Source organism: Salvelinus fontinalis, unplaced genomic scaffold (assembly GCF_029448725.1).
Source record: "Salvelinus fontinalis isolate EN_2023a unplaced genomic scaffold, ASM2944872v1 scaffold_0134, whole genome shotgun sequence".
Taxonomy (NCBI): Eukaryota; Metazoa; Chordata; class Actinopteri; order Salmoniformes; family Salmonidae; genus Salvelinus; species Salvelinus fontinalis.
In genome coordinates this window covers 8,401-80,489 of record NW_026600343.1, presented here as the reverse complement: position 1 = coordinate 80,489, position 72,089 = coordinate 8,401, and the positions used below count along the sequence as shown (strand labels likewise).

Sequence of the window (72,089 nt, the reverse complement as noted above, 5' to 3'; positions counted from 1 at the left end):
ATATACATGTAACATGTCTTACTGAGCCTTTCCATCAGTCCACTCCAGTTTATATATATATATATGTAACATGTCTTACTGAGCCTTTCCATAAGTCCACTCCAGTTTATATATATATATATGTAACATGTCTTACTGAGCCTTTCCATCAGTCCACTCCAGTTTATATACATATATATGTAACATGTCTTACTGAGCCTTTCCATAAGTCCACTCCAGTTTATATATATATATATGTAACATGTCTTACTGAGCCTTTCCATCAGTCCACTCCAGTTTATATACATATATATGTAACATGTCTTACTGAGCCTTTCCATAAGCCCACTCCAGTTTATATATATATATATGTAACATGTCTTACTGAGCCTTTCCATAAATCCACTCCAGTTTATATACATATATATGTAACATGTCTTACTGAGCCTTTCCATCAGTCCACTCCAGTTTATATACATATATATGTAACATGTCTCACCGAGCGTTTCCATCAGTCCACTCCAGTTTATGTACATATATATGTAACATGTCTTACTGAGCTTTTCCATAAGTCCACTCCAGTTTATATACATATATATGTAACATGTCTTACTGAGCCTTTCCATAAGTCCACTCCAGTTTATATATATATATATGTAACATGTCTCACCGAGCATTTCCATAAGTCCACTCCAGTTTATATATGTAACATGTCTTACTGAGCCTTTCCATCAGTCCACTCCAGTTTATATACATATATATGTAACATGTCTTACTGAGTGTAACGGGTGTCCTCCTCCTCTTCAGACGAAGAGGAGGAGTAGGGATTGGACCAAAGTGCAGCGTGATATTTGGACATAATGACGTTTATTAAAGTACAGACGAAAACCGAAAACACTTCAACAAACTACAAAATAAGAAAACGACGTAGACAGACCTGAACATGGAACTTACATAAATACACGAAGAACTCACGAACAGGAACGGACTACATCAAACGAACGAACAAACCGAAACAGTCCCGTGTGGTGCAACATACACAGACACAGAAGACAATCACCCACAAACAAACAGTGTGAACAGCCAACCTATATATGGTTCTCAATCAGAGGAAACGTCAAACACCTGTCCCTGATTGAGAACCATATAACGCTAATTACAAGTGACCTAAACATAGAAACACAAAACATAGAATGCCCACCCCAACTCACGCCCTGACCAACTAAACACATACAAAAATAACAAAAAACAGGTCAGGAACGTGACACTGAGCCTTTCCATAAGTCCACTCCAGTTTATATACATATATATGTAACATGTCTTACTGAGCCTTTCCATCAGTCCACTCCAGTTTATATATATATATATATGTAACATGTCTTACTGAGCCTTTCCATAAGTCCACTCCAGTTTATATACATATATATGTAACATGTCTTACTGAGCCTTTCCATAAGTCCACTCCAGTTTATATACATATATATGTAACATGTCTTACTGAGCCTTTCCATAAGTCCACTCCAGTTTATATATATATATATGTAACATGTCTTACTGAGCCTTTCCATCAGTCCACTCCAGTTTATATACATATATATGTAACATGTCTCACCGAGCGTTTCCATCAGTCCACTTCAGTTTATATACATATATAAATAACATGTCTCACCGAGCATTTCCATAAGTCCACTCCAGTTTATATACATATATATGTAACATGTCTTACTGAGCTTTTCCATAAGTCCACTCCAGTTTATATACATATATATGCAACATGTCTTACTGAGCTTTTCCATAAGTCCACTCCAGTTTATATATATATATATGTAACATGTCTTACTGTGCGTTTCCATAAATCCACTCCAGTTTATATACATATATATGTAACATGTCTTACTGAGCCTTTCCATAAGTCCACTCCAGTTTATATACATATATATGTAACATGTCTTACTGAGCCTTTCCATAAGTCCACTCCAGTTTATATACATATATATGTAACATGTCTTACTGAGCCTTTCCATAAGTCCACTCCAGTTTATATACATATATATGTAACATGTCTTACCGAGCCTTTCCATAAGTCCACTCCAGTTTATATACATATATATGTAACATGTCTCACCGAGCGTTTCCATCAGTCCACTCCAGTTTATATACATATATATGTAACATGTCTTACTGAGCCTTTCCATAAGTCCACTCCAGTTTATATACATATATATGTAACATGTCTCACCGAGCGTTTCCATCAGTCCACTCCAGTTTATATACATATATATGTAACATGTCTTACTGAGCCTTTCCATAAGTCCACTCCAGTTTATATACATATATATGTAACATGTCTTACTGAGCCTTTCCATCAGTCCACTCCAGTTTATATACATATATATGTAACATGTCTTACTGAGCATTTCCATAAGTCCACTCCAGTTTATATACATATACATGTAACATGTCTTACTGAGCCTTTCCATCAGTCCACTCCAGTTTATATATATATATATGTAACATGTCTTACTGAGCCTTTCCATAAGTCCACTCCAGTTTATATATATATATATGTAACATGTCTTACTGAGCCTTTCCATCAGTCCACTCCAGTTTATATACATATATATGTAACATGTCTTACTGAGCCTTTCCATAAGTCCACTCCAGTTTATATATATATATATGTAACATGTCTTACTGAGCCTTTCCATCAGTCCACTCCAGTTTATATACATATATATGTAACATGTCTTACTGAGCCTTTCCATAAGCCCACTCCAGTTTATATATATATATATGTAACATGTCTTACTGAGCCTTTCCATCAGTCCACTCCAGTTTATATACATATATATGTAACATGTCTTACCGAGCCTTTCCATAAGTCCACTCCAGTTTATATATATATATGTAACATGTCTTACTGAGCCTTTCCATAAGTCCACTCCAGTTTATATATATATGTAACATGTCTTACCGAGCGTTTCCATAAGTCCACTCCAGTTTATATACATATATATGTAACATGTCTCACCGAGCATTTCCATAAGTCCACTCCAGTTTATATACATATATATGTAACATGTCTTACTGAGCCTTTCCATAAGTCCACTCCAGTTTATATACATATATATGTAACATGTCTCACCGAGCGTTTCCATAAGTCCACTCCAGTTTATATATATATATATGTAACATGTCTTACCGAGCCTTTCCATCAGTCCACTCCAGTTTATATACATATATATGTAACATGTCTTACTGAGCCTTTCCATCAGTCCACTCCAGTTTATATACATATATATGTAACATGTCTTACTGAGCCTTTCCATAAGTCCACTCCAGTTTATATATATATGTAACATGTCTTACTGAGCCTTTCCATCAGTCCACTCCAGTTTATATACATATATATGTAACATGTCTTACTGAGCCTTTCCATAAGTCCACTCCAGTTTATATATATATATATATATATGTAACATGTCTTACCGAGCATTTCCATCAGTCCACTCCAGTTTATATATATATATATGTAACATGTCTTACTGAGCGTTTCCATAAGTCCACTCCAGTTTATATACATATATACATAACATGTCTTACTGAGCCTTTCCATAAGTCCACTCCAGTTTATATACATATATACATAACATGTCTTACTGAGCCTTTCCATCAGTCCACTCCAGTTTATATACATATATACATAACATGTCTTACTGAGCCTTTCCATAAGTCCACTCCAGTTTATATACATATATACATAACATGTCTTACTGAGCCTTTCCATCAGTCCACTCCAGTTTATATACATATATATGTAACATGTCTTACTGAGCATTTCCATAAGTCCACTCCAGTTTATATATATATATATATAACATGTCTTACCGAGCGTTTCCATAAGTCCACTCCAGTTTATATACATATATATGTAACATGTCTTACTGAGCATTTCCATAAGTCCACTCCAGTTTATATACATATATACATAACATGTCTTACTGAGCCTTTCCATAAGTCCACTCCAGTTTATATACATATATATGTAACATGTCTTACTGAGCCTTTCCATAAGTCCACTCCAGTTTATATACATATATATGTAACATGTCTTACTGAGCCTTTCCATAAGTCCACTCCAGTTTATATATATATATATGTAACATGTCTTACTGAGCCTTTCCATAAGTCCACTCCAGTTTATATATATATGTAACATGTCTTACTGAGCCTTTCCATAAGTCCACTCCAGTTTATATACATATATATGTAACATGTCTCACCGAGCATTTCCATAAGTCCACTCCAGTTTCTTCAACTGTCTTCTGACTGTGATTAGAGCAATGTTGATGTGCCATGAAGCCAGCAGATTACAGATGGCCTTTGCTGATCGCTCATCATCTTCATTCATCAGTGAATCGATGGCTTGAATCGTCTCGCTGGAAATACAGGAGACAGCTGATGCATTGGTCCAGAGCCAGGCGGTATTGGCATGTTTACTACAGTGTGTACTGTAGACTGTGTTTACTACAGTATGTACTGTGGGCTGTGTTTACTACAGTATGTACTGTAGGCTGTGTTTACTACAGTATGTACTGTGGGCTGTGTTTACTACAGTATGTACTGTAGACTGTGTTTACTACAGTATGTACTGTAGGCTGTGTTTACTACAGTATGTACTGTAGGCTGTGTTTACTACAGTATGTACTGTAGGCTATGTTTACTACAGTATGTACTGTAGGCTGTGTTTACTACAGTATGTACTGTAGGCTGTGTTTACTACAGTATGTACTGTGGGCTGTGTTTACTACAGTATGTACTGTAGGCTGTGTTTACTACAGTATGTACTGTAGGCTGTGTTTACTACAGTATGTACTGTAGGCTGTGTTTACTACAGTATGTACTGTAGACTGTGTTTACTACAGTATGTACTGTAGGCTGTGTTTACTACAGTGTGTACTGTAGGCTGTGTTTACTACAGTATGTACTGTAGGCTGTGTTTACTACAGTATGTACTGTAGGCTGTGTTTACTACAGTATGTACTGTAGACTGTGTTTACTACAGTATGTACTGTAGACTGTGTTTACTACAGTATGTACTGTAGACTATGTTTACTACAGTATGTACTGTGGGCTGTGTTTACTACAGTATGTACTGTAGGCTGTGTTTACTACAGTATGTACTGTAGGCTATGTTTACTACAGTATGTACTGTAGGCTGTGTTTACTACAGTATGTACTGTGGGCTGTGTTTACTACAGTATGTACTGTAGGCTATGTTTACTACAGTATGTACTGTAGGCTGTGTTTACTACAGTATGTACTGTGGGCTGTGTTTACTACAGTATGTACTGTAGGCTATGTTTACTACAGTACACACTGTAGGCTGTGTTTACTACAGTATGTACTGTAGGCTGTGTTTACTACAGTATGTACTGTAGACTGTGTTTACTACAGTATGTGCTGTAGGCTGTGTTTACTATGTACTGTATGCTGTGTTTACTACAGTATGTGCTGTAGGCTGTGTTTACTATGTACTGTATGCTGTGTTTACTACAGTATGTACTGTAGGCTGTGTTTACTACAGTATGTACTGTAGACTGTGTTTACTACAGTATGTACTGTAGACTGTGTTTACTACAGTATGTACTGTAGGCTGTGTTTACTACAGTATGTACTGTAGGCTATGTTTACTACAGTATGTACTGTAGGCTGTGTTTACTACAGTATGTACTGTGGGCTGTGTTTACTACAGTATGTACTGTAGACTGTGTTTACTACAGTATGTACTGTAGACTGTGTTTACTACAGTATGTACTGTAGGCTGTGTTTACTACAGTATGTACTGTAGGCTATGTTTACTACAGTATGTACTGTAGGCTGTGTTTACTACAGTGTGTACTGTAGGCTGTGTTTACTACAGTATGTACTGTGGGCTGTGTTTACTACAGTATGTACTGTAGGCTGTGTTTACTACAGTATGTACTGTAGGCTGTTTTTACTACAGTGTGTACTGTAGACTGTGTTTACTACAGTATGTACTGTAGGCTGTGTTTACTACAGTATGTACTGTAGGCTGTGTTTACTACAGTATGTACTGTAGACTGTGTTTACTACAGTATGTACTGTAGGCTGTGTTTACTACAGTATGTACTGTAGGCTGTGTTTACTACAGTATGTACTGTAGACTGTGTTTACTACAGTATGTACTGTAGGCTGTGTTTACTACAGTATGTACTGTAGACTGTGTTTACTACAGTATGTACTGTAGATTATGTTTACTACAGTATGTACTGTAGGCTGTGTTTACTACAGTATGTACTGTAGACTGTGTTTACTACAGTATGTACTGTAGGCTGTGTTTACTACAGTATGTGCTGTAGGCTGTGTTTACTACAGTATGTGCTGTAGGCTGTGTTTACTACAGTATGTGCTGTAGGCTGTGTTTACTACAGTATGTGCTGTAGGCTGTGTTTACTACAGTATGTACAGTAGGCTGTGTTTACTACAGTATGTGCTGTAGGCTGTGTTTACTACAGTATGTACAGTAGGCTGTGTTTACTACAGTATGTACCTTAGGCTGTGTTTACTACAGTATGTACTGTAGGCTGTGTTTACTACAGTATGTACTGTAGGCTGTGTTTACTACAGTATGTACTGTAGACTGTGTTTACTACAGTATGTGCTGTAGGCTGTGTTTACTACAGTATGTACTGTAGGCTGTGTTTACTACAGTATGTACTGTAGACTGTGTTTACTACAGTATGTACTGTAGGCTGTGTTTACTACAGTATGTGCTGTAGGCTGTGTTTACTACAGTATGTGCTGTAGGCTGTGTTTACTACAGTATGTGCTGTAGGCTGTGTTTACTACAGTATGTACAGTAGGCTGTGTTTACTACAGTATGTACTGTAGGCTGTGTTTACTACAGTATGTACTGTAGACTATGTTTACTACAGTATGTAGTAGCAGAACAATAGACTTGTCTCTTAGCAGAACAATAGACGTGTCTATTAGCAGAACAATAGACGTGTTTATTAGCAGAACAATAGACGTGTCTATTAGCAGGGCAATTAGCAGAACAATAGACTTGTCTCTTAGCAGAACAATAGACTTGTCTCTTAGCAGAACAATAGACTTGTCTATGAGCAGAACAATAGACTTGTCTATGAGCAGAACAATAGACTTGTCTATTAGCAGGACTATTAGCAGAACAATAGACTTGTCTATGAGCAGAACAATAGACTTGTCTATGAGCAGAACAATAGACTTGTCTATTAGCAGGACTATTAGCAGAACAATAGACTTGTCTATTAGCAGAACAATAGACTTGCCTAGAAGGAGGGTAGGGGGAGAATTCTATCGTCAAATTTATTTCTTAGTTAGATTGGCTGTATCACAACCGCCCGTGATTGGTTGCAATTTCAGTTTTAATCCACCAGAAAATACAGAACCAATAATACAACAAATATTGTGGTTAAACTGAAATATAGTAATTGATAAAAAATGTTTTAGCAGAACAATAGACGTGTCTATTAGCAGAACAATAGACGTGTCTATTAGCAGGGCTATTAGCAGAACAATAGACGTGTCTATTAGCAGAACAATAGACGTGTCTATTAGCAGAACAATAGAATTGTCTATTAGCAGGGCTATTAGCAGAACAATAGACGTGTCTATTAGCAGGGCTATTAGCAGAACAATAGACGTGTCTATTAGCAGAACAATAGACTTGTCTATGAGCAGAACAATAGACGTGTCTATTAGCAGAACAATAGACGTGTCTATTAGCAGAACAATAGACGTGTCTATGAGCAGAACAATAGACTTGTCTATTAGCAGAACAATAGACTTGTCTATGAGCAGAACAATAGACGTGTCTATTAGCAGGGCAATAGACGTGTCTATTAGCAGAACAATAGACGTGTCTATTAGCAGGGCAATTAGCAGAACAATAGACGTGTCTATTAGCAGAACAATAGACGTGTCTATTAGCAGAACAATAGACGTGTCTATTAGCAGGGCAATTAGCAGAACAATAGACGTGTCTATTAGCAGAACAATAGACTTGTCTATGAGCAGAACAATAGACGTGTCTATTAGCAGGACTATTAGCAGAACAATAGACTTGTCTCTTAGCAGAACAATAGACTTGTCTATTAGCAGAACAATAGACGTGTCTATTAGCAGGACTATTAGCAGAACAATAGACTTGTCTCTTAGCAGAACAATAGACTTGTCTATTAGCAGAACAATAGACTTGTCTATTAGCAGAACAATAGACTTGTCTCTTAGCAGAACAATAGACTTGTCTATGAGCAGAACAATAGACGTGTCTATTAGCAGAACAATAGACGTGTCTATTAGCAGGACTATTAGCAGAACAATAGACTTGTCTATGATCAGAACAATAGACTTGTCTATTAGCAGAACAATAGACTTGTCTATTAGCAGAACAATAGACGTGTCTATTAGCAGGACTATTAGCAGAACAATAGACTTGTCTATGAGCAGAACAATAGACTTGTCTATTAGCAGAACAATAGACTTGTCTATTAGCAGAACAATAGACTTGTCTCTTAGCAGAACAATAGACTTGTCTATGAGCAGAACAATAGACGTGTCTATTAGCAGAACAATAGACGTGTCTATTAGCAGAACAATAGACGTGTCTATTAGCAGGGCAATTAGCAGAACAATAGACTTGTCTCTTAGCAGAACAATAGACTTGTCTCTTAGCAGAACAATAGACTTGTCTATTAGCAGAACAATAGACGTGTCTATTAGCAGGACTATTAGCAGAACAATAGACTTGTCTCTTAGCAGAACAATAGACTTGTCTATGAGCAGAACAATAGACGTGTCTATTAGCAGAACAATAGACGTGTCTATTAGCAGGGCAATTAGCAGAACAATAGACTTGTCTCTTAGCAGAACAATAGACTTGTCTATGAGCAGAACAATAGACGTGTCTATTAGCAGAACAATAGACTTGTCTATTAGCAGAACAATAGACTTGTCTCTTAGCAGAACAATAGACGTGTCTATTAGCAGAACAATAGACTTGTCTCTTAGCAGAACAATAGACGTGTCTATTAGCAGAACAATAGACGTGTCTATTAGCAGAACAATAGACGTGTCTATTAGCAGGGCAATTAGCAGAACAATAGACTTGTCTCTTAGCAGAACAATAGACTTGTCTATGAGCAGAACAATAGACGTGTCTATTAGCAGAACAATAGACTTGTCTATTAGCAGGACTATTAGCAGAACAATAGACGTGTCTATTAGCAGGACTATTAGCAGAACAATAGACTTGTCTATTAGCAGAACAATAGACTTGTCTATTAGCAGAACAATAGACTTGTCTATTAGCAGAACAATAGACTTGTCTATTAGCAGAACAATAGACGTGTCTATGAGCAGAACAATAGAATTGTCTATTAGCAGAACAATAGACTTGTCTATTAGCAGAACAATAGACTTGTCTATGAGCAGAACAATAGACGTGTCTATGAGCAGAACAATAGACGTGTCTATGAGCAGAACAATAGACTTGTCTATTAGCAGAACAATAGACTTGTCTATTAGCAGAACAATAGACTTGTCTATGAGCAGAACAATAGACGTGTCTATGAGCAGAACAATAGACGTGTCTATGAGCAGAACAATAGACTTGTCTATTAGCAGAACAATAGACTTGTCTATGAGCAGAACAATAGACGTGTCTATTAGCAGGGCAATTAGCAGAACAATAGACGTGTCTATGAGCAGAACAATAGACTTGTCTATTAGCAGAACAATAGACTTGTCTCTTAGCAGAACAATAGACTTGTCTCTTAGCAGAACAATAGACGTGTCTATTAGCAGAACAATAGACGTGTCTATTAGCAGAACAATAGACGTGTCTATTAGCAGGGCAATTAGCAGAACAATAGACTTGTCTCTTAGCAGAACAATAGACTTGTCTCTTAGCAGAACAATAGACTTGTCTATTAGCAGAACAATAGACGTGTCTATTAGCAGGGCAATTAGCAGAACAATAGACTTGTCTCTTAGCAGAACAATAGACTTGTCTATGAGCAGAACAATAGACGTGTCTATTAGCAGAACAATAGACTTGTCTATTAGCAGAACAATAGACTTGTCTATTAGCAGAACAATAGACGTGTCTATTAGCAGAACAATAGACTTGTCTATTAGCAGAACAATAGACGTGTCTATTAGCAGAACAATAGACTTGTCTATTAGCAGAACAATAGACGTGTCTATTAGCAGAACAATAGACTTGTCTATTAGCAGAACAATAGACTTGTCTCTTAGCAGAACAATAGACTTGTCTATGAGCAGAACAATAGACTTGTCTATTAGCAGGGCAATTAGCAGAACAATAGACTTGTCTCTTAGCAGAACAATAGACGTGTCTATGAGCAGAACAATAGACTTGTCTATTAGCAGAACAATAGACTTGTCTATTAGCAGAACAATAGACTTGTCTATGAGCAGAACAATAGACGTGTCTATGAGCAGAACAATAGACGTGTCTATGAGCAGAACAATAGACTTGTCTATTAGCAGAACAATAGACTTGTCTATTAGCAGAACAATAGACTTGTCTATGAGCAGAACAATAGACGTGTCTATGAGCAGAACAATAGACGTGTCTATGAGCAGAACAATAGACTTGTCTATTAGCAGAACAATAGACTTGTCTATGAGCAGAACAATAGACGTGTCTATTAGCAGGTTAATTAGCAGAACAATAGACGTGTCTATGAGCAGAACAATAGACTTGTCTATTAGCAGAACAATAGACTTGTCTCTTAGCAGAACAATAGACTTGTCTCTTAGCAGAACAATAGACGTGTCTATTAGCAGAACAATAGACGTGTCTATTAGCAGAACAATAGACGTGTCTATTAGCAGGGCAATTAGCAGAACAATAGACTTGTCTCTTAGCAGAACAATAGACTTGTCTCTTAGCAGAACAATAGACTTGTCTATTAGCAGAACAATAGACGTGTCTATTAGCAGGGCAATTAGCAGAACAATAGACTTGTCTCTTAGCAGAACAATAGACTTGTCTATGAGCAGAACAATAGACGTGTCTATTAGCAGAACAATAGACTTGTCTATTAGCAGAACAATAGACTTGTCTATTAGCAGAACAATAGACGTGTCTATTAGCAGAACAATAGACTTGTCTATTAGCAGAACAATAGACGTGTCTATTAGCAGAACAATAGACTTGTCTATTAGCAGAACAATAGACGTGTCTATTAGCAGAACAATAGACTTGTCTATTAGCAGAACAATAGACTTGTCTCTTAGCAGAACAATAGACTTGTCTATGAGCAGAACAATAGACTTGTCTATTAGCAGGGCAATTAGCAGAACAATAGACTTGTCTATTAGCAGAACAATAGACGTGTCTATTAGCAGAACAATAGACTTGTCTATTAGCAGAACAATAGACTTGTCTATTAGCAGAACAATAGACGTGTCTATTAGCAGAACAATAGACTTGTCTATTAGCAGAACAATAGACTTGTCTCTTAGCAGAACAATAGACTTGTCTATGAGCAGAACAATAGACTTGTCTATTAGCAGAACAATAGACTTGTCTATTAGCAGAACAATAGACTTGTCTATTAGCAGGGCAATTAGCAGAACAATAGACTTGTCTATTAGCAGAACAATAGACGTGTCTATTAGCAGGGCAATTAGCAGAACAATAGACTTGTCTATGAGCAGAACAATAGACGTGTCTATTAGCAGAACAATAGACGTGTCTATTAGCAGAACAATAGACGTGTCTATTAGCAGGGCAATTAGCAGAACAATAGACTTGTCTCTTAGCAGAACAATAGACTTGTCTCTTAGCAGAACAATAGACTTGTCTATTAGCAGAACAATAGACGTGTCTATTAGCAGGGCAATTAGCAGAACAATAGACTTGTCTCTTAGCAGAACAATAGACTTGTCTATGAGCAGAACAATAGACGTGTCTATTAGCAGAACAATAGACGTGTCTATTAGCAGAACAATAGACGTGTCTATTAGCAGGACTATTAGCAGAACAATAGACTTGTCTATGAGCAGAACAATAGACGTGTCTATTAGCAGAACAATAGACGTGTCTATTAGCAGAACAATAGACGTGTCTATTAGCAGGACTATTAGCAGAACAATAGACTTGTCTATTAGCAGAACAATAGACGTGTCTATTAGCAGGGCAATTAGCAGAACAATAGACTTGTCTCTTAGCAGAACAATAGACGTGTCTATTAGCAGAACAATAGACTTGTCTATTAGCAGAACAATAGACGTGTCTATTAGCAGAACAATAGACGTGTCTATTAGCAGGACTATTAGCAGAACAATAGACTTGTCTATGAGCAGAACAATAGACGTGTCTATTAGCAGAACAATAGACTTGTCTATTAGCAGAACAATAGACTTGCCTAGAAGGAGGGTAGGGGGAGAATTCTATCGTCAAATTTATTTCTTAGTTAGGTTGGCTGTATCACAACCGCCCGTGATTGGTTGCAATTTCAGTTTTAATCCACCAGAAAATACAGAACCAATAATACAACAAATATTGTGGTTAAACTGAAATATAGTAATTGATAAAAAATGTTTTATCAATTGTAACCTTTACCATGTGGAAGGGGACAAGTATTATTATTGTTATTGTTAACCTGTTTTTCAGGCTGTGAATTCTGCAGACAACGTTTCTAGGATGGGCTGTTAGCAGGACAATATATATTGGTCATATTGTTCATGGCTCCCGAGTGGTGCAGTGGTCTAAGGCACTGCATCACTACAGTCCCTGGTTTGAATCCAGGCTGTATCACATCCATCAGTGATTGGGAGTCCCCTAGGGCGGCGGACAATTGGCCCAGTGTCATCCGGGTCAGGGGAGGTTTTGGCTGGCAGGGATGTCCTTCTCTCCCTCTAAAAACATAAATAAATATTTTGGCCTTTATAAATATTATTTTGGCCTTTATTCAGATTACAATCTTGACTCATCATCCTTCTCTACAGGGGAAATGACATTACCTTCTAACCTTGTTAAAGGAAAACAACCTTGAATCATGACTCATCATCCTTCTCTACAGGGATAAATGGAAGCTCATCCAGAGTCCGCAGCTCATCAGTCCCATCGTCCTCTGAAAGGAGCATTAAACATGACAGCTGCTGAGATCTTATTAGCCTTCTTATTAGGAGGCACAGCCTTATAATAATAATAATAATACATAGTTAATAATAATAATAATAATATATAGTTAATAATAATAATAATATATAGTTAATAATAATAATAATAATAATTAATAATAATAATAATAACCAAGTTGCAAGTATCCACTCTGGTTTTGGGGGATTTTTCTTAGCAGCAGTGGTGAGATCAGTCACATTAGAAGAGTGATCTGGGAGAACAAAAATACAACATTCATCGCCAATGATTACACAAGTGCCCCCTTGACCTGCCAGAAGATAGTCAAGAGCCTCTCTGTTTTGCAGAGATAACTTAAGCAACTCTTTTAGTTCCCCATTCAATTGTTCCAGGGCATTTCTACTAGCATTGCCAATGTTCTCTATGTGTCTAGAGATGTCATGAATTTGGTCTAGGGCACATACAACTCCATACCCAGAGAAAAACACACCAAAGAACCTGGAGGCAGGTGCCTGAGCGTGAGTGGTGTCAGCTGGAGACCTCTTATCTCTCCTCATTCCAGGAAGTTTGTAGTCTTTAAACAGAGCCATCAGATCCCTCTGATGATTTGGAATGGTTCTCATCGTTGTCACCACAAACCCAACAGTACAAGTACCTCCCCAGTTCGAGGGCAGGCTATAGTAAGCCATCTTACCACACAGCCAATAGGTGCCATGTGGGGCTCCTCTCAGAGTTGTGCTATGTTTGTCAACCCACATTTTAAATGGTTCCTTATCTGCCTGACCATTCTCCTGTATTACTGTTAAATTGCAAGCATTTGATCCATTAAGATTCATAGTACAATTACATTTCAATTCTCCCAAATGGTGATCTCCATATCCTCTAATACACCAAGGGGCAGTCATCACCCCAGTCACTGAAATGGGTGGGATTGAGACATTACCAGGCCTCAGGTAATAGGATACGTGGGGTTGATTATATACCTTAACATTGCTGGTCATAGTCTGGAAAGGAATTTTTCCTGCCAATGCTATAGTAAAGTTCACTCCTATTGGGACTCCCATAAGGGGCAGACCTGCCCCTACCTCAACCGGACCCATCCCACACACCCAACAGTCCTTTTCTTTGGATGTTAGGTTGGCAACCATTTCTGCTCTAGATAAGAACGAATTGTCCTCTTGTTTTTGAGGTCCCAGCAGGGCTGTCCTTCTACGATGACCATCTACTTCTCATTAATACAGGTCTGCATTGGTCCCTCTTGCTCAGGACTCCTTCTGTCATTACCATCTACTTCTGGGCCACTACTACATTCCTGCGTTGGTCCTTTTGGCTCAGGACTCCATCTGTTATTACCATCTACTTTTGGGCCACTACTACAGGCCTGTGTTGGTCCTTTTGGCTCAGGACTCCATCTGTTATTACCATCTACTTCTGGGCCACTACTACAGGCCTGTGTTGGTCCTTTTGGCTCAGGACTCCTTCTGTCATTACCATTTACTTCTGGGCCACTACTCTGGGCCTGCATTGGCCCCTTTGGCTCGGGACTTATCTCTCCCTCTGTCAGTTTTCCCACAAGAGGACAAACTACTGTTCTTATTAGCATTCCCGTGCTAACGCAGAGGAGGGCCACACTGCACCACTGGACCTGGTGAGACCCCATCTTCTTGGGGGGGGGTCCTGGTATCTCTCTCAGCAACCTTTACCACAGTGGGGGAGGTGTGTCCTGGTATCTCTCTCAGCAACCTTTACCACAGTGGGGGAGGTGGGTCCAGGTATCTCTCTCAGCAACCTTTACCACGGGGGGGTCCAGGTATCTCTCTCAGCAACCTTTACCACAGTGGGGGAGTCCAGGTATCTCTCTCAGCAACCTTTACCACAGTGGGGGGGGGGGGGGTCCAGGTATCTCTCTCAGCAACCTTTACCACAGTGGGGGGGTCCAGGTATCTCTCTCAGCAACCTTTACCACAGTGGGGGGGGGGGGGGGGGGGGTCCTGGTATCTCTCTCAGCAACCTTTACCAGAGTGGGGGAGGGGGGTCCAGGTATCTCTCTCAGCAACCTTTACCACAGTGGGGGAGGTGGGTCCAGGTATCTCTCTCAGCGACCTTTACCACAGTGGGGGGGTTCAGGTGTCTCTGTCAGCAACCTTTACCACAGTGGGGGGGGGGGATCCAGGTATCTCTCTCAGCAACCTTTACCACAGTGGGGGGGTCCAGGTGTCTCTCTCAGCAACCTTTACCACAGTGGGGGGGGGGGGGGGGGGATCCAGGTATCTCTCTCAGCAACCTTTACCACAGTGGGGGGGTCCAGGTATCTCTCTCAGCAACCTTTACCACAGTGGGGGGGGGGGGGGGGGATCCAGGTATCTCTCTCAGCAACCTTTACCACAGTGGGGGAGGTGTGTCCTGGTATCTCTCTCAGCAACCTTTACCACAGTGGGGGAGGTGGGTCCAGGTATCTCTCTCAGCAACCTTTACCACGGGGGGGTCCAGGTATCTCTCTCAGCAACCTTTACCACAGTGGGGGAGTCCAGGTATCTCTCTCAGCAACCTTTACCACAGTGGGGGGGGGGGGGGGTCCAGGTATCTCTCTCAGCAACCTTTACCACAGTGGGGGGGTCCAGGTATCTCTCTCAGCAACCTTTACCACAGTGGGGGGGGGGGGGGGGGGGGGGGTCCTGGTATCTCTCTCAGCAACCTTTACCAGAGTGGGGGAGGGGGGTCCAGGTATCTCTCTCAGCAACCTTTACCACAGTGGGGGAGGTGGGTCCAGGTATCTCTCTCAGCGACCTTTACCACAGTGGGGGGGTTCAGGTGTCTCTGTCAGCAACCTTTACCACAGTGGGGGGGGGGGGGATCCAGGTATCTCTCTCAGCAACCTTTACCACAGTGGGGGGGTCCAGGTGTCTCTCTCAGCAACCTTTACCACAGTGGGGGGGGGATCCAGGTATCTCTCTCAGCAACCTTTACCACAGTGGGGGGGTCCAGGTATCTCTCTCAGCAACCTTTACCACAGTGGGGGGGGGGGGGGGGATCCAGGTATCTCTCTCAGCAACGTTTACCACAGTGGGGGAGGTGGGTCCAGGTATCTCTCTCAGCAACCTTTACCACAGTGGGGGAGGTGGGTCCAGGTATCTCTCTCAGCAACCTTTACCACAGTGGGGGGGGGGGGGGGGTCCAGGTATCTCTCTCAGCAACCTTTACCACAGTGGGGGAGGTGGGTCCAGGTGTCTCTCTCAGCAACCTTTACCACAGTGGGGGGGGGGGGGAGGTGTGTCCTGGTATCTCTCTTAGCAACCTTTACAACAGTGGGGGAGGTGTGTCCAGGTATCTCTCTCAGCAAACTTTACCACAGTGGGGGAGGTGGGTCCAGGTATCTCTCTCAGCAACCTTTACCACAGTGGGGGAAGTGGGTCCTGGTATCTCTCTCAGCAACCTTTACCACAGTGGGGGGGTCCTGGTATCTCTCTCAGCAACCTTTACCACAGTGGGGGGGTCCAGGTATCTCTCTCAGCAACCTTTACCACAGTGGGGGGGGGGGGGTCCTGGTATCTCTCTCAGCAACCTTTACCAGAGTGGGGGAGGTGGGTCCAGGTATCTCTCTCAGCAACCTTTACCACAGTGGGGGGGTCCAGGTGTCTCTGTCAGCAACCTTTACCACAGTGGGGGGGGGGGATCCAGGTATCTCTCTCAGCAACCTTTACCACAGTGGGGGGGTCCAGGTGTCTCTCTCAGCAACCTTTACCACAGTGGGGGGGGGGGGGGAGGGGGGAATCCAGGTATCTCTCTCAGCAACCTTTACCACAGTGGGGGGGTCCAGGTATCTCTCTCAGCAACCTTTACCACAGTGGGGGGGGGGGGGGGGGGGGGGGATCCAGGTATCTCTCTCAGCAACCTTTACCACAGTGGGGGAGGTGGGTCCAGGTATCTCTCTCAGCAACCTTTACCACAGTGGGGGAGGTGGGTCCAGGTATCTCTCTCAGCAACCTTTACCACAGTGGGGGGGGGGGGGGGGGGGTCCAGGTATCTCTCTCAGCAACCTTTACCACAGTGGGGGAGGTGGGTCCAGGTGTCTCTCTCAGCAACCTTTACCACAGTGGGGGGGGGGGGGGGGGGGGGGGGGGTCCAGGTATCTCTCTCAGCAACCTTTACCACAGTGGGGGGGGGTCCAGGTATCTCTCTCAGCAACCTTTACCACAGTGGGGGAGGTGGGGAGGTGTGTCCTGGTATCTCTCTTAGCAACCTTTACAACAGTGGGGGAGGTGTGTCCAGGTATCTCTCTCAGCAAACTTTACCACAGTGGGGGAGGTGGGTCCAGGTATCTCTCTCAGCAACCTTTACCACAGTGGGGGAAGTGGGTCCTGGTATCTCTCTCAGCAACCTTTACCACAGTGGGGGGGTCCTGGTATCTCTCTCAGCAACCTTTACCACAGTGGGGGGGTCCAGGTATCTCTCTCAGCAACCTTTACCACAGTGGGGGGGGGGGGGGGGGTCCTGGTATCTCTCTCAGCAACCGTTACCACAGTGGGGGAGGGGGGTCCTGGTCTTGCGTAACTGCAGTACCTGGTTAGAATCCAGGCTGCATGATTGGGAGTCCCATAGGGTGGCACACAATTGGCCCAGCGTCGTCAAGGTTTGGCTGGGGTAGGTCGTCAATGTTAATAAGAATTTGTTCTGACTTACCTAGTTAAAAAAAAGTTAAATACAAATAAAATATCTTCCACTAGATGGCAGTAAACACCTGCTGTAACCTGACTTTACAGCAGAATCATTATGATATAAAAAGCTAAACTGATCTGAGATCACCTCTCCTATGAATACTGTCACACGTTTACAGCAGAATCATTATGATATAAAAAGCTAAACTGATCTGAGATCACCTCTCCTATGAATACTGTCACAGGTTTACAGCAGCTGACAGTTGCAACTTCATCGCTACTAACTCAAACTGACTTGGTTTAAATAAAGACAATATCTGTAAAGATAAAAAAGTATAAGGTTAAGTATTTCTGAACAATAATTTATTCATAAGGACAGAGTATGGGAATTAATACAAGAAATTAGATATTACTAGTTAGTAGAACTGTTACTTGAGCTGAGTTGCTGACAGACAGCAGTTTTCAAAGTGGAAACTAATCAGTAGGCCGACATGTTATCAGTAACACGTCTGGTAAAGATGGTGGAGGAGCTTTTCAATTATATGGTTTTATGTTTATCTCAGGGTTTCTCAATCCTTTTGTTCTTACCAGCACTTACACACCTGATTCAACTAATCATCACATATTTTAAGACAGTTTAATATTTGAGGCATACAATTGAACACTCAAATTAAAAGCTTTTGGGTTTGGTAGACCTGTTAACAATTATTATAGGCCTACAGTAATTCATATTTTGGAGAGAAAAATACACAACTAAACCTGGTTTCGAGTAAATTATAAGTTTAGCTAAAGTAATGTAAGAGAGATGTCTCGAAGAAGGACTATACATTTTTTTTAAGCAAGATGCGGCATGATGTCATGAAGGGGTGACGCCTTGACTGCAGTTGAAACTGAAAACAGAAAGTATCTGTACAGGGCCATTTTGAGATGACAGAGCAGCTCATAGTTTCATCTCTAAACTGCAACACAGTTTCCAAGTAAAGTGAGTATTTCAGGTTAATAATCTAGAATAAAGTAGAGGGAACATGTGGAATACAGTAAACTAGTGTGGGATTGCTGCTGAGTCATTCCTACCATGTGGTGCCTTTTCTGTCCACAGGAAATATCACTTCTTATTTAGTGAAAGCTGAAAAAAATAATTCTCTCTACTATTATTCTGACATATCACATTCTTAAAATAAAGTGGTGATCCTAACTGACCTAAAACAAGGACTTTTTACGAGGATTAAATGTCAGGGATTGTGAAAAACTGAGTTTAAATGTATTTGGCTCAGGTGTATGTAAACTTCCGACTTCAACTGTATGTATGTGTATATATTAATTTACTGTTCTAAGGATGTAATTATTGTTAGGATAACCTTATTTACTATTATGTTTTGATTTTTCCCTTCAATTTTTCTCACTATTTATGTGATGCGCAATGCAGAGAACACTGAAGAGGAATTATCATTTAATTACCACGGTTAATTATTGTAATGTTTGTTTATGTGTCAATTAACCACATAAGGGATGGGTTGCCAGTTGGCGATTTGACACAAAAATAAAGCTTTCATTCTCTCATTAGTTCATTCATTTTTCATTCATATTATTTCATTTAAGATTTTCTATATCCCCCTAATATCACTTTACACCCAGTTAGTTTGTTGTAATTCCTAGAGCAGAACGGAGAACACCACCGGGTTCGTACAAGTCTCAGCTTACATTATGGGCGATATCGGAGGATGACGTGGATTGAGACACAGCCCATGCAAGAAACAGACATCTCCAGCTTAAACAGACATCTCCAGCTTAAACAGACATCTCCAGCTTAAACAGACATCTCTAACTTAAACAGACATCTCCAGCTTAAACAGACATCTCCAGCTTAAACAGACATCTCTAACTTAAACAGACATCTCTAACTTAAACAGACATCTCTAACTTAAACAGACATATCCAGCTTAAACAGGCATCTCCATCTTAAACAGACATCTCTAACTTAATCCCTGATCGTACCTGTTTCAATACGCAGAGACAATATCCCTGATCTGACCTGTTTCAATACACAGAGACAATATCCCTGATCTGACCTGTTTCAATACACAGAGACAATATCCCTGATCTTACCTGTTTCAATACACAGAGACAATATCCCTGATCTGACCTGTTTCAATACACAGAGGAAATATCCCCGATCTTACCTGTTTCAATACACAGAGACAATATCCCTGATCTGACCTGTTTCAATACGCAGAGGAAATATCCCTGATCTTACCTGTTTCAATACACAGAGACAATATCCCTGATCTGACCTGTTTCAATACGCAGAGACAATATCCCTGATCTGACCTGTTTCAATACACAGAGACAATATCCCTGATCTTACCTGTTTCAATACACAGAGGAAATATCCCCGATCTTACCTGTTTCAATACACAGAGACAATATCCCTGATCTGACCTGTTTCAATACGCAGAGGAAATATCCCTGATCTTACCTGTTTCAATACACAGAGACAATATCCCTGATCTGACCTGTTTCAATACGCAGAGGCAATATCCCTGATCTTAAGAGGCAATATCCCTGATCTTACCTGTTTCAATACGCAGAGGCAATATCCCTGATCTTACCTGTTTCAATACGCAGAGACAATATCCCTGATCTTCCCTGTGCACATAGCGATCTCTCACACACGAATTCACCCTGAATCAAACAAAAGGTTCTCCATGTGGGTTTATGATTCATCTCACAGACCAATTCACCCTGAATCAAACAAAAGGTTCTCCATGTGGGTTTATGATTCATCTCACAGACCAATTCACCCTGAATCAAACAAAAGGTTCTCCATGTGGGTTTATGATTCATCTCACACACCAATTCACCCTGAATCAAACAAAAGGTTCTCCATTTGGGTTTATGATTCATCTCACAGACCCATTTTCTTTTCATATTGCATCAACAGTTGTTTTTAATCATGAAAAATGTCATTAATGAAAGAGACTTTAGCTCGGACTATAAAATAATGAAGAAAAAGGTTAAAAAATGTATGGCTTATATTCCTTGTGGAAGTTGATAAATATCACCTGGGGGCAAAAACCCCTACATCTTATGACAAAAAGTGTTAAAATGCATAAAATTCCCTTTCAGGATCCATATTTTGGTATTTTTAAGGTAAAGGACACCTTATATTTAAAGCCTTTTGGAATCCACATTTTACACTAAATAAGAACTGATATTTCCTGGGGACAGAAAAGGCACCACATGGTAGAAATGACTCAGCAGCACTCCCACACTAGTTTACTGTATTCCAAATGTTCCCTCTACTTTATTCTAGATTATTAACTTTTTATTGCTGCAGGGGCAGTATTGAGTAGCTTGGATAAAAGGTGCCCATTTCAAATGGCCTCGTACTCTATTCTTGCTCGTACAATATGCATATTATGACTACTATTGGATAGAAAACACTCTCTAGTTTCTAAAACCGTTTGAATTTTGTCTGTGAGTAAAACAGAACTCATTTGGCAGCACACTTTCTGATCAGGAAGTGGAAAATCTGAAAACGATGCTCTGTTCTAGGGCCTGCCTATAAATGGGCATGACACGTGTGAGTATACATGCACGTCATACACCTTCCCCTAGATGTCAAGAGGACGTGAGAAAAGAAAGGAAGTGTTTATCTTGGTCTGAGGTGGAATAAATCATCTTGGCACGACGAGTCATCCATTTTTTTTTCTGGAGCGCGCGAACATGGACCGTCGTTATAGGCGAATACTATCTCCGGCTTTGATTTTATTTGATACATGTCACAATATCATCGTAAAGTATGTTTTTTCAATATAGTTTTATTAGATTTTTGAAATTTATTCGGGACGTTAGGCGTGTTGCATTGTGTGCCCTTTGTTCAGAATGGAGAGCTTCGCGCCACTTGGCCAGTGTGCTTGCTAGTTCAAGAGGGAAAAACGATGTTCTAATACCAAACAACGATTGTTCTGGACAAAGGACCCCTTGTCCAACATTCTGATGGAAGATCATCAAAAGTAGGACCCATTTTATGATGCTATTTCATATATCCGTCGAACTGTATACTAGTAGTTTTGCGCCCCGGTTTTGGCCACTCTCTCGCTATAACATAAGCCTATTGTCGTAATGAAGATATTTTTAGAATTCTAACACTGCGATTGCATTAAGAACTAATGGATCTATCATTTCCTATACAACATGTATTTTTTTGTAATGTTTATGAATAGCTATTTGGTCAGAATAGGTGAGAGTCTAATAGAAATATCCGCACATTCTGGGAAAAGGAAGCTACGTTAGCATAATGGATAACCACTGATTTCAGCTCTAAATATGCACATTTTCGAACAAAACATACGTGTATGTATAACCTGATGTTATAGGACTGTCATCTGAGGAAGGTTTATGAAGGTTAGTGAAAATTGATATCTTTTGCTGGTTTATTCGCTAACGCTAACGTGCCTATTGCTATCGCTAACGTGCCTTGATGAATGAATGCGGTTGTGTGTAGGCTATTGTTGTAAGCTAATATAATGCTATATTGTGTTTTCGCTGTAAAACACTTAAAAAATCTGAAATATTGGCTGGATTCACAAGATGCTTGTCTTTCATTTGCTGTACACGATGTATTTTTCAGAAATGTTTTATGATGAGTATTTAGGTATTCCACGTTGGTCTCTATAATTACTCTGGCTGCTTCGGTGCTATTTTTGACGGTAGCTGTGATGGTAGCTGCAATGTAAAACTGATTTATACCTGAAATATGCACATTTTTCGAACAAAACATAGCTTTATTGTGTAACATGTTATAAGACTGTCATCTGAAGAAGTTGTTTCTTGGTTAGTTTGGTTGGCTTTGTGCATGCTACCTGTGCTGTGAAAAATGTCTGTCCTTTTTTGTATTTGGTGGTGAGCTAACATAAATATACGTGCTGTTTTCGCTGTAAAACATTTAAAAAATTGGACATGTTGGCTGGATTCACAAGATGTGTACCTTTCATTGGCTGTATTGGACTTGTTAATGTGGGAAAGTTAAATATTTCCAAAAAATATATTTTGAATTTCGCGCTCTGCCTTTTCAGTGGAATGTGGGAGGAGTTCTGCTGGCGGAACGCTGAGGCGGTAAAGGTTAAACCCATATCCTAGAGAAGTTAAACAAATTTGGTTTCTAATGACAATTGAGATGTACAAACTATGGCATAAGGGGATGACAAGCGGATAAGAGGCAATCTGTATTTTCGATTACTACATTAATGAGCGATCTAGGACGGACGTAGTCAATATAACTATTTGTTCAGCACTTTTGAAATGTACAGCAACAGAATTCATAACGTGGGCCGTTCTTACAGTGTTCTCCCTGTACACCAAGTCAGAACCGTAGGATAAATAAAGGGGGCATATAAGCAAACAATGAAAGTGCTTACAATATTCAATGATTACATTTCTCTAAAACAGGTTATAGGCTACATGTGCACCACCAAGTCAGAACAGTAGGTGAAATTAAGAGGGGTAAATAGACCAAATTCTTAGGGTGAGGCACATGGGCTACTAACATCTTACTACACAACATACACGTAGTATTACTTTCTTAGCTACAGTATACATATCTCCCTGGCATATTACATCATTTATGCAGCACCATAGAAGACATTTGTGGACTCACCTTGTTGTGTTGTGCTCACTTGAACAGGAAGGTGGCACGGCGGCCCTTCGTGGGAAAATGTTGTCATCAAAGTCTGGCATTCTCTGGATTTATGGTGCTTTCAAAACAACTGGAACTCGGAAAAAAACAAGGTCAAATCATGATGACGTCATTGAGCTTCAGGTCGTTGCTCTAGAAAGAGGCCGGATTTACAATTCCGAGTTGGATTTTCCCAGTTGGAGGTTGTTTATTCCCGACTTCCCAGTTGTCTTGAACTCACTGAAGTCAAGTTTTCGCAGTTCAGAGTTAACAGTTGTTTTGAGTGCGCCACAAATCCTGCTTCATTGACAGCATGGCCAATGTTGAATGTTTATAATTTATAACTTGGAAAAGAGACCCTTAAACCCAGATGTGGGACCACACAGCCAATTCACTGAATAGCAGGCTAGTGGTTGCTTTGCAATGCGTGTAGTTAGCCACTGTCACCTTCCAAACCACTCATTGTTGAATTTGCGATTTTCTAACTTGTTGTGTTTATTATGTCCAATGGCCGATTATTATTATTTTTTTTACCTTTATTGAACTAAGCAAGTTAGTTAAGAACAAATTCTTATTTTCAATGACGGCCTAAGAACAGTGGGTTAACTGCCTTGTTCAGGAGCAGAACTACAGATTTGTACCATGTCAGCTCGGGGATTCAAAATTGCAACCTTTCAGTTACTAGCCCAACGCTCTAACCACTAGGCTACCCTGCCGCCCCAATGAGCACCGATATGTTTTATCTATAATTTCTCTTCATTATTTCTCTTCATATGACAAGGATAAAAAAGGATTTGCCAGTAGATTGTCGACTTGATTCATGATGATGACTGCTAGCTAAGATCTTGGAGGTATGATGTTGACATGATCAGTCCAATCAAAGCTACTGTACATATTATGTGATTTGATGTCATTTTATCTGTGGCCATTGACTTTGAGCCTTCTTGGATGGGCATTTCTAATGTACCTATGTGGCAGCACCCAAGGGGCTAGAATTCTCCAGGTCTCCCCTTAGACTTGGAGGTGACGTAGTTTCCCCATGAGTGACAGAACACTGAGCCAATCACGGCGCAACGCTTGTATTTCCAGCTGGCTTTCCCCTCCACCACTAAAAAAGCACTGAGCTGGGCTGAAACACCTGCATTTTGGAGGCACCTTAATCAAGAAATCAAAAAAGAGACCAAATCAAATGTTATTTGTCACATACACATGGTTAGCAGATGTTAAAGCGAAATGCTTGTGGCATTATGACCATGTTTGTATTTGGCTTTGATATATATATATATATTTTACATTGTTTGCAAACTGATATGTGACACATATTACTGCCAAAATAACATGTAAAACAGCCAAGCCCCCCCCAAAAAACATGTATTGTTTGTAAAAAAATGTGGGTCTCATGCCTGCCTTGAATGACAGGACACCACTGTTTGATACCCTTCCTCCTTTTACAAGCAGGCATGTGAACAAAATCAACTAGCATATTTAACCAAAAAGACTCAGCGGACTGGTATTTCCCCCCTTTTTGACACATCGTGATTAATGTGTAAAAAAACAACAACACTGCTAGTTAAATAAAATAATAAAAAATGAAACTGAATTAGAATTACTACCTTTAATAACTCCATAATGAAATAATTGTATCAAACCACACTATAAAGTCAGGTCAGAGGTCATTCAACCCCTTTAAATTACTGTTTCTTTCCTTTTCCTTTCCCCCGACCTCAGACTAATTATTTTAAAACATTTAAAACATTTCATACATTTTGTATAGCAGGTTTACATATTTTTTTTCAGTACATTTCTCTTCAAAATAATTTAAGTGTCAATTAAAACTCAGAAAATAAAACAATCCCAGAGCCCTATTTTCAACATGTTGCATTGATTTAGTCTAAATATAAACCCTGTAGTTTATCACATCTATTAGATCCTTCAACAAGTTGGTTCTGTCTTATCATTGATTTAGTCTAAATATAAACCCTGTTGTTTATCACATCTATTAGATCCTTCAACAAGTTGGTTCTGTCTTATCATTGATTTAGTCTAAATATAAACCCTGTTGTTTATCACATCTATTAGATCCTTCAACAAGTTGGTTCTGTCTTATCATTGATTTAGTCTAAATATAAACCCTGTTTAACACATCTATTAGATCCTTCAACAAGTTGGTTCTGTCTTATCATTGATTTAGTCTAAATATAAACCCTGTTGTTTATCACATCTATTAGATCCTTCAACAAGTTGGTTCTGTCTTATCATTGATTTAGTCTAAATATAAACCCTGTTTAACACATCTATTAGATCCTTCAACAAGTTGGTTCTGTCTTATCATTGATTTAGTCTAAATATAAACCCTGTTTAACACATCTATTAGATCCTTCAACAAGTTGGTTCTGTCTTATCATTGATTTAGTCTAAATATAAACCCTGTTTAACACATCTATTAGATCCTTCAACAAGTTGGTTCTGTCTTATCATTGATTTAGTCTAAATATAAACCCTGTTTAACACATCTATTAGATCCTTCAACAAGTTGGTTCTGTCTTATCATTGATTTAGTCTAAATATAAACCCTGTAGTTTAACACATCTATTAGATCCTTCAACAAGTTGGTTCTGTCTTATCATTGATTTAGTCTAAATATAAACCCTGTTTAACACATCTATTAGATCCTTCAACAAGTTGGTTCTGTCTTATCATTGATTTAGTCTAAATATAAACCCTGTTGTTTATCACATCTATTAGATCCTTCAACAAGTTGGTTCTGTCTTATCATTGATTTAGTCTAAATATAAACCCTGTTGTTTATCACATCTATTAGATCCTTCAACAAGTTGGTTCTGTCTTATCATTGATTTAGTCTAAATATAAACCCTGTTTAACACATCTATTAGATCCTTCAACAAGTTGGTTCTGTCTTATCATTGATTTAGTCTAAATATAAACCCTGTTTAACACATCTATTAGATCCTTCAACAAGTTGGTTCTGTCTTATCATTGATTTAGTCTAAATATAAACCCTGTTTATCACATCTATTAGATCCTTCAACAAGTTGGTTCTGTCTTATCAGCTTAATATTCAATAATAAAACATTACTTGGACTAACTTTATTTTAAACACTGTTCCATGTAATGGAAACAGATGATTGTTATAGATGACATTACCTCCCATTCAGCTGTTTATACCTCTGCTCCAAATGTCCCATTTTGTCCCTTACAGTCTGTTTGAGTTCAGTGAGTACTACTTCCTGTCACTAGCAGCTTATCTATTTTGTCAGTCTGAAAGCTCAAACCTATTCATTATTTAACCTTGTATTGAAACCCCAGCTTCTTCAATTCACTAAAATATGGCATTATCAGAGTGCTATTCAAAAACCCACTAACAACATATTACCATTCTATCACGTTTCAGGTAAGACCCAGACTGTGTTGACGTAACAATGTGTATTACAGCAACAGGGGCGGGCAAATGACAGATCAAGGCAGGGAGGGGTCAATAATCCATAGTAGTGGGGCAAAGGTACAGGATGGCAGGCAGGCTCAGGGTCAGGACAGGCAGAGGTCGGTAATCCAGAGTAGGGGCAGAGGTACAGGATGGCAGGCAGGCTCAGGGCCAGGCAGAGTGGTCAGGCAGGCGGGCTCAGGGCCAGGCAGAGTGGTCAGGCAGGCAGGCTCAGGGCCAGGCAGGTGGGCTCAGGGTCAGGACAGGCAAGGGTCAAAACCAGGAGGGCGAGGAAGAGAGAGACTGGGGAAAAGCAGGAGCTGAGACAAAAACGCTGGTTGACTTGACATACAAGACGAACTGGCAACAGACAAACAGAGAACACAGGTATAAGTACCCAGGGGATAATGGGGAAGATGGGCGACACCTGGAGGGGGTGGAGACAAGCACAAGGACAGGAGAAACAGATCAGGGCATGACACATTCACATAATGTCAACACTCATTAGATACTACATCAACCCTCTTTATCAATGTCTTTGTCAGGGTCACTTATCGTAAGGTTTCCAAAACAAAACAAACCAAACATGAGAATTCTCTCCTTTATTAGAAGGCCTTGTTTTCATTGTAGTCGACCCGAACAATGTTACTCTATATTTTTATTACCACCCTCTGTTGGATATTCACTTTCTGCTTCACACTTATTCAAATGTTTATTATTTTAAGATTACCATGTAATGCCTCACATTTATAAAATACATTGGTCAAATTCAGAGGGGAAAACATCAACTTTGGAGGGAGCCCACTCTCCAAGGCAGCTCTTGAGACCAGGTTTCTTTCTGATTATATCTTTCACAATGAATGGCCTGGCACTGTCCATCCGTCCCCAGTAGATGGCGGTCTCCGTCCATAATAAGTCTGTCGCCTGAGAGCGTAGACCGGAAAACAGACACTTTCCATTTTGCCTACTCACGAATTGGTTTAGTACTTCAACATTTGGTGTATCAATAAAAACTTAAATCGGGAGTACAATAAAATAAAATAAAATTATAGCCTAAAGTTTAAAAACAAATCTCTCAATGTTTCAACGGTTCTATTTAACAGGGCATAGGTTTTGTTTCAAAATGTATTACCAAGACGGAGGAAATCCTATAAGCATGTAATGTTATAAGCTGTGTTGGAATACCCATACTAACATACTGTCTACTACATACGTAATGAATACCCATACTAACATACTGTCTACTACATACCTAATGAATACCCATACTAACATACTGTCTACTACATACGTAATGAATACCCATACTAACATACTGTCTACTACATAGATAATGAATACCCATACTAACATACTGTCTACTACATACCTAATGAATACCCATACTAACATACTGTCTACTACATACGTAATGAATACCCATACTAACATACTGTCTACTACATACCTAATGAATACCCATACTAACATACTGTCTACTACATACCTAATGAATACCCATACTAACATACTGTCTACTACATACCTAATGAATACCCATACTAACATACTGTCTACTACATACGTAATGAATACCCATACTAACATACTGTCTACTACATACATAATGAATACCCATACTAACATACTGTCTACTACATACATAATGAATACCCATACTAACATACTGTCTACTACATACCTAATGAATACCCATACTAACATACTGTCTACTACATACGTAATGAATACCCATACTAACATACTGTATACTACATACGTAATGAATACCCATACTAACATACTGTCTACTACATATGTAATGAATACCCATACTAACATACTGTCTACTACATACGTAATGAATACCCATACTAACATACTGTATACTACATATGTAATGAATACCCATACTAACATACTGTATACGACATACTTAATGAGTATATAATACATACTATACACTATTAGTTATTTTTAGTATACTGTAAACCAACAATATAGTTTCAGTTGAGCGTACTAGAGCTTCGCCTGTCTACCGGAAGTTGATGCTGTTGCTATGCAACCTCCTGCTTGCTTGTTAGCATAACAATTGACTAGCTAAACATTTTACGATTTGTGTGTGTTCATGAATTCTATCTGGAGTGCCAAAGTGCACTCTGGGCGTTTGTAAATCTGGGCGTTTGTAAACTCCGATTGTCCTGATCGGAGCGTTCAAAGGCAGTCAAGCACCGAAGCTAACTAGCTAACGTTGGCTAGCTACTTCCAGACACAAATGAGAGAAGACCTCACTCTGACCATTTTACTCACCCTATCAGAGCTGGTTAGGCTGTTTCCTTTTTATCCAGAGCGCTGGTAACTGTGCTGCTGGCAACAATTTAATTACGCTTTGTTTTGCCGACGTTTACTGACACCGGCCATATTCAACGGGTGTTGAGCGTTCGTAAATTCATCAGTTATTCTGCGTGAGAATGCTCTGAAACGGGAGTAGATAGCCAGAATGAACAATGTCCATTGAAACCACAACAACTATACCACTTAGCTAAGAATGATGTGAATAATCAAGTCAATAAATGTTGGGTAGTTTGTTAGATAGCAGAAATGTTATATACTGCCTGATAAGTTCGATGTATTAGTAGACGACTAACGTTAGGTAACTAGCTAACCCACCGGCACATATTGATGTAATGCTATGCGGATAGTAAGGATAGCGTAGCTAGCAAACTGTCAGCCAACATAACGTGCATTGTAACTTATTTGAAAAGTAATTTCTTTATTACATTGCTCAACATTTTGTTAACATTTGTGAAAATTAGTTAAAGCAATGAATTTGTATCCACTCTCACCGGCTGCATATTTAAATAAAGGTAAAATAAAAAATATTTTCCTACATTTTCTTCAAATCTGAAAACGTTGTGAAGCCACGCCCATTTCTTAAGAATTGCATTATGGGCCCTAAAAGGACGAAACAAGTGTCCACTGCATGCATACTTCGTATTTTGGTGAATTTTGTTCAACATCCGGGAACTTTTGGCAAACTAACTATATCCATTGTATGACCAATTAGCATCCTATATACTCAATTCACGTCACAAATAGTACGGTTAGTGTGGTTAGTATGGTCAGTGTGAGTATTCGAACACAGCTATAGTTTTATATTATTATTACTTTATCAAATCTATTATACAGACTCAAAATTATAGTACTGAATAGCACATACAATTTATCATGTTTTCATCTCTTTACAGAATCCAGTTTATAAATATTAGCTACTCATGTCACTCCATATGGAACAACTGTTGAGCATCTGAGTTTATGGTTGTTAGTGGGGGAAAGTGGTTGTGTGTGTGTGTGTGTGTGTGTGTGTGTGTGTGTGTGTGTGTGTGTGTGTGTGTGTGTGTGTGTGTGTTCTCAGTGGTCAATCTTCCCCCTGCTAGGGAATTAAAGATGTTAGGGACAATATAGGATGAATCATAATAATTGTTTGCTTTAATAATAATTGCTTGCCTAAATGTACTTTTTGTAATGGAAATACTGGTAAGAGGTAACAATCCTTTGCATGTACTACCTACATTATTACAAATATTAATTGATAATTATGGAAATTTAAGATCAGCAGGATTTTTTGAACATATAATTTGTAATAGCGATATATAATACAAATGAAGGTGAGGGTGATGGAAATGCTTTTGGCGGCTCATCTGCTTCTGTTCTGTGGGTGGCACTGTGTGCTCATTTCCAAGGATGGGTCCCGGTCTCTCGGGGGCCCTGGGATCCGGGGGGGTCGGGGTGGTCTGTCACTGGGATGACAAGCCAACTCGGGATGGGGAAGGGTTTTAGAAGGTGGAATAGTGGGGAACAATTAGAGGTTTACTTAGTATCAATGCAAATATCATGGTACAGCTACAGTTGAAGTCGGAGGTTTACATACACTTAGGTTGGAGTCATTAAGACTCGTTTTTCAACCACTCCACACCTTTCTTGTTAACAATCCATAGTTTTGGCAAGTCGGTTAGGACATGTACTTTGTGCATGACACAAGTAATTTTTCCAACAATTGTTTACAGACAGATTATTTCACTTATAATTGGACACTCAATCACTATGGTACTTTTTAATGGTGAGTTTACCAACATATATTATGATGAATAGATTTGAAACTTGTGTCTTATTATGGTAAATGGTGAAATAAGAATGACCAGTTATAATTGTAATGGCTTAGCAGATAAGAAAATAACAATATTCCCTGGCTCAAAGAGAACCAATATAATATCTATTGTTTATTGGAAACTCATTCAACAAGTTTAGATGAAGTTGTGTGGAAAATGGACCGGGGAGGAGGGTGAAGGGTGAAATATACTTCTCTCATGGGCAAAGAAACTCAAAATGGGGTGATGATTTCAATTAACAGTAATTTTGATCCAAATGTGCAAATCGTCCAAACAGATCATCAAGGTGTTATTGGACCATAAACAGATACGGCTCATTAACCTTCACGTACCAAATAATGATGATCCACGTTTGTTTGAAAATATCTACAATAAATGATCAACCCTGCAAACAGCACTAGACTGGATTATTATGGTAGGAGATTATAATACTGTTTTAAAAACATAGATATATTGGAACTAATGGATATATGGAGGCTAAATATCCTGACCTAGTTAGATATACAGTGGGGGAAAAAAGGTATTTAGTCAGCCACCAATTGTGCAAGTTCTCCCACTTAAAAAGATGAGAGAGGCCTGTAATTGTCATCATAGGTACACTTCAACTATGACAGACAAAATGAGGGAAAAAAATCCAGAAAATCACATTGTAGGATTTTTAATGAATTTATTTGCAAATTATGGTGGAAAATAAGTATTTGGTCAATAACAAAAGTTTATCTCAATACTTTGTTATATACCCTTTGTTGGCAATGACAGAGGTCAAACGTTTTCTGTAAGTCTTCACAAGGTTTTCACACACTGTTGCTGGTATTTTGGCCCATTCCTCCATGCAGATCTCCTCTAGAGCAGTGATGTTTTGGGGCTGTTGCTGGGCAACACGGACTTTCATCTCCCTCCAAAGATTTTCTATGGGGTTGAGATCTGGAGACTGGCTAGGCCACTCCAGGACCTTGAAATCCTTCTTACGAAGCCACTCCTTCGTTGCCCGGGCGGTGTGTTTGGGATCATTGTCATGCTGAAAGACCCAGCCACGTTTCATCTTCAATGCCCTTGCTGATGGAAGGAGGTTTTCACTCAAAATCTCACGATACATGGCCCCATTCATTCTTTCCTTTACACGGATCAGTCGTCCTGGTCCCTTTGCAAAAAAACAGCCCCAAAGCATGATGTTTCCACCCCCATGCTTCACAGTATGTATGGTGTTATTTGGATGCAACTCAGCATTCTTTGTCCTCCAAACACAACGAGTTGAGTTTTTCGACACTGTGCTCCAAGTCTCCACCCTCTACGTGTGTGGGTGAGTAAGTGGGCCGAGTATAAGTGGGATGTATGAGAGACAAATATGTTGGCATCTCATCCACTTCTGACCACTAATGAACAACTTTGACTTAGTGTTCCATTACATCAATAAATGACTGGTAAGTTAAGGGTAACACACCCAAGTGCTCCTGAGTGGCGCAGCGGTCTAAGGCACAGCATCCCAGAGCTAGAGGTGTCACTACAGACCCTGGTTCATTCCCAGGCTGTATCTCAACCGATATAATAATGATCGGGAGTCCCAAAGGCAACACAATTGGCCCAGCATCGTCTGGGTTAGAGGAGTGTTTGGCCCAGCATCGTCTGGGTTAGGGGAGGGTTTGGCCCAGCATCGTCTGGGTTAGGGGAGGGTTTGGCCCAGCATTGTCTGGGTTAGGGGAGGGTTTGGCCCAGCATCGTCTGGGTTAGGGGAGGGTTTGGCCCAGCATTGTCTGGGTTAGGGGAGGGTTTGGCAGTCATTGTAAAATAAGAATTTGTTCTTAACTGACTTGTCTAGTTAAATAAACACATAAGAATAGATTGAATCATCATGTTGTGTTTGACACAGGGACCACCTGACACAGGGACCACCTGACACAGGGACCACCTGACACAGGGACCACCTGACACAGGGACACTGAAGAGGAGTCATACACTGGATAGAGGGGTTTACACACTAGAGAGATATTCATACCACACACCCTGGATAGAGGGGTTTACACACTAGAGAGATATTCATACCAAACACCCTGGATAGAGGGGTTAACACACTAGAGAGATATTCATACCAAACACCCTGGATAGAGGGGTTAACACACTAGAGAGATATTCATACCAAACACCCTGGATAGAGGGGTTAACACACTAGAGAGATATTCATACCAAACACCCTGGATAGAGGGGTTAACACACTAGAGAGATATTCATACCAAACACCCTGGATAGAGGGGTTTACACACTAGAGAGATATTCATACCAAACACCCTGGATAAGAGTGATTAGAGTGAAACATCATGTTGTGTTTGACATTGGAAACACCTGACACAGGGACACTGAGACACCAGAACCGAAAAGATGAAACCCTGGATAGAGGGGCTCAGTGAATGTGGAGGTGAATGTGTACAGGTGGGTCAATGTGTCAGAGGAGGCTCTATAGAAGGACAGAGTGCCGGCTGGCCAGTCCAGATACACTGCTACTCTGTGGGAGTTGGAGGGGGGGACGTCTATGGTAGTGGAATTCTTATTCTGCCAGGCAGTGAAACGGTTGTCAGAGCAGCGCAGACTCCAGGACTTGACATTGAATCCAAGCCAACAGTCATCACCCCCTTCTCTCCTGCTGATTCCTTTATATGTCACTCCTATATCAGCCTCTCCCCCACTCCACTCTACCTCCCAGTAACAGCGCCCAGTCAGACCCTCTCTACACAGCACCTCTCCACAGTGCTCAAATCTCTCTGGGTGATCAGGATACGGATGGTACTTTCCCATATGTGTCACCTTTTTGTTACCCTCAGACAGAAAGCAGTATCTGAATACTGTGTTTGAGTCCAGTGTGAGATCACAGGCATCTGATGGATGAAACCAGACACAATATTAGAAATCATCATCATTCACATTAGAATGTTAACTCACTTTTCAATAATTAATTTAATGTAGATGTTTCTAGGTATCAAAAGTAGAAGTTAAGGTAACTTGAGACTTGTTGAATGATCATATGTTATACTGTATGTTAATATAAAACACACTTATTCACATTAATTACACACACACACACACACACACACACACACACACACACACACACACACACACACACACACACACACACACACACACACACACACAGTCAAAGCAACTCTTTGTAAACTTTGGTGTCCCTGATTTCTGCTTCTGTAGAACTACAGCTGATATTTAATGTGCCCAAGTAAGTAATGATGGTGGTCTTTGACTTTGACTTAACTTGAATTAAGTCTTATTCTTAGTCATATTCTTCACAGCAGTCAACACTCACATTTTCTAAGTCCAGGTTTCATTGTGTTCTCTCCACCATGTTCCACACTGTAGCGGTAAGCAGAAGAACAGACAGTCATTGAGTGATACACCTGAACACACACACACACACACACACACACACACACACACACACACACACACACACAGACACACACACACACACACACACACACACACACACACACACACACACACACACACACACACACACACACACACACCTTTGTCCAAGTGGTGGTCAGAATGTTTGTCTTAACTAGCCTGAGAAGTCCAACATGAATATATGAACATTATATGAACATAAACCAAAGCCATAAACCCTACATACATATTAGGTGACAGAACAGAATGTCACCTTTTATTTGAGGGTATTTATACATATCATATCGGTTTAACCATTTAGAAATGAAAGCACTTTGTGTACATAGTTCTCCCATTTGAACAAGTCATAATTATTTCACTTATAAATTCACTTATAGTGTATTAAAGTAGTCATAAGTTTAGTATTTGGTCCCATATTCCATGCCTGCAGTGATTACATCAAGCTTGTGATTCTACTAACTTGTTGAATTCATTTGCAGTTTGTTTTGGTTGTGTTTTGGATTATATTTTTCCAATAGAAACTGAATGGTGAATAATGTCCTGTCATTTTGGAGTCACTTCACTTGTATTGTCAGTAAGAATAGAAGATGTTTCTGAACACTTCTACATTCATGTGGATGCTACCATGATTATGAATAATCAGGAATGAATTGTGAATGATGATGAATGAGAAAGTTACAGAGGCACAAATATCATAACCCCTCTGTTATTGGTAATGGTGAGAGGTTAGCATGTTTTGTTGTAGTCTCTGTTATTGGTCATGGTGAGAGGTTAGTGTGTTTTGTTGTAGCCTCTGTTATTGGTAATGGTGAGAGGTTAACATGTTTTGTTGTAGCCTCTGTTATTGGTAATGGTGAGAGGTTAGCATGTTTTGTTGTAGCCTCTGTTATTGGTAATGGTGAGAGGTTAGCATGTGTTGTTGTAGTCTCTGTTATTGGTAATGGTGAGAGGTTAGCATGTTTTGTTGTAGCCTCTGTTATTGGTAATGGTGAGAGGTTAGCATGTTTTGTTGTAGCCTCTGTTATTGGTAATGGTGAGAGGTTAGCATGTGTTGTTGTAGTCTCTGTTATTGGTAATGGTGAGAGGTTAGCATGTTTTGTTGTAGTCTCTGTTATTGGTAATGGTGCGAGGTTAGCATGTTTTGTTGTAGTCTCTGTTATTGGTAATGGTGAGAGGTTAGCATGTTTTGTTGTAGTCTCTGTTATTGGTAATGGTGAGAGGTTAGCATGTTTTGTTGTAGCCTCTGTTATTGGTAATGGTGAGAGGTTAGCATGTTTTGTTGTATCCTCTGTTATTGGTAATGGTGAGAGGTTAGCATGTTTTGTTGTAGCCTCTGTTGTTGGTAATGGTGAGAGGTTAGTATGTTTTGTTGTAGCCTCTGTTATTGGTAATGGTGAGAGGTTAGCATGTTTTGTTGTAGCCTCTGTTATTGGTAACGGTGAGAGGTTAGCATGTTTTGCTGTAGCCTCTGTTATTGGTAATGGTGAGAGGTTAGCATGTTTTGCTGTAGCCTCTGTTATTGGTAATGGTAAAAGGTTAGCATGGTTTGGTGTAGTCTCTGTTATTGGTAATGGTGAGAGGTTAGCATGTTTTGTTGTAGCCTCTGTTATTGGTCATGGTGAGAGGTTAGCATGTTTTGTTGTATCCTCTGTTATTGGTAATGGTGAGAGGTTAGCATGTTTTGTTGTAGTCTCTGTTATTGGTAATGGTGAGAGGTTAGCATGTTTTGTTGTAGCCTCTGTTATTGGTAATGGTGAGAGGTTAGTATGCTTTGTTGTAGCCTCTGTTAATGGTAATGGTGAGAGGTTAGTATGTTTTGTTGTATCCTCTGTTATTGGTAATGGTGAGAGGTTAGCATGTTTTGTTGTAGCCGCTGTTATTGGTAATGGTGAGAGGTTAGCATGTTTTGTTGTAGCCTCTGTTATTGCATCATTCATATCTCAGGGCCAGAGACTATAAGGACTACCAGTACTGAGTCAATGTGCAGGGTACCAGGTAGTTGAGGTAATAATGAGACTATAAGGAGTACCAGTACTGAGTCAATGTGCAGGGTACCAGGTAGTTGAGGTAATAATGAGACTATAAGGAGTACCAGTACTGAGTCAATGTGCAGGGGTACCAGGTAGTTGAGGTAATAATGAGACTATAAGGAGTACCAGTACTGAGTCAATGTGCAGGGGTACCAGGTAGTTGAGGTAATAATGAGACTATAAGGAGTACCAGTACTGAGTCAATGTGCAGGGGTACTAGGTAGTTGAGGTAATAATGAGACTATAAGGAGTACCAGTACTGAGTCAATGTGCAGGGTACCAGGTAGTTGAGGTAATAATGAGACTATAAGGAGTACCAGTACTGAGTCAATGTGCAGGGTACCAGGTAGTTGAGGTAATAACGAGACTATAAGGAGTACCCGTACTGAGTCAATGTGCAGGGGTACCAGGTAGTTGAGGTAATAACGAGACTATAAGGAGTACCAGTACTGAGTCAATGTGCAGGGTACCAGGTAGTTGAGGTAATAATGAGACTATAAGGAGTACCAGTACTGAGTCAATGTGCAGGGTACCAGGTAGTTGAGGTAATAATGAGACTATAAGGAGTACCAGTACTGAGTCAATGTGCAGGGTACCAGGTAGTTGAGGTAATAACGAGACTATAAGGAGTACCAGTACTGAGTCAATGTGCAGGGGTACCAGGTAGTTGAGGTAATAACGAGACTATAAGGAGTACCAGTACTGAGTCAATGTTCAGGGTACCAGGTAGTTGAGGTAATAATGAGACTATAAGGAGTACCAGTACTGAGTCAATGTGCAGGGTACCAGGTAGTTGAGGTAATAACGAGACTATAAGGACTACCAGTACTGAGTCAATGTGCAGGGAACCAGGTAGTTGAGGTAATAATGAGACTATAAGGAGTACCAGTACTGAGTCAATGTGCAGGGTACCAGGTAGTTGAGGTAATAACGAGACTATAAGGAGTACCAGTACTGAGTCAATATGCAGGGGTACCAGGTAGTTGAGGTAATAATGAGACTATAAGGAGTACCAGTACTGAGTCAATGTGCAGGGGTACCAGGTAGTTGAGGTAATAATGAGACTATAAGGAGTACCAGTACTGAGTCATAATCATGGTAGCATCCACGTCAATGTAGAAGTGTTCAGAAACATCTTCTATTCTTACTGACAATACAAGTGAAGTGACTCCAAAATTTTAATTTTAATTTTAATTTCACCTTAATTTAACCAGGTAGGCTAGTTGAGAACAAGTTCTCATTTGCAACTGCGACCTGGCCAAGATAAAGCATAGCAGTGTGAACAGACAACAACACAGAGTTACACATGGAGTAAACAATAAACAAGTTAATAACATGGTAGAGAAAAATGAGATTCTATATACAATGTGTGCAAAAGGCATGAGGTAGGCAATAAATCGAGTAATTACAATTTAGCAGATTAACACTGGAGTGATAAATCATCAGATGATCATGTGCAAGAAGAGATACTGGTGTGCAAAAGAGCAGAAAAGTAAATAAATAAAAGCAGTATGGGGGGTGAGGTAGGTAAATTGGGTGGGTAGTTTACAGATGGACTATGTACAGCTGCAGCGATCGGTTAGCTGCTCGGATAGCAGATTTTTAAAGTTGTTGAGGGAGATAAAAGTCTCCAACTTCAGAGATTTTTGCAATTCGTTCCAGTCGCAGGCAGCAGAGAACTGGAAGGAAAGGCGTCCAAATGAGGTTTTGGCTTTAGGGATGATCAGTGAGATACACCTGCTGGAGCGCGTGCTACGGGTGGGTGTAGCCATCGTGACCAGTGAACTGAGATAAGGCGGCACTTTACCTAGCATAGCCTTGTAGATGACCTGGAGCCAGTGGGTCTGACGACGAACATGTAGCGAGGGCCAGCCGACTAGGGCATACAGGTCGCAGTGGTGGGTCGTATAAGGTGCTTTAGTAACAAAACGGATGGCACTGTGATAAACTGCATCCAGTTTGCTGAGTAGAGTATTGGAAGCTATTTTGTAGATGACATCGCCGAAGTCGAGGATCGGTAGGATAGTCAGTTTTACTAGGGTAAGTTTGGCGGCGTGAGTGAAGGAGGCTTTGTTGCGGAATAGAAAGCCGACTCTAGATTTGATTTTGGATTGGAGATGTTTGATATGAGTCTGGAAGGAGAGTTTGCAGTCTAGCCAGACACCTAGGTACTTATAGATGTCCACATATTCTAGGTCGGAACCGTCCAGGGTGGTGATGGTAGTCGGGCGTGCGGGTGCAGGCAGCGAACGGTTGAAAAGCATGCATTTGGTTTTACTAGCGTTTAAGAGCAGTTGGAGGCCACGGAAGGAGTGTTGAATGGCATTGAAGCTCGTTTGGAGGTTAGATAGCACAGTGTCCAAGGAAGGGCCGGAAGTGTACAGAATGGTGTCGTCTGCATAGAGGTGGATCAGGGAATCGCCCGCAGCAAGAGCAACATCATTGATGTATACAGAGAAAAGAGTCGGCCCGAGAATTGAACCCTGTGGTACCCCCATAGAGACTGCCAGAGGACCGGACAACATGCCCTCCGATTTGACACACTGAACTCTGTCTGCAAAGTAGTTGGTGAACCAGGCAAGGCAGTCATTAGAAAAACCGAGGCTACTGAGTCTGCCGATAAGAATATGGTGATTGACAGAGTCGAAAGCCTTGGCCAGGTCGATGAAGACGGCTGCACAGTAATGTCTTTTATCGATGGCGGTTATGACATCGTTTAGTACCTTGAGCGTGGCTGAGGTGCACCCGTGACCGGCTCGGAAACCGGATTGCACAGCGGAGAAGGTACGGTGGGATTCGAGATGGTCAGTGATCTGTTTGTTGACTTGGCTTTCGAAGACCTTAGATAGGCAGGGCAGGATGGATATAGGTCTGTAACAGTTTGGGTCCAGGGTGTCTCCCCCTTTTAAGAGGGGGATGACCGCGGCAGCTTTCCAATCCTTGGGGATCTCAGATGATACGAAGGAGAGGTTGAACAGGCTGGTAATAGGGGGTGCGACAATGGCGGCGGACAGTTTCAGAAATAGGGGGTCCAGCTCTCTCAGAACATCTGCTATCTGGATATGGGTAAAGGAGAAGCTGGGGAGGCTTGGGCGAGTAGCAGCGGGGGGGGGCGGGGCTGTTGGCCAAGGTTGGAGTCGCCAGGAGGAAGGCATGGCCAGCCATTGAGAAATGTTTGTTGAAGTTTTCGATTATCATGGACTTATCAGTGGTGACCGTGTTACCTAGCCTCAGTGAAGTGGGCAGCTGGGAGGAGGTGCTCTTGTTTTCCATGGACTTTACAGTATCCCAGAACTTTTTGGAGTTAGAGCTACAGGATGCAAATTTCTGCTTGAAAAAGCTGGCCTTTGCTTTCCTGACTGACTGCGTGTATTGGTTCCTGACTTCCCTGAACAGTTGCATATCGCGGGGGCTCTTCGATGCTATTGCAGTTCGCCACAGGATGTTTTTGTGCTGGTCGAGGGCAGTCAGGTCTGGAGTGAACCAAGGGCTATATCTGTTCTTGGTTCTGCATTTTTTGAACGGAGCATGCTTGTCTAATATGGTGAGGAAGTAACTTTTAAAGAATGACCAGGCATCCTCAACTGACGGGATGAGGTCAATATCCTTCCAGGGTACCCGGGCCAGGTCGATTAGAAAGGCCTGCTCGCAGAAGTGTTTTAGGGAGCGTTTGACAGTGATGAGGGGTGGTCGTTTGGCCGCGGACCCGTGGCGGATACAGGCAATGAGGCAGTGATCGCTGAGATCTTGATTGAAGACAGCAGAGGTGTATTTGGAGGGCAAGTTGGTCAGGATAATGTCTATTAGGGTGCCCATGTTTACGGATTTAGGGTTGTATCTGGTGGGTTCCTTGATGATTTGTGTGAGATTGAGGGCATCAAGCTTAGATTGTAGGACTGCCGGGGTGTTAAGCATATCCCAGTTTAGGTCACCTAACAGAACAAACTCTGAAGCTAGATGGGGAGCGATCAATTCACAGATGGTGTCCAGGGCACAGCTGGGAGCTGAGGGTGTCGGCAGCAGGCGGCAACAGTGAGAGACTTATTTCTGGAGAGATTAATTTTTAAAATTAGAAGTTCGAACTGTTTGGGCATAGACCTGGAAAGTATGACAGAACTTTGCAGGCTATCTCTGCAGTAGATTGCAACTCCTCCCCCTTTGGCAGTTCTATCTTGCAACACCTCCCCCTTTGGCAGTTCTATCTTGACGGAAAGTGTTATAGTTGGGTATGGAAATCTCCGAATTTTTGGTGGCCTTCCTAAGCCAGGATTCGGACACGGCAAGGACATCCGGGTTGGCAGAGTGTGCTAAAGCGGTGAGTAAGGCAAACTTAGGGAGGAGGCTTCTGATGTTGACATGCATGAGGCCAAGGCTTTTTCGATCACAGAAGTCAACAAATGAGGGTGACTGGGGACATGCAGGGACTGGGTTTACCTCCACATCACCCGAGGAACAGAGGAGTAGTAGGATGAGGGTGCGGCTAAAGGCTATCAAAACTGGTCGCCTAGAGCGTTGGGGACAAGGAATAAAAGGAGCAGATTTATGGGCGTGGTAGAATAGATTCTGGGCATAATGTGCAGACCAGGGTATGGTGGGGCACGGGTACAGCGGAGGCAAGCCCAGGCACTGGGTGATGATAAGAGAGGTTGTATCTCTGGACATGCTGGTCTCAATGGGTGAGGTCACCGCATGTGTGGGGGGTGGGACAAAGGAGGTATCAGAGGTATGGAGAGTGGAACTACGGGGTCCATTGCAAACCAAAACAATGATAACTAGCCTGAACAACAGTATGCAAGGCATATTGATATTTGAGGGAGACAAACAATAAGGCGTAAAGTGATTGCAGGTCTTGATTGGGAGAGCTAGCTAAAACAACAGGTGAGATAACAGCAGCTAGTCAGCTAACACAGCAACAGAAGGTAAAAATGGCGACGGCTAGGCAGAGAGGGTCGGATTAACTACACACAGAGCCTGAGTTAAAACACAGAGCCGACAGATAAAACACAAATAAACAGAATGGAGTACCGTGAATTAATGGACAGTCAAGCAGGCATCAGCTATGTAGCCAAGTGATCATAGTGTCCAGGGGGCAGCCGTAGATGGAGCAGTGAGGCCTCCACTAAGCTAGCCCGGGGGGGTGGTCTGCTCAGACGGAGGGGGTCTGCTCAGACGGAGGGGGTCTGCTCAGACGGAGGCCGGTTGAGGGCACAGCGGATGGGCTATTCGTCTGCAGACCAGACGTGGTCGTGTCGACAGAGAATCCAAGCCGGATGGCGATGGCGAAAGAGAGGTTGTCTGTTCAGATAGCAGCCGATATGCTCAAGACAGCTAACGATTAGCGGGCCGCAGTTAGCATAATGGCGTTCCGGTTACGTCGCGATGGAGGGGCCAGTTGAATAACTCCCTCGGGCAGATAACGTCGGTATCCCAGTCGTGAAGGCCCGGTGGGGCTCCGCATCGGCAGTAAACGGGTCCGAATAGGTGATTGTAGCCCAGGAGTGGCTGATGGAACTCTTCAGCTGGCTAGTTCCGGGATAATTGGTGTTTGCTCCGGAATTGATGTTAGCCAATAGTCACTCGGATAGCAGCTGGTTAGCTGCAAGATCCAGGTGTAAATGTCCAGAACTTGCGGTAAAAATCCGGGGATATGGAGAGAAAATAGGTCTGGTATGCTCTGGTCTGAGTCGCGTTGTACAAAACTGGCAATAGTTTTCCGAGCTAAAGGATAGCTGATGAGCGCTAGCTGTGGTTAGCTGAACTACTAACGTTAGCTTGTGAGCTGGCTAACTTCTGGCTAGCTTCTGTTGTTGATTTCGGATACGAGGTGAATAGTACCTTTGAGGAAGAAAAAAAACAGATCCGCACCACATTTGGTGAGGTGGGTTGCAGGAGAGTGTTTTGAAGTTGAGTTTTTAAGAAGAAAAAAATATATATAAAAAGAAATGCAAAGAAAAATATATAAAATATATATACACGGGACAGGACGAGGACAAAGGACATCTGACTGCTACGCCATCTTGGATACAATGACAGGACATTATTCACCATTCAGTTTCTATTAGGAAAAACATCCAAAACACAACCAAGACAAACTGCAAATGCATTTAACAAGTTAGTAGAATCACAAGCTTGATGTAATCACTGCAGGCATGGAATATGGGACCAAATACTAAACTTATGACTACTTTAATACAATATAAGTGAATTCGTCCAAATAATTTAGACTTCTTCAAATGGGAGAAATAGATACATAAAGCGCTTTAATTTCTAAACGGTAAAGAAGAAATGTATGAAAATTCCCTCAAATAATAGGTGACCTTCTGTACTGTCACCTAATATGAAACATTTGATCTCAAATCCAAAATTCTGGAGCATAGCACCAAATGTAAAACTGTAAGCTTCACTGTCCAAAAAAATATGGCGTGGACTATGTGCGTCTGGTAAAAACAGGTGGATCTGGTGAACAGTTATCACTTGTTGACCAACTACAGGAATACTGACCTCAGAGTCTCCAGTTTACAGTGGGGATTCCCCAGTCCAGCAGAGAGCAGCTCCAGTCCTGAATCCTTCAAGTCATTGTTACTCAGATTCACCTGACAAAAGGACGCTGAGACACCAGAACCCCAAAGATGAAACCCTGGATAGAGGGGTTCAGTGAATGTGGTGTGGAATGTGTGCAGATGGGTCAGTGTGTCAGAGGAGGCTCTATAGAAGGACAGAGTGCCGGCTGGCCAGTCCAGATACACTCCTACTCTGTGGGAGCTGAAGGAGGAGACGTCTATGGTAGTGGAATTATTATTGTGCCTGGCATAGTAACTGTTGTCAGAGCAGCGCAGACTCCAGGACTTGTCATTGAATCCAAGCCAACAGTCATCACCCTCTCCTCTCCTGCTGATTCCTTTATATGTCACTCCTATATCAACCCTTCTCCCATACCACTCTTTCTCTCCTCTCCCACTCCACTCTACCTCCCAGTAACAGCGCCCAGTCAGACCCTCTCTACACAGCACCTCTCCACAGTGCTCAAATCTCTCTGGGTGATCAGGATACGGATGGTGCTTTCCCATATGTGTCACCTTTTTGTTACCCTCAGACAGAGAGAGGAGTCTGAATACTGTGTTTGGGTCCAGTGTGAGATCACAGGCATCTGATGGATGAAACCAGACACAATATTAGAAATCATCATCATTCACATTAGAATGTTAACTCACTTTTCACTAATTCATTTAATGTAGATGCTTCTAGGTATCAAAAGGAAAAGTTAAGGTAACTTGAGACATGTTGAATGATCATATGTTATACTGTATGGTAATATAAAACACACTTATTCCCATTAATTACACACACACACACACACACACACACACACACACACACACACACACACACACACACACACACACACACACACACACACACAGTCAAAGCAACTCTTTGTAAACGTTGGTGTCCCTGATTTCTGCTTCTGTAGAACTACAGCTGATATTTAATATGACCAAGTAAGTAATGATGGTGGTCTTTGACTTTGACTTAACTTGAATTAAGACTTATTCTTAGTCATATTCTGCACAGCAGTCAAAACTCACATTTTCTAAGCCCAGGTTTCATTCTGTTGTCTCCACCATGTTCCATACTGTAGCAGTAAGCAGAATAACAGACAGTCATTGAGGGATACACCTGAACACACACACACACACACACTTGTCACAAACACACCCTAGACACACACACACTGGACACACACACACATGGTCAAGCATTGGTGAAAATAATTGTCTGTTTGTGTGTATTTGTGTCCAGTTTGTGTGTGTGTGCGTTTGTGTGTGTGAGTGTGTGCGTTTGTGTGTGTCCAGTGTGTGTGTGTGTGTGTGTGTGTGTGTATCGAGTATGTGTGTGTATGTGTCCAGTATGTGTGTGTATGTGTCCAGTGTGTGTGTGTCCAGTATGTGTGTGTATCCAGTATGTGTGTGTATGTTTCCAGTGTGTGTGTGTGTCCAGTATGTGTGTGTATCCAGTATGTGTGTGTGTGTGTGTGTGTGTGTGTGTGTGTGTGTGTGTGTGTGTGTGTGTGTGTGTGTGTGTGTGTGTGTGTGTGTGTGTGTCGAGTATGTGTGTGTCCAGTGTGTGTGTGTGTCCAGTATGTGTGTGTGTCCAGTATGTGTGTGTGTGTGTGTGTGTGTCCAATGTGTAAGTGTGTTACGTGTGTGTGTGTGTATATTGGACACACACAAACACACACACAGAGGACACACACACGCAGGACACACACACACAGACAAACACAATGGACACACACACACAGGACACACACACACACAGGACACACACACAGCATATAACATTTGTCCAAGTGGTGGTCAGAATGTTTGTCTTAACTAGCCTGATAAGTCCAACATGTCTGATATGAACATTGACATAAACCCTCTACATACTTGAGTTTCTCCAGTCTGCAGTGTGGATCCTCCAGTCCAGCAGAGAGCAGTCTGACTCCTGAGTCTCCTGGGTGATTGTAGCTCAGGTCCAGCTCTCTCAGGTGTGAGGGGTTTGACCTCAGAGCTGAGACCAGAGAAGCACAGCCTTCCTCTGTGACTAGACACCCTGACAGCCTGCAAAGAGTCAAATCATATTAAAACCACACTGCTATTCTTTGGTGGTGAAAATAGTGGCAGAATATTTTTTCAAGATATTCAGATACATCAGTGTCCTGAAACCTGCCATATCTATTCATAAATCGATGTTTCATTATTAGAAATGAGAAATTATAAAAGTATTGCTCTATGCTAACATTTGAAATGTGAATCTACACTCCAGCATTTTAGATTTGAGATCAAATGTTTCATATTAGGTGACAGTATATAATGTCACCTTTAATTTGAGGGTATTTTAATACATGTCTGTTAGAAATGAAAGCACTTTATGTATCTAGTCCCCCTATTTGAAGAGTCATAACTATTCTGACAAATTTACTTATAATACAATAATCAAAATAAATGAAGTATTTGTTCCCAAACTCATTGGTTGCATTTGCAGTTTGTTTTGGTTGTGTTTTGGGTAATGTTTCGTTTTTCCCAATATTAAAATGGTGGATGATGACTGGAGTAATTTTCTGTCTAAGGGAGTAGATAACACATTTCTAAACAATACTAAATTAATCCTGATGATTCCTTGATTAATACAAATCATAAATGAATCATAATGAGGGAGAAAGTTACAGAGACTACAACAAAACATGTAAACCTCTCACCATTACCAATAACAGAGGCTACAACAAAACATGCTAACCTCTGACCATTACCAATAACAGAGGCTACAACAAAACATGCTAACCTCTCACCATTACCAATAACAGAGACTACAGCAAAACATGCTAACCTCTCACCATTACCAATAACAGAGGCTACAACAAAACATGCTAACCTCTCACCATTACCAATAACAGAGGCTACAACAAAACATACTAACCTCTCACCATTACCAATAACAGAGGCTACAACAAAACATGCTAACCTCTCACCATTACCAATAACAGAGACTACAACAAAACATACTAACCTCTCACCATTACCAATAACAGAGGCTACAACAAAACATGCTAACCTCTCACCATTACCAATAACAGAGGGGGTCTGATCTTTGTGCCTCTGTAACTTTCTCATTCGTCATTATTCTCGATTCATTCCTGATTATTCATAATCATGGTAACATCCACATGAATGTAGAAGTGTTCAGAAACATCTTCTATTCTTACTGACAATACAAGTGAAGTGACTCCAAAATGACAGGACATTATTCACCATTCAGTTTCTATTAGGAAAAACATCCAAAACACAACCAAGACAAAACTGCAAATGTATTCAACAAGTTAGTAGAATCACAAGCTTGATGTAATCACTGCAGGCATGGAATATGGGACCAAATACTAAACTTATGACTACTTTAATACAATATAAGTGAATTTGTCCAAAATATTAAGACTTCTTCAAATGGGAGAACTAGTTACATAAAGTGCTTTCAAATCTAAACGGTAAAAAATATATATGAATGAAAATACCCTCAAATAAAAGGTGACATTCTGTACTGTTAAAATCCAAAATGCTGGAGCATAGCACCAAACGTAAAACTGTAAGCTTCACTGTCCAAACACATATGGTGTGGACTATGTGTGTCTGGTAAACACATGTGGATCTGGTGAACAGTTATCACTTGTTGACCAACTACAGGAATGCTGACCTCAGAGTCTCCAGTTTACAGTGGGGATTCCCCAGTCCAGCAGAGAGCAGCTTCACTCCTGAATCCTTCAGGTCATTGTTACTCAGATCCAGCTCTCTCAGGTGTGAGGGGTTTGACTTCAGAGCTGAGACCAGAGAAGCACAGCCTTCCTCTGTGACTCCACAGCCTGACAACCTGCAAAGAGATCATCATGACTTCACAAACACACTGTTAATTTAACACCAGTAGTGTAGAAGGACAATGGCAGATGTATTTGGTTTATTCTCTCAAACAACATATAGATTCATCTTCCGTCTCCTAGAATTGTATGGTCATAATTTATACTAATGTCAAAATCAATGCATTTCTTCAATATGTTTTTCAATATAATACTAAACACATATTATTATGCATATTTTACTCTAAACTGAATATTTCTTCCTGATGATTTGTTCTTATATGTCATTTTTATTTACTCACAGAACAGCTCTGGAGGCTTTGACCACTGGCAGCAGCCTCAGAAGACCTTCCTCTGATCTGGAGTATTTCGTCAGGTCAAACACATCCAGCTCCTTTTCTGAAGTCAGCAACACAAAGACCAGAGCTGACCACTGTGCAGGTGACAGTTTGGGTTTTGAGAGACTTCCTGATCTCAGGTATCTTTGGATCTCCTCCACTAGAGAATGGTCATTCAGTTCATTCAGACAGTGGAACAGATTGATGCTCCTCTCTGGAGAGGGATTCTCCCTGATCTTCTCCTTGATGTACTTGACTGTTTCTTCATGGCTCTGTGAGCTGCTTCTTGTCTTTGTCAGTAGACCTCGTAAGTGCTTCTGATTGGACTCCAGTGAGAGGCCCAGAAGGAAGCGGAGGAACAGGTCCAGGTTTCCCGTCTCACATTGTAAGGCTTTATCCACAGCACTCTTGTAGAAAGTAACTTCAGTAACTTCAACCGTGTTTCTGAAAAGCGACAAAAAGTATCTGAACATTGTTTGAGGATCATCCATTAGATTCTCATTGTTGTTGATGAATGAGAGGAACACATATACAGCAGCCAGAAACTCCTGAATGCTCAGATGAACAAAGCAGTATACCTTGTCCTGGTACAGCACACATTCCTCTTTAAAGAGCTGTGTGCACAATCCTGAGTACACTGAGGCTTCACTGACATCAATGCCAGCCTCTTTCAGGTCTTCTTCATAGAAAATCAGATTGCCCTTCACAAGCTGTTGAAAAGCCAGTTTTCCCAGTGACAGAATGGTCTCTTTATTCCAGTGTGGACCTGTCTCTTCTTTCCCAAGATACTTTTCATTCTTCTGTTTGGTATGAAACACCACAAGGTGTGTGTACATCTCAGTCAGAGTCTTGGGCATCTCTTCTCTCTTATGTTCCAGCATGTGTTCAAGGACTGTTGCAGAAATCCAACAGAAGACTGGAATGTGGCACATGATGTGGAGGCTCCTTGATGTCTTTATGTGTGAGATGATTCTGCTGGCCAGGTCCTCATCACTGAATCTCTTCCTGAAGTACTCCTCCTTCTGTGGGTCATTGAACCCTCGTACCTCTGTCACCTGGTCAACACACCCTGAAGGGATCTTATTGGCTGCTGCAGGTCGGGTAGTTATCCAGAGGAGAGCAGAGGGAAGCAGATTTCCCTTGATGAGATTTGTCAGCAGAACATCCACTGAGGTTGACTCTGTGACGTCCCAACAGATCTTGTTCTTCTGGAAGTCTAGGGGCAGTCGGCACTCATCCAGACCATCAAAGATGAACAGAACTTTGTACTTGTTGTAGATGGAGATTCCTGATTGTTTGGTTTCCATTGAGAAGTGATTGAGAAGTTCAATGAAAGTGTGTTTGTCCTCTTTCATCAAATTCAGCTCCCGGAAAGGGAATGAAAATACAAATTGGACATCCTGATTTGCTTTTCCATCAGCCCAGTTCAGAATGAACTTCTGCACAGAGACTGTTTTTCCAATGCCAGCGACTCCCTTTGTCAGCACAGTTCTGATACGTTTGTCTTGTCCAGTTAAGGGTTTGAAGATGTCGTTACATTTGATTGCAGTCTCTGGTCTTGCTTGTTTCCTGGTTGTTGTCTCAATCTGTCTCAGCTCATGTTCATTATTGACCTCTCCTGTTCCACCCTCTGTGATATAGAGCTCTGTGTAGATCTTATTGAGAAGTGTTGGGTTTCCTTGTTTAGCGATCCCCTCAAATACACATTGAAACTTCTTCTTTAGATTAGATTTGAGTTCACGTTGGCAAATCACAGCAAGCTCATCTGAATCTAGAAATAACACAGAGGATATTAATATTACGTCTGTTTTAATGCCTACAGTATTGTAGGATTGTTATAAAGTTTTACATTATAATAATTTATTCTCTTAACTGACTGTATAAATGTGTAAATGTTTTCATAATGCATTACAGACTGTTGTGACTGATTATATTATTATTGGTATTATTGATGGTATTATTAATGTTGTCTCTCTCTCTAAATTAATCACCACAACACATCCCTGCTGGTACTTGATGAGGTCACTAGGTGTTGTCTTAAGGCTAGAGGTCGACCGATTAATCGGAATGGCCGATTAATTAGGGCCGATTTCAAGTTTTCATAACAATCGAAAATCGGTATTTTTGGACACCGATGTTTTATTTTTTTATTCTTTATTTAACAAGGCAAGTCAGTTAAGAACACATTCTTATTTTCAATGACGGCCCAGGAACGGTGGGTTAAATGCCTCGTTCAGGGGCAGAATGACAGATTTTCACCGTGTCAGCTCGGGGGATACAATCTTGCAACCTTCAGGTTAACTAGTCCAACGCAATAACGATCTGCCTCTCTCTCATTGCACTCCACAAGGAGACTGCCTGTTACGCGAATGCAGTAAGCCAAGGTAAGTTGCTAGCTAGCATTAAACTTAACTTATGAAAAACAATCAATCAATCATAACCACTAGTTAACTACACATGGTTGATGATATTACTAGATATTATCTAGCGTGTCCTGCTAGATAATATATATAATCTTACTGAGCATTCAAGCATACAAGTATCTAAGTATCTGACTGAGCGGTGGTAGGCAGAAGCAGGCGCGTAAACATTCATTCAAACAGCACTTTCGTGCGTTTTGCCAGCAGCTCTTCATTGTGCGTCAAGCATTGCGCTGTTTATGACTTCAAGCCTATCAACTCCAGAGATGAGGCCGATGTGTAACCGATGTGAAATGGCTAGCTAGTTAGCGCGCGCTAATAGCGTTTCAAACGTCACTCGCTCTGAGACTTGGAGTAATTGTTCCCCTTGCTCTGCATGGGTAACGCTGCTTCGAGGGTGGCTGTTGTCGTTGTGTTGCTGGTTCGAGCCCAGGTAGGGTCGAGGAGAGGAACGGAAGCTATACTGTTACACTGGCAATACTAAAGTGCCTATAAGAACATCCAATAGTCAAAGGTTAATGAAATACAAATGGTATAGAGGGAAATAGTCCTATAATTCCTATAATAACTACAACCTAAAACTTCTTACCTGGGAATATTGAAGACTCATGTTAAAAAGAACCACCAGCTTTCATATGTTCTCATGTTCTGAGCAAGGAACTGAAACGTTAGCTTTCTTACATGGCACATATTGCACTTTTACTTTCTTCTCCAACACTTTGTTTTTGCATTATTTAAACCAAATTGAACATGTTTCATTATTTATTTGAGGCTAAATTGATTTTATTGATGCATTATATTAAGTTAAAATAAGTGTTCATTCAGTATTGTTGTAATTGTCATTATTACAAGTAAATGTAAAAAAACATTGTATCGGCTTTTTTGGTCGTCCAATAATCGGTATCGATATCTGCGTTGAAAAATCATAATCGGTCGACCTCTAGTTAAGGCTGCTACAATATCATTGAGTTACACAGCTACTTTAGCTGTACTTTAGCTACAGCTTTTAAATGTTATAAAACAACATTCAACATGAGGCAGACAGATCTTACATTTCTCCAGTGTGTCAGCAAGCTCCTTCTGGTTCATTTTCCTCAGGACGTGCAGTGTGATCTTCAGAGCCCCCTCTCTGGCACTGCTCTCTTGCTTCTCATCTTCAGCATCCACCACTTCCTTATCCTGCTTCTGACTCTCAAAGCCTTCTGGGAGTTCTGGACTAAGAATCCTCTTGAACATCTTCAGCTCGTTCTTCACAAATGTCATAATTTTCTCTTCAAGCATCTGGAATAAATTAAGTAAATGAGTTAAGCAAGAGAATAAATGTTTCTCATTAACACATTAATGAATTAATGATTGACAGATCAACTTTACTTGAGGTAAACAAAAACAAATGTACATAACAGGACCACATACACTGAATATGGAGGCCAGGTCTGTTTGATGACTCTGGGAAGACTGACCACTGAGAATCTCTGACTCTGATCTCTCCTGTTGGTTTCTGTGGACAAAACATGAGATTACATCTCCTCATCCAGGGAGTATACACACACACACACACACACACACACACACACACACACACACACACACACACACACACACACACACACACACACACACACACACACACACACACACACACACAGACAGAGGGGGGAATGTTGTGTTTGTTTAATATTGTTTTAGGACTATGAAAATGGACAAAATGATTAGCCTATTGATTATGAAAACAACAAAATAAATGGGAAAATGGGAGAGAAATGACTAGAGACAGTGTTGTTTAACTCACTGACCATGACCCATGAGTTCTTCTTACCTTTGTTCAGTAGAAAAGTCTCCCTCTCTAAAGTTTATAGGATGTTCCATAGACTTGTCACTCTTCATGGACACACAGCTGGGAACAGGGGAGGCTGGTCTCTCCTGCTTGATTGGACTTCAACACAACAGAGACAAACATTACATCTATTGTAATTACTTCGCCACCATGGACTATTTATTGCCTTTTTAATTTTTTTTAGCTTTATTTAACTAGGCAAGTCAGTTAAGAATAAATTCTTAATTTCAATGACAGCCTAGGAACAGTTGGTTAACTGCCTGTTCAGGGGCAGAACGACAGATTTGTACCTTGTCAGGGATTTGAACTTGCAACCTTCAGGTTATTAGTCCAACGCTCTAACCACTAGGCTACCTGCCGCCTTAACTCCCTTATCTTACCTCATTTGCACTCACTGTATATAGACTTTGTTTTCTTTTGTTCTACTGTATTATTGACTGTTTTGTTTATTCCATGTGTAACTCTGTGTTGTTTTATGTGTTGAATTGCTATGCTTTATCTTGGCCAGGTCGCAGTTGCAAATGAGAACTTGTTCTCAACTAGCTTACCTGGTTAAATAAAGGTGAAATAAACATAAAAAATAAAAATAAACATCTCTCATCTACTCTGAGCACAGATGGGGAAACAAGAGTTTAATTCCAAAATGCTATATATCCATTTTCAGAAATGTTGGTACATTAGAATTAATTAAAAATGCATTAAAAATTAAAAATGCAAATTTGCTGTTATTTTCCTGCTGTGAGAAACTGGATCAAATTAATAGATGGCATCTGTGCATTCATCTTTAGATATCTAGGTGAGAAAACCACATATCACAGTCAGATATACAGGATACCAACATTACATTCCAGCTAAACAATGTATATATAGATATCTAGGTGTATATATAGATATCTAGGTGGATATATAGATATCTAGGTGGATAAATAGATATCTAGGTGGATAAATAGATGTCTAGGTGGATATATAGATATCTAGGTGGATATATAGATATCTAGGTGGATATATAGATATCTAGGTGGATATATAGATATCTAGGTGGATATATAGATATCTAGGTGGATATATAGATATCTAGGTGGATAAATAGATATCTAGGTGGATAAATAGATGTCTAGGTGGATATATAGATATCTAGGTGGATATATAGATATCTAGGTGGATATATAGATATCTAGGTGGATATATAGATATCTAGGTGGATAAATAGATATCTAGGTGGATATATAGATATCTAGGTGGATATATAGATATCTAGGTGGATATATAGATATCTAGGTGGATATATATAGATATCTAGGTGGATAAATAGATATCTAGGTGGATAAATAGATATCTAGGTGGATATATAGATATCTAGGTGGATATATAGATATCTAGGTGGATATATAGATATCTAGGTGGATATATAGATATCTAGGTGGATATATAGATATCTAGGTGGATATATAGATATCTAGGTGGATAAATAGATATCTAGGTGGATATATAGATATCTAGGTGGATATATAGATATCTAGGTGGATATCTAGGTGGATATATAGATATCTAGGTGGATATATAGATACAATCATTTCAATATTGAAGAAAACTGTCATCTCACCTCTTAGCTTTGGGGTCATGTTGCCCAGAGAGACTCATTTTAGAGGCAGGGCCCCCCTCCTCTCTCTCCCCAGAGAGACTCATTTTAGAGGCAGGGCCCCCCTCCTCTCTCTCCCCAGAGAGACTCCTTTTAGAGGCAGGACCCCCTTCCTCTCTCTCCCCAGAGAGACTCATTTTAGAGCACTGACCCCTAAACAGAGATCCAACAAGTTTGTTGTGGTTAACACAGTGACAACTAATTCTTGATTGTCAATTGTCTTTCAATCTGTTATTTTCTAAACGTATCTGAGAATGTAGACAGAAGGGCTAAAACGGACATTTAAGATCTGAGGGGGAAATCATTGATCCATTCAGAAAGTTTATTTACAACAAGTAAGAGATGTTATATTATGTTAAGTAGACTAGGTTATAATGTATAGTAGTGGGTTGTTAATGATATGTAGATGTTATATTATGTAAAGTAGACTAGGTTATAATGTATAATATGAGTTTGTTAGTGATATGTAGATGTTATATTATGTAAAGTAGACTAGGTTATAATGTATAGTAGTGGGTTGTTAGTGATATGCAGATCAAGGTCTATACCTCGGCTATAACCTACATATCATAGATGACCAGCCTAAACCTGTTCAGATCAGTTCACATAATGTTATAGTCCTACCAGTAGCAGGACAGAGAATGTACTGTATATAACCTACATATCATAGATGACCAGTCTAAACCTGTTCAGATCAGTTCACATAATGTTATAGTCCTACCAGTAGCAGGACAGAGAATCTACACTATTTATACAAAAGTATGTTGACACCCCTTCAAATTAGTGGATTCGGTTATTTCAGCCACACCCGTTGCTGACAGGTGTATAAAATCGAGCAGACACCCATGCAATCTCCATAGACAAACATAGGCAGTAGAATGACCCATACTGAGGAGCTCAGTGACTTTCAACGTGGCTCAGTCATAGGATGCCACCTGTCCAACAAGTCAGTTCATAAAATTCCTGCCCTGCTGGAGCTGCCTCGGTCAACTGTAAGTGCTGTTATTGTGAAACGTCTAGGAGCAAAAACGGCTCAACTGTGAAGTGGTAGGCTACACAAGCTCACAGAACGAGCCCGCCGAGTGCGGAAGCGCATAAAAATGGTCTGTCCTCGGTTGAAAAACTCACTACCGAGTTCCAAACAGCAAAATAACTGTTCTTCAGGAGCTTCATGAAATGGGTTTCCATGGCCGAGCAGCCGCACACAAGATCACCATGCGCAATGCCAAGCATCGGCTTGAGTGGTGTAAAGCTCGCCACCATTGGACTCTGGAGCAGTGGAAACGTCTTCGTTGGATTTTATGTTATGAATCACTCTTCACCATCTGGCAGTCCGACGGACGAATCTGGGTTTGGCAGATGCCAGGAAAACGCTACCTGCCTGAATGCATAGTGTCTTTTTTTTTTTTTTTTTAATAATTTTTTTATCCCATTTTCTCCCCAATTTTCATGATATCCAATCGCTAGTAATTACTACCTTGTCTCATCGCTACAACTCCCGTACGGGCTCGGGAGAGACGAAGGTCGAAAGCCATGCGTCCTCCGAAGCACAACACAACCAGCCGTACTGCTTCTTAACACAGCGCGCCTCCAACCCGGAAGCCAGCCGCACCAATGTGTCGGAAGAAACACCGTGTACCTGGCCCCCTTGGTTGGCGCGCACTGCGCCCGGCCCGCCACAGGAGTCGCTGGAGCGCGATGAGACAAGGATATCCCTACCGGCCAAACCCTCCCTACCCCGGACGACGCTATGCCAATTGTGCGTCGCCCCACGGACCTCCCGGTCGCGGCCGGCTGCGACAGAGCCTGGGCACGAACCCAGAGACTCTGGTGGCGCAGTTAGCACTGCGATGCAGTGCCGTAGACCACTGCGCCACCCGGGAGGCCCCCGAATGCATAGTGTCAACTGTAAAGTTTGGTCTGGGGCTGTTCTTCATGGTTTGGGCCCCCTAGTTCTAGTGAAGATAAATCTTAACGCTACAGCATAAAATAACATTATAGACGATTCTGTGCTTCCAACTTTGTGGCAACAGTTTGGGGAAGGCCCTTCCCTGTTTCAGCATACCAATGTTCCGGTGCACAAAGCAGGGTCCATACAGAAATGGCTTGTCAAGATCGGTATGGAAGAACTTGACTTGCTTGCACAGCGCCCTGACCTCAACCCCATCGAACACCTTTGGGATGAATTGGAACGCTGACTGCGAGCCAGGCCTAATCACCCAACATCAGTGCCCGACTTTCCTAATGCTCTTGTGGCTGAATGGAAGCAAGTCCCCGCAGCAATGTTCCAACATCTAGTTGAAAGCCTTCCCAGAAGAGTGTAGGCTGTTATAACAGCAAAGGGGGGACCAACTCCATATCAATGGCTATGATTTTGGAATGAGACGTTCGACAAGCAGGTGTCTACATACTTTTGATCATGTTGTATATAGCCTAATCTAAATCAAATCAAATCAAATAATATAGTGCAATTTAAATCAAGTCAAATGTTATTGGTCACAATGTCTGAGCAGCATAGAATGAGATACAGTAGAATAGTATAGAATGCAGTATACACATATGAGATGAGTAATACATAGACTAAGATACAGTAGAACAGTATAGAATACAGTATATACATATGAAATGAGTAATACATAGACTAAGATACAGTAGAACAGTATAGAATACAGTATATACATATGAAATGAGTAATACATAGACTAAGATACAGTAGAATAGTATAGAATACAGTATATACATATGAAATGAGTAATACATAGACTAAGATACAGTAGAATAGTATAGAATACAGTATATACATATGAGATGAGTAATACATAGACTAAGATACAGTAGAATAGTATAGAATACAGTATATACATATGAGATGAGTAATGCCAGATATTTATAGCCGAGGCCAGATACTTTTCACAACATTTCCAACAGAGACCATCAGGTTGGTCGGCATGATTAGTGATCATACTGGAGCTCAAACCTACTGTGACTGTTGAATGTCTGACGACGACCTAACGTTATAATAGTTCGTAGCCTACCTACCAGAACCTACCAGAATCTGTCTTTCCTTCAAATCAACACATTTATCTGTCTTCTAATGCAGTGGTGTAAAGTACTTCAGTAAAAATACTTTAAAGTACTACTTCAGTAGTTTTCTGGGTATTTGTCCTTTACTTTACTATTTATATTTTTAACAACTTTTACTTTTACTTCACTTCATTCCTAAATAAAATTATGTACTTTTTACTCCATACATTTTCCCTGACACCCAAAAGTACTCGTTAAATTTTGATTGCTTAGCAGGACAGGAAAATTGTCTAATTCACACACTTATCAAGAGAACATCCCTGGTCATCCCTACTGCCTCTGATCTGGAGGACTCACTAAACGCAAATGCTTTGTTTTTAAATGATGTCTGAGTGTTGGAGTGTGACCGTGGCTATCCGTAAATTAAAATAACAAGAACATTGTGCTGTCTGGTTCGCTTAATAAAATTATTTTTACACAGAGTTGAACTGCGTCGGCTACAAAGTTACTTTACATTTCATATCAGGAAATAAAGTAACGGTCACTGGGTGAATTCGTTTTGCATTGCCCGGCTCCCCGGGTGAGCAGAGTTTGCACATTTTAGACCATTCCATTGGTCCTTAAAATAAATGCCCACTCACCTGTAGCACCGGGCCATGCAGAACGAACTTCCCCCTGTCGCAGCGCACTGAGACACAGAGTTCTAAACCCAGACGCGTTTCTTCAAGACATCTCTCTTACATTATTTTTGATAAACATATAATTTACTCGAAACCAAGTTTAGCTGTGTTTTTTTCCTCCAAAATGTGAGTTACTGTCGGCCTTTAATAATTATAAACAGGCCTACAAACCCAAAAGTTTTTAATTTGAGAATGTTAATTAGTATGTCTCAAATATCAAACTGTCTTAAAATATTTGATGATTAGTTGAATCAGGTGTGTAAGTGCTGGTAAGAACAAAAGTATTGAGAAACCCTGAGATAAACATAAAACCATATAATTGAAAAGCTCCTCCACCATCTTTACCAGACGTTTTACTGATAACATGTAGGCCTACTGATTAGTTTACACTTTGAAAACTGCTGTCTGTCAGCAACTCAGCTCAAGTAGCAGTTCTACTAACTAGTAATATCTCATTCCAGGTATTCGTTCTCTTACTCTGTTCATTAGAATAAATTATTGTTCAGAAATACTTACTTTATTTTTCAGTTCTCTCCGTGTAGTGTTTTCTGCTCTGTCGTCTCAAAATGGATTCTTTCCAAAAGAACAACTTGACTTTCTGTTTCAGCCCAGCCGTCTCCCCACCCTGATAATAAAGTGTTTTATTAGTATCTTCCAGTAGATGGAAGTAAACACCTACTGTAACTAGACTTTACAACTATGTGTTCGGTTTTATACAAGCAGTGCCCCAGAAGAGGAGTGCTGATCTAGGATCAGGTCCTCCTCTCCCTGTAATCTGATTCATTATGATCTAGGATCAGGTCCTCCTCTCCATGTAATCTGATTCATTATGATTGTTTTGTCTCATGTCTCTTTATAGCCTAGGGGTATTGCTTATTGTATTTCTTACATCTTAGTATATTGACTTTTATATCAACCCTCTATCCCAGAAACCCCCAGCTATGTTCAGGATACTGATGAATGAAGGGTTTATTACTATTGTAGTACTGACTTTTATATCAACCCTCTATCCCAGAAACACCCAGCTATGTTCAGGATACTGATGAATGAAGGTTTATTACTATTGTAGTACTGACTTGTATATCAACCCTCTATCCCAGAAACACCCAGCTATGTTCAGGATACTGATGAATGAAGGTTTATTACTATTGTAGTACTGACTTTTATATCAACCCTCTATCCCAGAAACACCCAGCTATGTTCAGGATACTGATGAATGAAGGGTTTATTACTATTGTAGTACTGACTTTTATATCAACCCTCTATCCCAGAAACACCCAGCTATGTTCAGGATACTGATGAATGAAGGGTTTATTACTATTGTATTACTCTCTTTAGTAACTTAACTACTGACTTGTTCAATTGTTGTTGCATTGTCAAGAGGTTAACCTGCAAGGAAGCATTTCATTGCACTGTGTCCTCCATGTATATGACAGATAAACACACTGTGTACTCCATGTATATGACAAATAAACACACTGTGTACTCCATGTATATGACAAATAAACACACTGTGTACTCCATGTATATGACAAATAAACACACTGTGTCCTCCATGTATATGACAAATAAACACACTGTGTACTCCATGTATATGACAAATAAACACACTGTGTACTCCATGTATATGACAAATAAACACACTGTGTCCTCCATGTATATGACAGATAAACACACTGTGTACTCCATGTATATGACAAATAAACACACTGTGTACTCCATGTATATGACAAATAAACAGCTGGTAGAACTGAGGAATGGTAGAACAGGTCCATTGTTTTGTCTCATGTCTCTTTATATTCATGTAGCCTGGGGGCCATGTAATCTGATTCATTATGATTGTTTTGTCTCATGTCTCTTTATATTCATGTAGCCTGGGGGAAATGCAGTAATATGGAGTTTTTTTCAGTTTATTTTGAATATTTTTTTCCAGTGTTTGATTAATTTAGTTTGTAAATAATGATGTATCTCTTCTTTAGTTTGTCAAATGCAGTGAACCTGCTGAGAGATGGAGGAGGGGATGAGAGGCCAGAACATCAATCTCATCTTCATGGAGGACATTGATGCCAGATGCAGTGAACCTGCTGAGAGATGAAGGAGGGGATGAGAGGCCAGAACATCAATCTCATCTTCATGGAGGACATTGATGCCAGATGCAGCCACATGTGCAAGTAATTAACCTTTTTTATTCACGATCTCATTGACTTTAACATTTGAAAAGCAGTTTTCTCCAAAAATATATTTAACATTTTGTCCATAACTTTTTAGAGAAACCTTCCTGAATTGAAACATGGGACCAAATTGATTGTTCCAGTTTTCCATGCTGATGGACATGACCTGCCATATCAGGTACTTGAACAGGATCATTAATATTGTCAGTAGGTATTCATTATCATTTTATAAGGTTTAACCTAATAACCCTTTTACCATGGTATGACATGATTTTATATTTCAAGATGAAATTCAACACCCGATATGTGGCAGGTGCTGGACTGGCAGATGGGGAGCAGATGGAGAGGCTCTGGTCCTATCTGAGGCGCTTTGGGAAGGTCACCAAAGGAATGAGGCCGTCCCATCGTATTGACCTCCTGACTGATGCACCATGGGAAAAAGATATGAGGCCGTCCCATCAATATGACCTCCTGACTGATGTACTTCACCACAGTGGGAAAAAAGTTTTGAGGCCGTCCCATCGTATTGACCTCCTGACTGATGCACCACTCCACCATGGGAAAAAGATATGACGCCGTCCCATCGTATTGACCTCCTGACTGATGCACCATGGGAAAAAGATATGAGGCCGTCCCATCAATATGACCTCCTGACTGATGTACTTCACCACAGTGGGAAAAAAGTTTTGAGGCCGTCCTATCGTATTGACCTCCTGACTGATGCACCATGGGAAAAAGATATGAGGCCGTCCCATCGTATTGACCTCCTGACTGATGCACTTCTCCACCATGGGAAAAAGATACGCCAGAGGCAACGTTAGTTCACTTGAAATTGTTCTTCATTTACTTGATGCTGATGGACTCTAGTGATGTTCCTAACATGTCCTGTTGTTCTGTTGTAGTGGACTCTAGTGATGTTCCTAACATGTTCTGTTGTAGTGGACTCTAGTGATGTTCCTAACATGTCCTGTTGTTCTGTTGTAGTGGACTCTAGTGATGTTCCTAACATGTCCTGTCGTAGTGGACTCTAGTGATGTTCCTAACATGTCCGGTTGTTTTGTTGTAGTGGACTCTAGTGATGTTCCTAACATGTTCTGTTGTAGTGGACTCTAGTAATGTTCCTAACATGTCCTGTTGTTCTGTTGTAGTGGACTCTAGTGATGTTCCTAACATGTCCTGTTGTTCTGTTGTAGTGGACTCTAGTGATGTTCCTAACATGTTCTGTTGTAGTGGACTCTAGTGATGTTCCTAACATGTCCTGTTGTTTTGTTGTAGTGGACTCTAGTGATGTTCCTAACATGTCCTGTTGTAGTGGACTCTAGTGATGTTCCTAACATGTCCTGTTGTTCTGTTGTAGTGGACTCTAGTGATGTTCCTAACATGTCCTGTTGTTCTGTTGTAGTGGACTCTAGTGATGTTCCTAACATGTCCTGTTGTTCTGTTGTAGTGGACTCTAGTGATGTTCCTAACATGTCCTGTTGTTCTGTTGTAGTGGACTCTAGTGATGTTCCTAACATGGTCTGTAGTTCTGTTGTAGTGGACTCTAGTGATGTTCCTAACATGTCCTGTTGTTCTGTTGTAGTGGACTCTAGTGATGTTCCTAACATGTCCTGTTGTAGTGGACTCTAGTGATGTTCCTAACATGTCCTGTTGTGTTGTTGTAGTGGACTCTAGTGATGTTCCTAACATGTCCTGTTGTTCTGTTGTAGTGGACTCTAGTGATGTTCCTAACATGGTCTGTTGTTCTGTTGTAGTGGACTCTAGTGATGTTCCTAACATGTCCTGTTGTAGTGGACTCTAGTGATGTTCCTAACATGTCCTGTTGTTTTGTTGTAGTGGACTCTAGTGATGTTCCTAACATGGTCTGTTGTTCTGTTGTAGTGGACTCTAGTGATGTTCCTAACATGGTCTGTTGTTCTGTTGTAGTGGACTCTAGTGATGTTCCTAACATGTCCTGTTGTTCTGTTGTAGTGGACTCTAGTGATGTTCCTAACATGTCTTGTTGTAGTGGACTCTAGTGATGTTCCTAACATGTCCTGTTGTTCTGTTGTAGTGGACTCTAGTGATGTTCCTAACATGGTCTGTTGTAGTGGACTCTAGTGATGTTCCTAACAGGGTCTGTTGTTCTGTTGTAGATGACTCTAGTGATGTTCCTAACATGTCCTGTTGTCCTGTTGTAGTGGACTCTAGTGATGTTCCTAACATGGTCTGTTGTTTAGTTGTAGTGGACTCTAGTGATGTTCCTAACATGTTCTGTTGTGTTGTTGTAGTGGACTCTAGTGATGTTCCTAACATGGTCTGTTGTTTAGTTGTAGTGGACTCTAGTGATGTTCCTAACATGGTCTGTTGTTCTGTTGTAATGGACTCTAGTGATGTTCCTAACATGTCCTGTTGTAGTGGACTCTAGTGATGTTCCTAACATGGTCTGTTGTTCTGTTGTAGTGGACTCTAGTGATGTTCCTAACATGTTCTGCTGTAGTGGACTCTAGTGATGTTCCTAACATGTCCTGTTGTTCTGTTGTAGTGGACTCTAGTGATGTTCCTAACATGTCCTGTTGTTCTGTTGGACTCTAGTGATGTTCCTAACATGTCCTGTTGTGTTGTTGTAGTGGACTCTAGTGATGTTCCTAACATGGTCTGTTGTTTTGTTGTAGTGGACTCTCTGCCACAGAGGTTTTCCCAGCAACAGAAGTTCAACAGAGGCAGGAAGGGAAATGGCAGAAATTGCATTCTCTTCCAGGTAAACCAGAGCGACTAAGGTAGATGTCACACGTCAAAATGCTGATTTATGACCCTATGTCATGATGACGTGTGCATGCCCATATTTGGGCTTCCGGTCAGGATATCCTGGTGGGGTGGGGGGCGGGGGGTGGGGGGCGGGGGGTAGGAAGTGTGTCACGATCGTCGTAACTTTGAAGAGAGGACAATGGCGCAGGGTGATAGAAAGACATCTTCTTTTTATTAAGAAGACGAAACAAACGAACAAAAACAACAAACAGACGACCGTGAAGCTATACAAACAAATAGTGCTGACACTAAACACTACACATAGACAATTACCCACAATAGCCTACTGCCCATGGCTGCCTTAAATATGGCTCCCAATCAGAGACAATGAATGACAGCTGTCTCTGATTGAGAACCATTCAGGCAACCATAGACATACCTAGACACCTACACTCAAACACAAACCCATCTACTCTACCTAAACCCTCTATACCATACAACCACCCCAGACGAGACAAAAACACACAAACATCCCCCCTGTCGCACCCTGACCTAACCAAAATATTACAGAAAACAAAGATAACAAAGGCCAGGGCGTGACAAAGTGACCATGTGTTTGGGCATCCTGTTTCTGTTTCTCACGGTTTATAGTGTGACAATAGTTTTTTATAGTGTCTTTGAAGTTGTCATGATGTTTGATGTCTAGTGTCCTGTTTGGAACGGGGTGGGGGGGAATGAACATTTCAAAGAGTAAGCATTTCAAAGAGTAAGGGCCCCGCTATTGTATTGCCCTCCGGGTTGTTGTCTATGAAACACGAATGTCCTGGGGTATTGGGCTTTGCAGACGCCTTATAAAGCCCCAGAACAATACATGCGTAAGACTGTACATGGTAACCCCCGGAAAATTGAACAAAAATGACACCTATGCCAATTTTCGGTATGTTATGCACGTCTTGTCATGAACCCAGTGACCAAAGCATTGAGGAAGTTCTGTGTGAAGCTCCAGAATGTTTTAAAGGAGTTTTGGGTACGAGTGAGGGACATATGTCTTACATATTCCAGCCGGAGGATTCTACGGTAAAGATATTCACAGACAGTGGCCCCAAACCCCTTTATCAGGCAAAACCTGGGAGTTTTTCTCCTGCTCTGCGGATGAGAGAATGGATAAAGATTAGGCTGGCGCTCTGTGAAATTGAACAGGCCCTGAGTGGTACAAATGTGCCCCGGATATGCGTTGGAAGAACAGGTCTGTGGCCGCAGTGATCTGAAGGCCCTAAGAATCGCTTCAATGGCCTATAGCCCTGACACCAAAGTGACAATTTTAGTCTGTGAACTCTATGATGGTGCTAATGCTACAAAGTCTGTCAATTCTCCTGTATCTTCCAGAGCATGCAAAGATGTAAACTTTTTTATTCCTGTGTTTAGTTTTAAATGGGTGGATTATCCAATTTTCATAACACTTATGAATAAGCTGGACAGTCTTTTCCAAAATGGTGAACAATTACAGCGCTGGCCGCGGCTGTCCTTGAGACACAGCCAGGACCTAAAGGCCCGACGGATTATATACCCCTGGAGGGAAAACTTACGGAGTTTTGATGGACCGTGCAAGAGAGCCAGGCAGTTTGATGGGGAATTGGACACGGATAATGGTGGATGGCTATACCAGGCCCCTGTATCTGTAAGAAAGGCATAGTAAAAGACCTTAATTATGAACGGATATAAATTGTATGTACATGATTTTTTGAATGAAATAAAGATGTTTTTAAAAGCAGTATCTAACGACGTCCTGAACTCTCTCGTTTTTCACTCCTCAGTCTGTCCCCGAGAAAAAAAACTGGCGGAAAAAGCCATGTGCGCTGGTGTGTGCGTGTGTGTGTGTGTGTGTGTGTGTGTGTGTGAGTGTGAGTGTGAGTGTGAGTGTGTGTGTGTGTGTGTGTGTGTGTGTGTGTGTGTGTGTGTGTGTGTGTGTGTGTGTGTGTGTGTGTGTGTGTGTGTGTGTGTGTGTGTGTGTGTGTGTGAGAAACAAGGTCCCTTCGGATTGTGGACATTTCAAGCTTTCAACAACAATAAAACAGCCATCTAAATACTGTTTCTAAGCCTAACACCCTGTTGAGTTTCCTATTTAGTTGTGTTTATATGTACAGGCACCGAGCTTCCAGGTGGCGCCATCCTATGGTTGTTCAGTGCATGTACACCGGGGAGATTAGAACCCCAAAGAAAGATCCTAAAGGTCATTTCAGATTCAGGTTTAGGGTGTAATAACTTTAGTGAAACCGCATTTCACACCATGTACAGACATAGAGAGCCAACACATAAAGGTGTAACAGGGATGAATGGATATTCAATGTACAACAGTGGTCTTCTGTAACAAGCAATACGGGTTAAATATGGGCCACAGTCAATCATGACAGCCTCTTTAGGAAAGGCCTTTACTTATGCCTTAAACAGATTCATTTTCTACACATCTTATTCATTAATGCTGTGGGATAAATCAGGTGTTTCTAGGTGGGCGTAAACAAATCTACAGTGAAACAAAAGTGTACATTTTACACACATGTTTATTGACTTTTAAAAAGACCACAGTAACATGACAGATATAGTGGAGATGCATGCTACACAAATCTGCTAGTGGATATTCAATGTACAACAATAGTCTTTAATTTAGATTACTTCAATGATTGAAGTGTATGTACCTAATATGTTGTACTAGTATATACGTTAAGCTTAAACTTAAAAAAGCTTAAACTTAAAAAATAAAATAAAAAACATATTTATGTGTTAGTTAATTAAGAAGCTGAATATAAAAAATAATATAAAGATGCTGCTTCTTCCATAGAAATGGGTCAGGCCTCTTGCTCAATAGCACAAAGCAGATCATTCAATCAATGGTCTTACTGGTTCTAGACTATGTTGAAGTAATCTAAATTAAATGCATCGGCCCCTTCATTAAAAACTTTAGATGCATTTGACCGTAGATCGCTATGTTTTATAAAAGGTACATGTTCAGTACACATTGTCACGAACCGGCTCAAAGCCCGTAACAAAAGGGAGACCACATGGAGATAAGGAATAACAACCTATATTTATTAACTTAAGTAAATACAATTAACAATGGTGTGTGTGTAGTCAGCAGTCAGTAGTGTAGGTGAGTGGTTGCGTGTACACATGGGATAAGTAGGGGTGTTGAAGGGTGCCAACACAAACAAACCAAATAACCACAACCAGGCCACAACCAAAATCTGTCTGTGTCTGACTGGGGAGAGTCTCTTCCATGAATGGGGAAGTGGTGTATTTATCCTGGGACACACCGGGCCCAGGTGTGTCTGCATGGAGAGAGTCTCCTCCATGAATGGGGAAGAGGTGTATTTATCCTGGGACACACCCGGGCCCAGGTGTGTCTGCATGGGGAGAGTCTCCTCCATGAATGAGGAAGTGGTGTATTTATCCTGGGACACACCCGGGCCCAGGTGTGTCTGCATGGGGAGAGTCTCCTCCATGAATGGGGAAGTGGTGTATTTATCCTGGGACACACCCGGGCCCAGGTGTGTCTGCATGGAGAGAGTCTCCTCCATGAATGGGGAAGAGGTGTATTTATCCTGGGACACACCCGGGCCCAGGTGTGTCTGCATGGGGAGAGTCTCCTCCATGAATGGGGAAGTGGTGTATTTATCCTGGGACACACCCGGGCCCAGGTGTGTCTGCATGGAGAGAGTCTCCTCCATGAATGGGGAAGAGGTGTATTTATCCTGGGACACACCGGGCCCAGGTGTTTCCCATGTAGCTGACGACCCTCCCAACTCCGCCCACCGACATCCTAATAAGGAATCAAGAACAAAGAGAGAATACGGCAGACAGAGTGGGAGGGTCGTCACAACATCCCTGCGTTCTCTATTATAAAGTAGGCTGTCCTTTGAGGTCACGTAGGTCAATTTGTTGCTCTCTTTGCCTTTATACATCTAATTGACCTACTGTAAACTCCCTCAGGTGTAAACATCTACAATAATCCTTAGACATACGAGTCAGAGTTATCATACCCAGTGTCAGGGTTTGCTAACTCTGGAAAATCCTTTGGTATGTACAGGGTTAGGTAAATCAGATCTTTGCCCCCCTTACATGGGGAATAATATCCAAGCTGCTCTAAACGTTGATGTTTTTGGTGTCTCTAGGTTCATCTCTAGACTGTTGAATGAGGCCTGTTACAACTTTCTTACAAAACCTTTAAAGGGAGTTTGTGAAACCACTCAGTCATGGCTGTATGTAGAACATATTTAACACGTATTGCAGTTTCCAGAAGACTCCTGTTGTACTTTGAATCGCCACTCATCCCTGTTACATCATGATGTGATGGCTCTCTAACATGTTTATAATCCACATAGTGTGAATATTGTTTTCCCTAAAGTTATTACCCCCCTAAACCGAAATATGAAATTAGCTTTATGATCTTTCTTAACCCCTATTACTTTTGAGTTCTAATCTCCCGCATAAGGCTTCCTAGTTATGTCGAATGTTAGGAAGCTCTTGTAACGGCGGTCCTCCTTCTCTTCATCAGAAAAGGAGGAGTATTGATCGAACCAAGGCGCAGTGGAGTTTGAACACATATTTATTAAACGAAAACACGAACTTGAATAAACTAACAAAAATAACAAACGGTGTAGACAAATCTAGACGACGAACTTACATGAAACAAGAAGAACGCACGAATAGAGAAAACAGGCTACACAAAAACAACGATGAACAAAACAAACCGAAAACAGTCCCGTGTGGTGCAACGACATACACAAACATGGAAGACAATCACCCACAACGAACACTGTGACAACGCCTACCTAAATATGACTCTTAATTAGAGGAACGCCAAACACCTGCCTCTAATTAAGAGCCATATCAGGCAACCCAAAACCAACACAGAAACAGAAAACATAGAATGCCCACCCAACCTCACGTCCTGACCAACTAACACACATAACAACTAACATAAATAGGTCAGGAACGTGACATTACCCCCCCCCATAAGGTGCGAACTCCGGGCGCACCAGCACAAAGTCTAGGGGAGGGTCTGGGTGGGCATTTAACCACGGTGGTGGCTCAGGCTCCGGGCGAGGTCCCCACCCCACCATAATCCATCCTAGCTTCCATCTCCCTCTAAGAATGTCCACCCTCCTTTTACCCCCACAAAATCTTCTTAGTAACATCACTAATAGGGACAGCACCGGGACAGAGAGATAGATCAAGACAGAGGGATAGATAAGAATATAGAGGTAGATCAAGATAGAGAGGGAGATAATGATAGAGGGGCAACTCCGGACTGAAAGGCAGCTCCGGACAGAGAGACAGCTCTGGACTGAGGGGCAGTTCTGGGTAAATAGCCGTTTCTGGCTGAAGGGCAGCTCATGGCTGACTGACGGCTCTCGACGCTCATGGCTGGCTGACGGCTCTCGACGCTCATGGCTGGCAGACGGCTCTCGACGCTCATGGCTGGCTGACGGCTCTCGACGCTCATGGCTGGCTGACGGCTCTCGACGCTCATGGCTGGCTGACGGCTCTCGACGCTCATGGCTGGCTGACGGCTCTCGACGCTCATGGCAGGCTGACGGCTCTCGACGCTCATGGCAGGCTGACGGCTCTCGACGCTCATGGCAGGCTGACGGCTCTCGACGCTCATGGCAGGCTGACGGCTCTCGACGCTCATGGCAGGCTGACGGCTCTCGACGCTCATGGCTCTCTGACGGCTCTCGACGCTCATGGCTCTCTGACGGCTCTCGACGCTCATGGCTCTCTGACGGCTCTGGCTGCTCATGGCTCGCTGGCGGCTCTGGCAGATCCTGTCTGGTTGGCGGCTCTGGCAGATCCTGTCTGGTTGGCGGCTCTGGCAGATCCTGTCTGGTTAGCGGCTCTGGCAGATCCTGTCTGGTTGGCGGCTCTGGCAGATCCTGTCTGACGGGCGGCTCTAGCGGCTCCTGTCTGGCGGGCGGCTCTAGCGGCTCCTGTCTGGCGGACGGCTCTGTAGGCTCATGGCAGACGGGCGGCTTTGCAGGCTCATGGCAGACGGGCGGCTTTGCAGGCTCAATGCAGACGGATGGCTCAGACGGCGCTGGGGAGACGGATGGCTCAGATGGCGCTGGGGAGACGGATGGCTCAGATGGCGCTGGGGAGACGGATGGCTCAGATGGCGCTGGGGAGACGGATGGCTCAGATGGCGCTGGGGAGACGGATGGCTCTGGCCGGATAAGGTGCACTGTAGACTTGGTGCGTGGTGCCGGAACTGGAGGCCCCGGGCTAAGGATACGCACCTTCCTACTAGTGCGGGGAGCAGGGACAGGGCACACTGTACTCTCAAAGCCCACTCTATACCTGGTGCGAGGTACCGGCACTGGTGACACCGGGCTGAGGACAAGCACATCAGGATTAGTAGGGGGAGAAGATACAGTGTGTACAGGGCTCTGGAGACGCACAGGAGGCTTAGTGCGTGGTGCCGGAACTGGAGGCACCGGGCTAGATACACTTGGAGGAGGAACAGGGCTCAGGAGACGCACTGGTAGCCTAGTGCGTAGTGTAGGCACTGTAGGTACTAGGCTGGGGCGGGGAGGTGGCGCTGGAAATACCGGACCGTGGAGGCTACTGGCACTCTTAAGCATTGAGCCTGCCCAACCTTACCTGGTTGAATGCTCCCGGTCGCCCGACCAGTGCGGGGAGGTGGAATAACCCGCACCGGCCTATGTAGGCGAACCGGGGAAACCATGCGTAAGGCAGGTGCCATGTATGCCGGCCCGAGGAGACGCACTGGAGACCAGACGCGTTGAGCCGGCCTCATGACACCTGGCTCAATACCCAATCTAGCCCTACCAGTGCGGGGAGGTGGAATAACCCGCACTGGGCTATGCACTTGTACAGGAGACACCGTGCGCTCTACTGCGTAACACGGCGCCTGCCCGTACTCCCGCTCTCCACGGTAAGCCTGGGAAGTGGGCGCAGGTCTCCTACCTGCCCTTGGCCCACTACCTCTTAGCCCCCCCCCAAGAAATTTTTGGGTGTTACTCACGGGCTTTTTGGGCTTCCGTGCCAGACGAGTTCCCTCATAACTCCGGTTCCTCTCTCCGGTAGCCTCCGCTCTCCTCAGTGCCTCCAGCTGTTCCCATGGGAGGCGATCCCTACCAGCCAGGATCTCCTCCCATGTGTAGCAACCTTTTCCGTCCAATATATCGTCCCAAGTCCATTCCTCCTTCTTTTCCTGTCCCTTACTCCGTTTACTCCGCTGCTTGGCTCTGGTATGGTGGGTGATTCTGTAACGGCGGTCCTCCTTCTCTTCATCAGAAAAGGAGGAGTATTTATCGAACCAAGGCGCAGTGGAGTTTGAACACATATTTATTAAACGAAAACACGAACTTGAATAAACTAACAAAAATAACAAACGGTGTAGACAAATCTAGACGACGAACTTACATGAAACAAGAAGAACGCACGAATAGAGAAAACAGGCTACACAAAAACAACGATGAACAAAACAAACCGAAAACAGTCCCGTGTGGTGCAACGACATACACAAACACGGAAGACAATCACCCACAACGAACACTGTGACAACGCCTACCTAAATATGACTCTTAATTAGAGGAACGCCAAACACCTGCCTCTAATTAAGAGCCATACCAGGCAACCCAAAACCAACACAGAAACAGAAAACATAGAATGCCCACCCAAACTCACGTCCTGACCAACTAACACACATAACAACTAACATAAATAGGTCAGGAACGTGACAGCTCTGTTGGTTGTAACAAAAACCAAACATAAAAAATACCTTTGACCCCCAGCTTTTCACATACTGGGTCATTTTAATTTAGCCTGTTGTATGTCTCCAGCCACTTGGAGGCTCGGTGCATCTACATAGAAAAAAGTACCAAATTCAACCATTGGTGGATGGTAACTAAAATAATGGCAGGGCATGTAGTCATGTTAAGATTTTCATTGTTTTCTTGTCAGAGTTTTATGGTTTTGCATATGTCTGTGCATTATAGGATGTTGTGATAGGTTTGAGGATCAGATCACGCCTATTGGTATTCTTGATCATTTATTGTTCCAAAAAAAAAAAGACCCACAACTGTTCTGGGTTAATTCCCTAGCTGTTTGCATGGCTTGGTAGTGTATTAGCCTGGTATGAGGCATGATAAATAATACAATTTAAGTAAAGTATAAAATAAACCGTATTATCCTAAATTGAGAAATTAATTTTTAAAAATCACATCAACATCATAATCTTCCGCCGAAAATAGTGTATTCGTGAATGGGCCACGTAAAGGACCGGACGCAGTTTGCTTCTGAGAATCCCGGTCTAACTCTGTCTGTTCCCAATCCATTATGCCCTGTAGCATCTGGGTATCATACAGACGTTAGATAATATTAACATGTTATATACATTTTTAAATTACATGAATATGTGCAAAAATGTCAATTTGTCAATTTCAAGGTGACGCAACGCCTGGTTATACTGCGTTTCTGCCTAAATGTATAGTGTCTAGAGCCATGGCATCATAATGAGGTGGATTAATTCGGGTGGGACTGTGTTATACCTCACTGAAGGCCCAGGCCCCAGGCCCACAGCACGCCACTGCTATAACATCCACAATGTTCAAACAAGTCCCCGCATCCCAAATCTAATATCTACGTTTTCACGAACTCACCTTCAGAAAGCGGAAGGATTTACAGATGATCTTGTCCGATAACTATTCTGGGGCTGCTGTCCTGCCTGTTTGTAACTGCGCTAAAACGATGCGAACAGAGTGGGAAACTATCTGTTTCACTAGACTCGTTGAGAAGTTTGCGGCCTTGGCTCAAAAGTAGTGATAGTACTGAATGAGTTTACAGAGCCCGGGGTGACGGGTTTTTAATAAATAAAAAAAATCCGGGCGCTATCCGGTATATTTGATTACTAAATTAGTGGGTTCAAACATTAGGATTGGGGTGTCGAGACAGTATTAACCTTTTGATATTCTACAACCTCCGGGGGGCACCTCGATGCTGGGGGGTGGAGACAGTATTACCCTTTTGATATTCTACAACCTCTGGGGGGCACCTCGATGCTGGGGGGTGGAGACAGTATTACCCTGTTGATATTCTACAACCTCCGGGGGGCACCTCGATGCTGGGGGGTGGAGACAGTATTACCCTTTTGATATTCTACAACCTCCGGGGGGCTAGCACCTCGATGCTGGGGGGTGGAGACAGTATTACCCTTTTGATATTCTACAACCTCCGGGGGGCTAGCACCTCGATGCTGGGGGGTGGAGACAGTATTACCCTGTTGATATTCTACAACCTCCGGGGGGCACCTCGATGCTGGGGGGTGGAGACAGTATTACCCTTTTGATATTCTACAACCTCCGGGGGGCACCTCGATGCTGGGGGGTCGGTCTAGACATCGCTATTATTTCTGGGATGTTTGACCTTTTTAGCCCCCACATCCTCTGGGGGGTGAGCTAAATTAGGTTTTGAAAGGCTGTTAATGAAGCGTAAGTGTCCGTAAGACCCAGACACACTTTTTTGTTGGGGGGAGGGGGGGGGGGGGGTAGGCCTCTGTTTTGCAGGATATTGTAAAGAGAGAGAGAGCCTTGAGCGCAACCGCATAGCCATTTATGAACACACACCCCGCCCTGTTTTCTTTGTTTTGAAACACACACACATCCACTACCGCACACGCACGCACACACGAACGCGCGCACATGGCTTTTTCCGCAAGTCTTTTTCTCCGGGGGCATGCTTGGTGATAGATGGAAAGGACTTATTCCTATCGTTAAAAGGTGAGATACCATTTATTTAATTCAAAATATTTAGTACATACAGTTTATAGCCGTTCATAATTAATGTATTTTACTATGCCTTTCTTACAGATATAGGTCCTGGTTAGCCCTGACCATTATCCGATCGCTAAGACGCTTGCACACTCCCTCAAAGCGCCGTAAATTTTCCCTCCATGGGTAGATAATCCGTCCGGCATGTAAATCCTGGGTATGCCCACAGCATTAATGAATAAGAGGGGTAGAAAATGATTCTGTTTAAGTCATAAGTAAAGGCCTTTCCTAAAGAGGCTGTCATGATTGACTGTGGCCCATATTTAACACGTATTGCTTGTTACTTAAGACTATTGTTGTACATTGAATATCCACTAGCAGATTTGTGTAGCATGCATCTCTACTATATCTGTCATGTTACTGTGGTCTTTTTAAAAGTCAATAAACATATGTGTAAAATGTACACTTTTGTTTCACTGTAGATTTGTTTACGCCCACCTAGAAACACCTGATTTATCCCACAGCATTAATGAATAAGATGTGTAGAAAATGAATCTGT

General features: G+C 41.6%; 2 protein-coding genes and 1 long non-coding RNA gene across 7 annotated transcripts; all 3 read right to left on the bottom strand.

The window, feature by feature from the left end:
- Positions 1-25,091: 25,091 nt before the first annotated feature.
- LOC129843426 (uncharacterized) lies at positions 25,092-30,527 on the bottom strand. Its single transcript, XR_008757834.1, has 2 exons — positions 29,223-30,527; positions 25,092-27,360 (listed from the first exon to the last, which is right to left on the bottom strand). It is a non-coding gene; the product is annotated as an uncharacterized LOC129843426 (long non-coding RNA).
- A 1,133-nt stretch (positions 30,528-31,660) lies between these two features.
- On the bottom strand, positions 31,661-57,636 carry LOC129843420 (NLR family CARD domain-containing protein 3-like). 5 transcript variants are annotated; one of them, XM_055912130.1, is made up of 12 exons: positions 57,364-57,636; positions 53,108-53,296; positions 51,487-51,603; positions 51,084-51,168; positions 50,723-50,951; positions 47,215-49,021; positions 46,756-46,929; positions 44,958-45,131; positions 44,112-44,158; positions 43,027-43,672; positions 34,392-34,438; positions 31,661-33,948 (listed from the first exon to the last, which is right to left on the bottom strand). In XM_055912130.1, exons 2-12 carry the CDS (start codon positions 53,278-53,280, stop codon positions 33,392-33,394), a joined length of 4,056 nt encoding a protein of 1,351 aa, XP_055768105.1. In that variant the 5' UTR covers positions 53,281-53,296; positions 57,364-57,636; the 3' UTR covers positions 31,661-33,391. The 5 variants fall into 5 exon arrangements, with proteins under 5 accessions (XP_055768105.1, XP_055768106.1, XP_055768107.1 ...); XM_055912131.1 differs by having other exon boundaries at positions 47,215-49,015; XM_055912132.1 differs by lacking the exon at positions 53,108-53,296 and having other exon boundaries at positions 31,665-33,948; positions 57,364-57,633.
- LOC129843422 (uncharacterized) lies at positions 38,374-42,650 on the bottom strand. The gene is made up of 2 exons (XM_055912137.1): positions 40,707-42,650; positions 38,374-40,675 (listed from the first exon to the last, which is right to left on the bottom strand). The coding sequence occupies exon 2, from the start codon at positions 40,438-40,440 to the stop codon at positions 39,475-39,477; it is 966 nt and encodes a 321-aa protein (XP_055768112.1). The 5' UTR covers positions 40,441-40,675; positions 40,707-42,650; the 3' UTR covers positions 38,374-39,474.
- Positions 57,637-72,089: the final 14,453 nt, after the last annotated feature.

What these genes read in the sequence shown, in the direction of transcription:
- LOC129843422 (XM_055912137.1), bottom strand. Translation starts at nt 40,440, where the DNA reads ATGCTTAACACCCCGGCAGTCCTACAATCTAAGCTTGATGCCCTCAAT.
- LOC129843420 (XM_055912130.1), bottom strand. Translation starts at nt 53,280, where the DNA reads ATGAGTCTCTCTGGGGAGAGAGAGGAAGGGGGTCCTGCCTCTAAAAGG. An exon ending in AAAGCCTCCAGAGCTGTTCT is followed by an intron (nt 46,930 to 47,214) that starts GTGAGTAAATAA and finishes ATCTCTTTGCAG; the next exon opens with GTTGTCAGGCTGTGGAGTCA. An exon ending in GAAACCTGGGCTTAGAAAAT is followed by an intron (nt 43,673 to 44,111) that starts GTGAGTTTTGAC and finishes TTCATCCATCAG; the next exon opens with ATGCCTGTGATCTCACACTG.